This window comes from Neltuma alba, unplaced genomic scaffold, assembly GCF_004799145.2.
Source record: "Neltuma alba isolate B1F8T4 unplaced genomic scaffold, ASM479914v2 tig00003614_pilon, whole genome shotgun sequence".
NCBI classification, from domain to species: Eukaryota; Viridiplantae; Streptophyta; class Magnoliopsida; order Fabales; family Fabaceae; genus Neltuma; species Neltuma alba.
Genome location: NW_021633355.1, coordinates 1 through 72,089, shown reverse-complemented (window position 1 = coordinate 72,089; position 72,089 = coordinate 1). Strand labels below are relative to the sequence as shown.

Below are 72,089 nucleotides of genomic sequence, written 5' to 3'. Positions count from 1 at the left end.
AAATGAGTTATGAATGAGTTAAGATTTAAATTACTAAACTATTACTTTTCTCTTTAATTAAAGACAGGATAAGGATGATATTCTCATTTCTTTTTAGCATACCAGCCAATTAGAGTCTAAGAGTATGGAACACGTTGTTACTACTTTAAATTTCCCAATTGTTCTTTTTTAAACACATTATTAGGTCCCTGGTCCTCCTCCTCCTCTCTTTGTTGTTCTCTTCAATACCAATATGAATGCCAATACCCAATAGAAAAATAGAAAATTAAGCCCAATATATAAATCATTACAAAGAATTTGCTCATTCTTCTACTATTGATGAGATTGCTATACATGCTTACTATAAGATGACTTGAATCCTATTTTTTTTAACCATAACTTACAAAGAATTTGCTCATTCTTTTACAAATTCGATATTCGAATTTGTAATTTCACGTTAAAAATTTTTAAGTCTTGAGGGAGATAGTATCAATTGAGCTTCAAATTCCCATGACTTGAATCCTCCTTAATCCATGTCATTTTCATATGCTTAAAGAAATTCTTTATGCATTAATTTTCTAAGAAAAGTAGTTAGAATCATTATCTATATTTGCTCCCTCCATTCCCATATACAGAGCATCTTCCAAAAGGTTTTCTTGATATTTTTTACAAGTATTTGATAGTTTTAAAAGGTATTAAATATTTTTTATATATATTTATATTTAACTAGGAAAGTAAAAAAGAATAAAAATTAATATACTGCAATTTAATATGGTTAAAAAATTATATTAAAAATTATTAAAATTTTATAACAGATTTAATATTTCCAACTTAATTTATATTTAGGATCAAACAGGATATAAATAAATTAAGGCCACTCTGTTTGGCAGGAGAGAAGGACAATGAAGAAAATTTTTTAAAGAGTCTGATTTAAAAATTAAAAAAGTGAGACTGAATACTTTTAATTACTTGTTTTATTCTTTTATCTTACATAGTAGTATTATTTTTATTAAAGCTTCCCAATGATTTAACACCTTTTTCTTAGATGTTTATCAAGTTGTGAATTTGTGACGTTTATTTTTTAAAAAAAAAGTTATTATCTTTGGTCATAATTATAAAAACTAGTTGACTAATTTGAAGAGATTAAAAAAAGAAGTTAAGTTAGTTATTTGTAATAAATAAGTGTTGTATTTCTTAAAATATCTTTACTAATTAAGTATATTGATTAAAACTACCATTATTAAAAGGACTACTTTGAAAAAAATACATAAATATAAAAAATAAAGTAAATTAGGATCTTATATTTAGGATCAAAATAAAAATTAAATGAAATCTTATATAAAAAGACGGGAGATAATATAATTTGTAAATATCGACGGCACTGAGATTTATGCGGGTTCGGAGCGGGTTACTGTTGTACCCGTGAAAAGTGGTACTACCTTTTTTTTTCCTCTCCTTAAAAGCCGACCTCGGCGGCTTCGCCTTGCATTTTCACTTTCAGATCTCCTCTTCCACTTTGATTTGGGAACATTATTCCACCTCGGCAACATACGGTGAGTTTCAGAATTTGATTTCTTGTTGGCGGTTGTAGATTCCCACTCATTCGCTTGCAAACTTCACAATTGTCTTCTTTATATCGATATTTTGTTTCTCGCAGAGGTTTTTAACTTCTCTCCTTTCATTTGTTGACTTCTATCCCAATTTTAAATCTTTTGTCTTTTAAGTCCTTTTTATACTTTTGAATCGTTGATATCTGAAGTCATTAGTTCGTGTATGAAATCGTTAGTCCATGCTTAAGTTTAGAGGACGAATTTCGAATACCAAATGTTTTCTGTGTTTTATCGCAAAGAATAAAGGTGATTCTTTAATAATTTTGGTGTAACGACAAAAGCTGTGAAGTTTGGCTTTTTGATAATCTTTGTTGCTTTACCAGTTATCCAGGGGATGTGGGTAAATGAAAAATTTTGGCCCCGTATGCTAGTTGGGAGTTTGATTATGAGCTTCACTCCATTACTCTTGGTTGTGTTTTCCTTATTTGTAATTTCATAGTCAAGGGTGGAAGCGTCCATGGGGCGCTGGATTTTAACATTAAATGCCTTAAGCGACAGGTGTTAGAAAGGCCAACAGCCTTTTGGCGGTGCCACTGACATACGGATTCGATCCGCTTCAAGCATTAGCTTGTGCTGAAAAAAAAGGCATACGTCCGAGTGAAGCAAGGTGCTAATCTAACGGATGATTATAGTGTGGCTACGGTCAATCTATGATAATCAGTTTTTTCTGTTTGGCGATCGTTTGTGCTATAGTGTGGCTGAGGTCCCTAATGGCTTTGGTTTGTGCTGGGTTATTAACCCTTAAAAACTCGTGGCCTAAATAATCATTTAAAATATTAATAACTGTTTTAATCTTATTCTAGGGCTGGGACACTGGGCTTCTGCGATTTTCTATTTTATCTTATTACTATTATTATACTTTAAGGGCTTGTAAGCATAGAACACCCAAGGCATACCCCTGGAACAAGGACGACAGATAAAGTGTGGCACTCAAGTTACTGCACCTGATTAAAGGCAATGTGCCTCTCATGGGGTGGAGCTGTAGCCATGGATAGCAAATCACCTTCATGCCTAAGTTGCTAAGTCATCAGTGTTCATAATAATGGCTAAAGGAAGAATATAGACATAAGTGCTATAAACTATGCGGCATGGGTACTTCCAGAAAGGAGTTATGCCTGTGCATAATACATTTATGATGCGGCACAATGCCCCCAAAATGTACAAGGACTCTGTCCTGTATGTGTCGAAGTCCACGGTTCTATGGTTTTATGTCTCTATGCGTCACTATGAATATTCATTAGGAAGAAAGTCTTTGGTTTCCGTAATTGCTTCTGTCATTCTTTACACTGCTCCCCGTCCTATTTATAGGATACGTTTAACCTAATCATATAGATTAAGTGGTTAAAATAAGTTGATGGTCATGATTTTTAAAAAGTTGCCAGAACATTTAAAAATTACCTTTAATCAAAGGCATTAAATGGTGTATGGGGCTCTCTTTCTACACACATAAATTCAAAAATTGCACTTCCAATGAAGGATATATTTGGAAAAAATCCTTACATATTCAGGACCATGAAAAGCATGTCTTATAATTAGGACTGGAGGTAGGATCAATGATGCGTTCAATTCTGAGGACTTCAAGATCATGCTCAAGAAAGTCAAACAAATCGTGAAAGCAAAGCAATTGAGAAATGATCAAGTTAATTGAAAGAAATGGCTCCTTTTGATAAATTTTCCTTGACTTCCAAAAGTTGTGCGTTTTCCCAGTTTTCTTTTGTTTCTTGTCTTGTGAGTATTTTCATCCTCGTAAATTGATTTTGGGTTTTTTAGGTTGAAAGATATGGCAGAAGCAAAACCAGGATTGAGGAAGCCAGTCTTCACCAAGGTTGACCAACTTCGCCCAGGCACAAGCGGGCACACTCTAACTGTGAAAGTGGTCAGCACTAAGATGGTGCTACAGAAAGGTCGTGCTGATGGCCCTCAACCTCGTCAAATGCGAATTGCTGAATGTTTGGTGGGTGATGAGACAGGAATGATCATATTCACTGCAAGGAATGACCAAGGTATGGATATCATTGAATTGATTTTTTGATCCTGCCTATTGTAGTCTTACTTTGGCATGTTATTGTATATTTATTCCTTGTGGTGCTTGTTGTTCCCAGCCATTCTTATGGACTATTTTTTAAGAACTGAATGTATGTGATATTACTATAAAAGTAATGCATTGCTAATGTTTGTATATTAAAAAGTAATTTGTTGTTAATAAAGTGTAATCCGTTCAGATGGCATAGTTTTCAAATCGCTGTGTTTATTACTAATTGGAAGGCACATTTCGAAATCAGGAAATGCATCAAATTGCTTAATTCATTGACAATTGAAGAATTAACAAAAATATTTAACCATGAGTCTCACATAAGTGGTAGATAAGCCCTTAAATTAAATTCATGAGTACTTAAATCTAGTTTTTTTTTTTTTCCCTACTCTGTGTCAATATCTATGATTTTAGAACTACAGCAGCCAAGCATCATAGGCCATGTTGAAAACTTAGTCACACCTTCAAATCTCAAAAGCAGAGGCTCCAGAATGTACAGTTGAGAGGTAGACCAAATAACCAGACGAAAATTTGGAATGGCAAGTTGGCAGTAGGATAACAGTAACCAGTCTACCATGCAGACATGAGCCAACAACTTTAGTGATGCATTTTGTTTTAAAATGAGAAGTGGATGTTGAAAGTTGAGAACAAGATGTATTTTACCTTAAATGCACCAAAATGCTGTTTCATTGCTAGCACTTAAGAAAAGAACTTTAAAAATTTGAGAAATGCAGTGTTTGACATTTGGGTCAAAATGTGTTCAGCTTCGCAACTGAGAAAAAATGACCCGAAAGTTTTCATGTGTTGCACCAAGCCACCAAGTCTGGTGCCAGTAAGGATCCTTGCGTCTTCATGACTCAGACAAGGCACCTTCTGCTAGATGTTTCCCTTGGAACCTTTTTGAGGCAAGAAAGTTGTTTGCTGTCAAAATTTGAATGAAATCTCTGTGTGTTTGTGTGTGTTATCCTAGTCAATTCTTCTTTCATAAGTTTTTATTTTTCACCTATGTGCATCTGAAAGCACCAATAATGGATTTCTGACTCTAAGCTGATGTCCATTATTTGTTATACATTTTTTATTTCAATGATTATAAGAAATGATTATGTTTTAGGTTTTCACTGGTAAGATGAAGGAAATTGAAGAGAAAGTGGGTAACATGGTTAATTAAATATTTTTGGTAATTGTTAATTTGTGATATTGATGAAGTTCGTACAAGATATTTTGGATTCCAGCAGATGCCTTTCATTTTTGGGGCAATAATCCATTATTTTACATTTTACTTTTTTGATTACTTATAAAATTTGATTTTCATTCTTTTCTTGTCTTTATTTAAACAAAATGAGCATAAAAGGTTTTAAGATCAAATTGCTGGTTGGTTTAGCTGCTTTGGTCTAAGGCTGCTCGTGTTTGAATATAGATCTAGGATCTGTCGCCTTGTGAACACATTTGAACTAATAACCCAAATTGCTCAGAGTTGTTTCTTTCCTCTTCATTAGGGAATTTCATTCCAGGAGTGAGGAAGTGAGTTTATTTTTCCTCCCTTTTTTTGTCTCTGTTTGTGTTGGGGAGGGGGCTTAAAAAGTGAGAGAGTTAAAGAAATAGAAGAACAAAGAAGATGGGGTGCATAAAAAGATGTGGAAGCAATAACCAGTTGTCATATTGTAGCCTAAGGCAAAATCATTTTGTTTCTAATTGGTCTAAGACGGGCCTGGGCTGGCATGATAAGGAGGAAATTTTTTTACACGTGACGCTATCCACACCCGCCCAATTTTTACACCCTAAAACATAAATGCCATTATGATGACTGCAGATGTCCTTATTTTATTATTAAATCATGTGTGGCAATCAATAGTAGTTTGTCTGTTTGACCATGAATGGTAGCTTATATGATGAGGATTTTGTAATACTTTTATATGATGTCGTTTTAAATTGTATGGTTCAACAAAGCTATGTACTCATAATTTTTAGAATTCTTATTGGCAATTAAAAATCCTCTTGACAAATAGCATGCTTCAATGTTTTTTTTTTTTGTTCAGTGGATATGATGAAAGAGGGTTCAACCGTCACCCTGCGCAATGCTAAAATTGACATGTACAGAGGATCCATGAGACTTGCTGTGGACAAGTGGGGCCGTGTTGAAGTTGCAGAGCCTGCAAACTTCTCTGTTAGGGAGGATAACAACTTGTCACTGATCGAATATGAACTGGTGAATGTCGTTGTGGAGTGAACTTGCAATTTCTACTGTCTTCTAATGAGAATAAAACAAAGCGAGCAGGGTAATCTACTTCTATCTATGGACATCTGTTCATGCTCATGGAAATTCACTTTAGGAAAGAGATTTGGGAAACTGGTTGTACCAAGATGCTTCATACTGCTGCAGCTTCGTGGATGGATCCTTTTGCTTGAACCACTAAAACAGGTTATAGTAGTTCGTGGTGCAAAATAAGGGATTGCCTATATGCCTTCCAGATCTTGTCTTTTTGTTTTACTGTCTATTTAATTCTGGATTCTGCATATTTATGAGAATATAATATGTATGGAAGGTCAGTGTCTATACTTAACATGATCCCATCTTCTGACTCTGTTGTTCCATTATCTTTTGCCTGCCATATCACTTTTCTTCTTCCTCAATGCAAGTGGCAGTGCCTTTAAGCGCATGCATTGGAACAGGTACAGAGGCGCTTACCTAAATCTCCCCCCCCCCCAAAATTTTTTTTTTCCCTAGTTTCTTTATTTTCTTCTTGTGTGATTCTTTTCATAGTGATATCGGACATGAATGGAGTCGATAGGATTTGGTTTTGCAGCTGCATCTTCATTTGGAATTAGCAGATGAATGCTTACATTTCTATTTCATTCAATTTATTTGGATGGAAATTGATCGCCTGTTAAAAACAACGGAATAGAGATTAAACATGTTACATATGGCTAATGCAAAGAAAAATTTAACTTGATTGAATAAGTTATCTATATTGATCAATGTTGCATAAATCGGTGCGCTGAGAATTTGTGTGGAAGTTATAAAATTCTAGTGAACTCTACTGAATATAGAACTAATTTTTGTTTTTTCTAATAATTCTTGACTGAAAAAAAAGATGGAAACGGTGTAACATAAGAACTGGAAACAGAAAAAATCATTAAACTGGCTTTCAAACATCTCAAAGTCAGGGATTTTGAGGTTCTTTTTTTGGGCCTTGAATTTTGAGGTTCGAAGCAAGCATTTAGTGAGGGCCAGTAAACAACAGACCTTTAAACAGGTAAATTATGGTACTTTAAAAGGTTAGTTGATCAATAAATCTTGTGTCATTCAACTTGATTCACAAACTTGTCCTACTAGAAGTACCTAGTGTCAAAGATGTGCATATAGTGTATGACAGCCAGGTTGTTATCCACTGTACTGAATTAATGATTCATCAGGAGACATTCCTCCCAGTGGAACTCAATATAAACCACTCATTCAAACAACATTAGGCCTTTGGACCCCTGTTTTCTGTCCTACATTGGCATGTTAGGTTGCACAATGTTCCACTCAACCTGCTAGCCCCTATATGTCAATTAGAAGTTTAGAACTGTATGTACCTAATCTAGCATTGATCCGTACATTGTACAAAATCTGAAAAATGAGATTTATTGTTCATGACGGAGATTTTACGTTATGCATGGAGGGACCAGCCCTGACTGTAATTATGCCATGGGACCTCTGGTTCTTGATAAATCATGACTTGATGACCACCTCCATTGTTGCTCAAGTAAGGAGGAAAAAATATTCAATTTCGAGAGTAGCCGCTTAAATGATAATTTCAAGCATAAGAAGGAATCTTTTTGAAGATGATAACTCTGCATCCATTATTATATCATAAATCTGCGGTGCAACATCTCAGGATTCGGACCTTCTAAATGTGAGAATCTCTCAAGTTGATGAGGTCAAAGGCAGAATATTAATACTCTTAATACTCTAGGTTTAACTTTCTTAATGTACACACACACACACACACTGCAACATACGAAGTTCAACTTGACAGGTTGAACTGGTTCTGGATTCAGCAGGCAAAGCAATTAGTTGTCTGAGATGGGTTTTGTTTCATATTTCTCCTCTTCAATGCAATTGATGAGATTTCTATTATTGGATCTACTTAGCTTAACCTGATTGACTTGAATTTTTGTTAGCAAATCAACAATAATTGGATGTTATTTAAGCACTGCAAGAGTAATGCAAGGAAAACTCAATTTATCACAAGCACAATATCTTAATAATTGCTTAGCAAATACAAGATAAACAAGTGGGTCCAGCTGGCAGAAGCAGGTAGACAAGTCAGAGAGGCCATATGATTATAAAAATTAGAAGAAGAATAATTAAACACTGGGTTTAAAGTTCTTAATACACACATTGTAGACAGACGAAATCCCAAGAACAAACACTGGCTTATCCATTGGCAGATGCGTACCATACATGCTTAGTTGTACACATGTGCACACAAAACACGAGTGGATTTATGGCGGGCGAGTTAGGAATAGTAGGCTAAGACCTGGACTTAAAAAAATGGCCCTACTCGTCATGACTTTGGGTCAAGTTTTTTACAGCAATCAATCCCCACACCCGGACTGAGGTAGGTGAGAATCTTAACGTTGAAATAATTCTGGTCGACATTTCTGGTGAGCCAGTCAGTACAATTGTTGATTTCTCCGAAAACATGATCAAGCGAGGCGAACCGGTCTTATGATAAGGTCTATAAATCTTGTCTGGTTCATCCAAGGAAGGGACGATTTTGCTGAGTTTTCATTGCGAATTAGACTAGGAACTTATTTGGAGCTGTGATTTATAAACACTTATAAAAATGTTTATATAAATCGAGACAAAAATTTTTTATATACTTATCTCGTATTTTGTTAATCATTCCAAATAAGTCTTGATTACTTCCATTGAATCGCAATTGGCATATTAACTCTGATTGATCTTTTTTTCAGCAAATATTTATGTCCTTCAAGAATTTCAAGAAACTTATCTTCAATAGTTGGGGTAAAAACCTATCTTCAACTTGTCATGCTCACCTTCACTTGTCATGCTCACAGAATCATATTCCCATTCGCTTTGAACAAAGCCAAATGGACCACTCATAAGGATGCACATCAGATAGTGGAAAATAAGAGTCCATGCTTGATGCTTTGAAAAGACACTATCATTATGGATCAACCAAAACCCCCCCCCCCCCAAAAAAAACAGAAGAAAAAGATAATTCATATATTGATTTTATAAATTCAGTGGGTGTGACGAGTGGTCAACGTCATGAGAGTTTGAGTTCAAATTGGTAATGTCGGTGAGAGTGTGCAGAGCCTCTTATATAATTATTAGCATAACAACTTTCTGATAAATAAATATTATAATAATAAAGTTAAACTAATATGTTTGAATTCCTTGACTAGGTATTTGACTTGTTTTGAATTTTGTGTTGATTGATAACAGCCTGTGTTTCGTATTAATATATGCTTTTTGGAGCCTTGTTCTGGTTGGTAGTTAGTATACGTACGTATTAACTAATTATTATTAAATAAGATGTTTTTATCTTCAAATCCATGTGGTTGCATACTAATTTATGTATCTGTTACCTTAACTTAAGGAAAGAAAAATAAACAATAGAGTTTGAGGTCATGATGGAAGAGTCCAATCTCTTTTTTAAACTCCAAAATAATCATCTCAAAGAAAGATCCCACCCAAAAAAAAAAATCAATTTTAACAAAATATTTAAGTAAACATTGTAGAAATTAAAAGAGAAGTGGATCTAGGCATGATGTTTCAAATCTATAGTTGTTGAGATTTTATTATATGTAATTTTTCTGACCGTTTCACTGAATGAAACTAAGACACACACACAAATATATATATATATATATATATATTTTGGCTGCATATTCTTAAGATGGATCGGAGAAAAGGTATACTGAATCGATGATTTTGCCTTTTCTGTTTGTCGTATTACATTTGTTCCACCTAATCCAAATGGCATCTTTAACTGCCTTTTCTAAATATAAAATTTAACTACCTATCTGTAACGTGTCAGTATTTAATTTTCCGGATAACCTTGGTATTCAATATTTCAAAAAGGGAAAATCACAAAAAAAAAACCACTAAAAATAGAAAATTGCATCCAAGAACTCATTCACAAAAATTATTGTTAAAATCCACACTAATACTGTAACAGGTCCTGATTTATAATTTTTCTATTTTGACGGTTTTTTTTTTTGATTTTCTCTTTGAAAAATTGCCATAAACTTCTATAACTTTTTTTTGGCAATGTAATAATAATAAAAGTCAAGCGAATTTCGCATGAGACTGTGTTGTCCAGATTTAATATTATTATCATATCGTAGAATAACTAGAATATTTATATTAATATGATTGATGGGACAAGCTAGTGTGTTATGTTATGACTTATATATGGATCAAACGTTAATTAAACTAATTACTTTATTATTGTTTCTCTTTTTCTTTCCATCATTTTCCAATTTCATCATTTGGCCCCTTCTATTGGTGGGATCAGATTCATTCACTTTATACATTGGATATGTTTCAGAATTTATTTCCCACTCACACACACACAAACACATGTACATATATACATATATTCGTCGGTGGCATTATTTGTAAGACTTATAAAACAAATACTAACATGTCAATATTAATGTTTATGACCTTAGACTTAATAAACTTGAGCATTTTGGTGAAATAAAACAATTGCAAAACACAGACTAATAGGTAATGAGTCGAATAAAAGATAATACTGATCAAATTTTTCGAGGAAAGTTGGGAATTCGAATCTTGCAAATGAAAAAAATACTTTCAGAATGGTCGTCCCAACAATAGATATAAATCTAATTCAATAATATTGAATATCATATAATTGTATAAAGTGAAAAGAAAAAAATTTTAGAATACCTAATTAAGAATCAAATCATTATTTAAGAAAAAAATTGGCTGGTCATTATTATAATTTAATTCTTAAATGAATTCTTAAATATTTGAATTGTTGAGACCACTTTTCAAACACGTATCCGTTGTATGAATAACAACTTGTTAAGTAATTTCATGACAAAGTGATAACTTTTAATGTTAAAAGATCCTATAGCTATGGTAATTAGTGGAGTCTTTACAAAAACATATTATTGCTAAAGAAAACCCTTTATTTTGGAATAATTTTTTTTTTTGAGTAGGATGTTATCGCTAACTCAGGGTATCCCAGCGTATCGGCCAGACTAATCCCAGGGTGCCTCGCCAGGAATCGAGCCCATGACCCGGTATGAGAACGCGCCTTGCGCCCCCGTTTGCGACCAGTCGGACCCAACCCTTGCAGGCTTTATTTTGGAATAATTAACTTTATATAAGTTCTCTTTGGTCCAATATCCTTTTCCCTAGCACAATAAGCTTCATAATTACATTTGGTGGAATCTTTGAAAATAATCATTACTATTAAATCCTGCTTGCCCGCACTAGTCTCTCACTTTATACTTTTACTTTTTATTATTTCGAACCACTACTTGTACAAGTTGCACAATTAATTATTAAATTTAGAAAATCCTCTTAATTTGTGATATTTGTCTCTCTACACTCTACAGTGGTCTCAAGTCTCAACTCTCAATTATTGTCTAAATTAAGAATTGTGGAATTTTTAGATGCATTATTTTATTCTCTTGATGCTGCACTTGGAATTTCATTTTATGGGGTAAATTTCTGAAGAAATTCGATTCTTTAATTTCTTTAATTAAAGAAATAATGTCCTCTAAAATTTTAATCAGAGGTACCTTAATTTAACATTGTCTTCTTAATTAGTCGTAATTCATAGTTATGCAGTGCAATAGAAAATTAATTAAGATGGGGCCATATATTCCTTTCTTATATATCCTTATTTAGGAATAATCAACTTTATAGATACCATATGTCCGATTGTGTTGGTTGTAATCCTTATTTTAACAGACAGATTTAATAATTACAAATGGCCAAGTCTTTGGGAAACAACATTACTGCTAAATATACCCCTTTTTCTGTTTGGATTATCAACTTTGGTACTTTCTTTTATACTTTACCCTTTCCGTTGTCTAATAAATTAATCTCAATTCATAGTTTTTTAAAATTTAAAATTAATGAAAGAATGATGCATAACACCTCGAGAATTTAACTAAGAAAAAATAAATATCGGGTACGCTTTATTATTATTGGAGGGAGTAGTATTCGATTGTGGTTTACTGAAATAGATGCAAGGATTAAAATTTTATTGGGTCTGCTTTATTATTATTGTGATCCTACTTAATCCATCGGATTAGTCAAAGTTCAATGCAACTGATAGTATACTCCTCTAGTCTTATTTATAGAGTAGAGAAATTTTTTTTCATAAAAATATACAATTAAAGTCAAAAAGTTATTAAATTTTAAATGAGAGTTAATTAAGTTTGATGTTTTTCTTAGTCTGTATGAAACATCTTATAAAAAGGACTAAAGTGATACTATATGTTATTGTGTGGGCCATGATATACATATCAATCTCCTTTGCGAAATTAAACACCATTAATCACTACTAAATTCATGTCCTTTTTCTTTGGATTGTCAACTTTATTTGGTTCTTTGTTTTCCTTTTCAAGGTTAATACAATTCTTGGTCTTTTAAGTTTGTTTTTATTTTGGTTTTGATTTTTTGAATTTCAAACTATAGGTTTTAGTCCTTCAAGTTTCTTTTCATTTAGAATTTAATCCCTATAATTCAATAAAAACTGAGACCATTTTGTCCCTTAAAAGACCAAAACTTATGGTCTAAAACTTAAGGGATTAGAATTAAAATGAGAACAAACTTGAGTGACCAAATATTATATTAATGCTATTTTTTTTAACCCCTTCCATTTGTCTTATGACATTAATCTCAAAACATCTTCTCTCTTCCTTTCCTTTTTTCTTAAATAAAATGAGGACATAACACCCACGAAATTTTATTAAATATAGTAATCTTGTTGCGTAAGATAACTTAGGTTATAAAATAGATGCAAAAAAATAGACAAAACAAACAAGGAAAAAAGTAAGATATAACAAAAATCTATCAACCATAATACTAAGGGGAAAAAAACAGAAATTATAAATCCAGCGATAATATTTAAAAAAAAACCTTAAAATCTGGATCACACAGATTAACTAATCGCAATTCACTACAGCTGTCTAATTAATGTACTACCTAGAAAATGTAGAAACCAAAACAAGAGAACGTTGTTGACTTGTTGTGTGGTCCATAACTGCATATATATGTGTGTGCGCACCGAAAATCTCATGTGCAATTTAATCTTCATTTTAAACAAAAGGCGTGAAGCAAGCACATGAAATGTCGCACAGTACAATCACTGAGTTTCTCCAAACATTGAAAAGTGTGATTTGAAAAACATCTCACGCTTCCAACTTCCTTTAGGGCTTCAAAATCTGACGATTCCATACTTTTTCTTTCTTTCTTTCTTTCCCTTCAATTTATCCTTTCTTTTTCTTTTTCTGATGTCTGCAACTTTCTCTTCTTCATTATTTGCGAATAAAATGAACCTTCTGAGTGGGAGATAACTGTAAGTGAGAGAGATGATAAAGTCACATATAGAAGATGAAAAACAAAAAGTGAGAGAGCATAATCTATCTAATGGCTCTTAAACTAATTCGTCAAATAAATATGGGATTCTCAGAACTTGCTAATTTCTGCTTTATAGCACTGTTTAAGATTACAACAAATGATTTTATTCATCAAGGAACCATACATAGTAAAAGAAGAAAAACATGTCGAAGAAAAATGCTTCAAGTTAATTAAAAGCAAGAACATTCACAGGTCTCTAGCTAAGGTTTACAGATAATTGAATCTTTTTGTTCCTTGTATGAGCAAGACGCTAAGATATGATCAAACATTGTAACGTGTCATTTTATTAACCTAGGAAGAAGACCATGCATGTGACGTCACATGAGAGGTTTGGAAGCTTTATATATAAATATATATATATATATATATATATATATAAAATAGAAACATGAAGAGGCAGCCACATGGAGAATTATACAGAACAGTCTCTAGCAGAAAGAAACATCATCATTATCCTTCACACTCCTGTGTGTTCTCATTGATGATGATGATGATAATAATAATAAACACGACCTTTGATGATTCTATGATCAGTTATTTGCGCCTACTTATTAATTAATGAATATTGTTCGCCATTTGATTATGATCATTCTGTGACAGAATATATATGCACTTTTGTCTCTGAGAAATTCAATTTGACTTTAGCTTTTTTCGTTGTACGTGAATATCTAGAAGAAGAATCTCAATGTTTTAAACAAATATAAATAACCGAAGTTGTCTTGACCTAAAGATGGCATTAGGTTTGAATTAATCATCGTTTTAACAGAATGACAGTTAGACATGTATATATATTGATCAGTCTCACATGTCTCTGTTATCTTACTTTAATTTACATCTGAAAGAGATTCCTATATAGATTCACTATGATAACTAAACATGAACACTTACACTATAAAGTACCATCATGCATATATATAATTATGATTGGTACTTTATTTTGTGAATTCAATGATCTAAATCTAGAACCTAGCTTCTTATATCCACCATGTAACATCATTAACTAGAAATGCAACACTATAACATGTGGGGTCATGTGAGGAATCAGACGATTATGAGATGTAGCTTCCTTTTTCACATAAGTGAGGGTTTCTGGGGATTATAACCTAACACAGCTAGCTCTAGGGTGTGTAATTAATTTCCTTGATTCATGAAAGCCCCTAAATTTTTTTTTTTTTGGGTCAAAATGAAAGCCCCTAAATAAGAACTACATTAACATCAATACATAGACACACACACACACACAAACTGAAGCTATAACATATTTTCACTCAACAAAATGTGTTGTCCAATGTGATGCTAGCTTCAAAAGTCACTAATGCATGTGATTCTCTATTATCTCCTTCAATTTCAAACGGGTTTGGTATGTGGGGTTTTTCGCATTTCCAAATTTGATGTAGAATAGAGAGAGAGAGAGAGAGAGAGAGAGAGATTAGTATTATCATTAATGTTCATATTGAAAGGTAGCTCCTTTTTGGCGTGTGGGGAAACACCATGAAAGCTAGACCATTTAGATATTATATTATTATTTGAAATAAAAAAAACAGAGTTTCTGGGAATCAATAATGCAGAAATAGAATGCAGCATCTATCCATGATCGATGTTGTGCACTTGAGAGTAATCCTTACGTTTGCAGGATCACGTTTGTTTGCGCATTATTATTATTATTATTGGGTCACTAATAATTTTGAATTCAATTATCATAAGTTTGATATCGACTGAATCTCAGTCGAGTAGTTGGGGAATCACATCAAAGCCTAGCTAGAATATCATACTCTGTCTTCATAGCTAGTTTAGTGAAATTAAAAAAATTAGTTAAATTAGTTATTTATAAAACATATTAGTTTCCCTAACATATATATATATATATATATATATTCTTTTAATCATTCGCAATAGAAACTAGGTGATATAAAAATCTTTTCATAATATATGTAATCAATAGGGATAGTTTAAAAAAAATTATAAATTTGATAAAGATTGAAATACATAATTATACTTAGAACCAAAGCCCTTGTATTTAGGGCCAAAATAAGTAACATTTAACATATTTGCACTTGAAAGTTTCAGTGAAAAATCAATGATACACTCAATATTTTGATTTTAGACTTGGCCAAAAGATGTTATGTGAAATATTACCTCCGGTCCTAATTATAGGATATTATTTGTATACTATAAATAAAGTCTTCTAATTAGGACATGAGGTAATCATAATCTCTATACATTTGTAAGAACACGTTAATATATCGAATCTAAGTGGGTTTTGGTTAAACTTAAACATTTTGTTGTTTTCTCTCTTTTTTTTTTTTTTGACCGGAACATTTTGTTGTTTTCGGTACATATTTCTCTTTCTCATGAAAAAGTCGATCATATCTCAGAGGTACGTAGCAGTAAATGCCAACGAATAGAAGAAGACGAGCATATAACGAATGAAGCTAAAATTACAATCTTGCAACAAAAAGTCTAAAACGAATATATATATCTATATATATATGTATCCGATCCAATATCGTAATTATCAGCTCTTAAATAAAAATACAAAAATATTCCTATTGATTGTACATATTAAGAGACAGTTCCCAACAAAATATAGCAGTTTAGAAAAACCAAAATACATTTATTACAAATAACTTAATTAATGTTTTGATTTTTTAAATTAGTTATTTAACTCTTATATATTTAGTATCGGAGATAGTGTGTGTGGATATGTAGGTTGGGAGTCTATTTTATAATCATGACCGGCATGGGGCAGCATTTAATCTTGAAAACGGAATCAGTGTCAATTTATTCTTCCATGTGCAACACTTACTGATACACATTAATTGATATTATTGGTGACTCCACAACATATACATACAGATATAATAAAGGTTGTTATAATTATAGTGTCCTTTTGATTATGAAGTGTTCCTCATGATGAACATACATTAAAAGTCGTATTAATTTTGAGACACACACACACACTCTCCAAATCTTATATCATGTGCATTGAATAATTAGAATTATCTCTTATTGAAAATCCCTTGCAATCAATTGTTGAGGAAATATTTTGGAAAAAAACAGGAGACAGAGTGGATTAATATCTTAATATTTAGGATCAAATTGAACCATGCTTTTATATTAAGAAACAAAAGCTATACTTAATCTAACTGGACGTAGTATTGAATGATTGATGCCTTTCGGTTGGTTTAAGGTTGTTAATTTCGTCCCTCAAAATGAGATTTGGTTTGAGGAAGATTCCCGTGATGACGTCTGTTTCTGGGAAAAATATACTGGGAATCAAAACTTTGGGTCATGACAAAAGTTGGTTAAAGAGAAGAACAATAAAGCCAAATTTTGCTATATACGTACTATGATAAGAAGAGATCATGCTTCTACTAAGAAAACCGAAAATTCGGGATGGATTTACAACAAATTGAGGTTTTTGTAATAAACATAGTATGAATCTGTGCGTCATAAATTTGTTGATAACAAATATTTTGTGACAAATTTTGCGATAGAAGTTTTTTTTTTTTTTGGTTTTGTGATTTGATCTGTATATCACATCATAAATCGATGGCAAATTCCTGTTTTTTTTAGTTGGTTTTATTTTCTATGTAAGCAAAACCCATCAAACCATATGAGAATACTGCATTGTACTTATTACTCCCTCCAATCGTATTTATAAGTTTTAAATTTAAAAAGGAGTGTGGTCTATTTTATTAACTTCAACTTGGATTTTGTTTCAACATATGATGCATTTTTTAAAAATTTTCCTTTCAATATTTATTAAATTTTTCCTTTAAATATTTATTATTTCTCATTTTTCACACATTATTTTTCTCATTACATTTACCCATACATTTTCTTTCATCATATAAACTAATTATCACTATTATATCACTTTGCTTTTTTGCCGGACATTATCATATCATTGCTACTTGGAGAGAACATGAGAATTGAGGAAAGGAAAATATTTAATCATGATGAAATATTAATTTGAGGAAGTAAACAGAACCTACGGAAATTAATTAGTTCATGCATGGGAGGGTCACCTTCTGTAAGGAATTTTTGTTCTTAGTGTCTTCATCACTTATGACACTGCCAACTCATGGAATCAATATTTATGAATCTCAACCAACAATCTCAGAATTGATAATATGTAATAATCCAATCCACTTTTTTTCCAAATTTATAATTTTTTTACCCAAAGTATACTTAATATTGACTACACATATTATGAAGGGCTCCCAACCAAGGGTGATTCCAGTGCACATAATTAAATATGGCAGTTTAGAGAAACCAAAACATATTTGTTATAAATAAATAATTTAATTTATTTATTTAATATTTTTAAATTAGTTATCTAACTCTTATATTAAGATATAAGAATAAGAAATCGTGTGTGTATGGATATGGATATGTAGGTGGAAGTCTATGTTATAATCATGACCAGCGTGGCCCAGCATTTAATCTTGAAAATGGAATCAGTGTCGATTTATTTTCCACGTACAACTTATTGGTGACTCCGCAGCATATGCATATATATAATAAAGGTTGTCATAATTATATTGTTCTTTGATTATGAAGGGTTCGTCATGACGATGATACATTAAAAGTCGAATTCATTGTAAGTTTCAGAAAAATTGACATTTCATGTTAATGCATACATGCTCATCGTACTCTTGTGAGATGCATGTATTAATTATGATATATACTCCACATCTTCCTCTGTCGTAATTTGCATATTGTCAGGATGTGGGGAAATAATAAAATGACTCTTAATAAATGGGGACAATTAGCGTGAGGTCCCCAGACCAAAAAAGAAAATGTAACTATCAAAAACTCACAATAATATCAACATGCTTGATTAGTAAGGATATTTTAAGAAAGACAATATTTATTTATTACAAATAACTAACTTAACTTATTTCTTTAATTTCTTTAAATTAGTCAACTAGTTCTTATAATTAGGACCGGAGGTAGTACTATTTAATTATTTAGGTGATGATGTTTTTTTTTTCCATAGAATAGGTCATGGTTTTTTTTATGACAATGTTTATTTTTGCTTATATATAGAGGAAGAGAATTATAAATTCACTATTTTCAAATATTTATTTACCCGATTGAATTTCATACTTTTCTTGTTAAAGGCGTGAGTACAAAATAGTTTTATATTTTAAATATTTTTTATTTTAATAGATACAAAATTTAAAATAAAGATAATCTTATAATTAATATTTCTTAAAAAATAAATTTATTATTAAAAAATTTAAAAATTAAATATTTTAAATATGAACTATCCATACCATATTTTAAATGATCTTAATTTCGTTTCAGCAATTTTTGGGCCAAAAAAAATTTTTCGTTTCAGCAATGAGTTCCCTGTGATAAACAGTAAATGATGATCGGTTAAAGAGTATAGACAACTTTGATATTATGCAGTTAATAAATTTAATTAATTCTTAATTAACTCAATAAATTAGCTTTTTGCCCAATTTATTATCCTAACTTTGGACTTGATTTAATTATGACCTAACTATGGTCAAAATGATTGGATTAATGAGACCAACGCCAACCCAATTTCTGCTCACCTTTTTATATATAAATTAAGAGCACATTCTTATGCATTGACCTACACCGCCTTTGATTAATATAGCCACGCAGGTTTAATAGTTAAATTTATTTTTCACAAAAAATTAATTAAATTGACTTATAACTGAGTTACATGATAATGTGTGATTTCTAATTTCATGGTGTGAATTTAAAATTTATTATTAGAATTTATCATTTTCATTTTTTTTAAATTTCCTAATACATAATTACTATGGAACTAATTATATTGAGCTTCTTTCTATTTAGGATTCTACTTTTTCTTAATCAAAGTAATTAGTAATATTGGATATGAGGAATATTGTTAAAAGAACCACAAATATTCGTGATTCATGTTTTTTCCCCTACACAAACCTCCTAAAATTAATTAAGAGTATAATTGGATAACGCTTTTCAGATCTCAAATGCATTTTTAAGGAAATTGAGACAATATTTGTAAGTGGGCGGTGGTAATGAGCTCTTGCTGTTGACCACTCTGCTTAGCACTAAAACTTATTCCCTTATTTAGTGCACGTTGGAATAAAATTTATTTGTTTTTTTATAAAACGTAAGTGTTGCATCAATTTATTTCTAACATGAATACTTCAGATTAATTTTCTTTTTTTTAATTTTTTTTAACAAAATATTTTGATGTGTACAAAATAAAAATAACCTCTTGAATGCTCCTTTTTTTTAAAAAAATAATTTTTTACTTAAAAAGGTTTTAGTGCAAAATTTTTAAATCTAAATTATACTATATTTGAATCCTTGTGATCTCACAACGACAAAGTTCTAACGATGAGCACCAAAACTAAGTACTAAATGGCAAGTTGCTATAATAATAACCATATTATGGGTCATGCTTGTATAAAGTCTTCAACTTGAAGCAGACATTTATATATAATATATGTATAACTTTTTTTAAATATTTGTCTCGTATTTTATAAATCATGATTAAAAAAATTTATTTCAAATGTTAATTCTACCATTCCAAACAAGCAGTAAATTGATTGTATTTAACAAAAAAAAAAAGGGCAATAAATATGAAAGTTTGGTCACAATCGTAGGCGACTCAAAATCATATTACGGCCACAAGAACGCAGCCGGATGAAATCCCGAAAGTGGCCTCACAGGGAAGGGTGAAATTACGAGTCATGCCATTTTCACGAGCCTTGTCCTCGTCCCTCACGATAATGAGAGCCTCGTTGAAAAGAGCGATGGGATCACGAAAAAGATTAGTATTAGTAGTTACCCAACAAAAGGCTTTAGCGGCTAAACGCGTTTTAACTGTGTACTAAGTACAACCCTCCCTCCAATCCCCGCCTGACGCGTGTCGACTGCCCTCATTTCGTTCAGCGCGAAGCAAACCACGGCCTCACAAAAAAGTCGCTCCAATCATCTTAAACAATTAATTAATTTTGGTTATATAATGTTTATTATAAGTTTTAAAGAACTAATTCACAGATAATAAACTACTACTAGTCAAAAATAATAAGTAAGTTAGAAATATATTTTTATTTAATAAATGGGAAAAGAGATGAAAAAGAATGTGTTGAGAAATGTGATAGCAAAGAGTATAACAAAAGAAAGAAAAAATAAATAATTAAGAACAAAATGGAAAAAAAATACATTAAATGTTAAGACAAAATCAGATTAAAATTTATAAAATGTATAACACCTTTATCTAAATTTAAAGTTTATAAATAGAAAGGAGGGAATATTTATAACCCAATCCACTTTTTCTCCAAATTTATAATTTTTTTACCCAAAGTATACTTAATATTGACTACACATATTATGAAGGGCTCCCAACCAAGGGTGATCCCAGTGTACATAATTAAATATGGCAGTTAGAGAAACCAAAACATATTTGTTATAAATCAATAATTTAATTTATTTATTTAATATTTTTAAATTAGTTATCTAACTCTTATATTAAGAATAAGAAACGGAGTGTGTATGGATATGGATATGTAGGTGGAAGTCTATTTTATAATCACGACCAGCATGGCCCAGCATTTAATCTTGAAAATGGAATCAGTGTCTATTTGATGATGAAGGGTTCGTCGTGACGATGATACATTAAAAGTCGAATTCATTGTAAGTTTCAGAAAAATTGACACTTTATGTTAATGCATACATATTCATCGTACTCTTGTTAGATGCATGTATTAATTATGATATATACTCCACATCTTCCTGTGTCGTAATTTGCATATTGTCAGGATGTGGGGAAATAATAAAATGACTCTTAATAAATGGGGAGAATTAGCGTGAGGTCCCCAGACCAAAAAAGAAAATGTAACTATCAAAAACTCACAATAATATCAGCATGTAAGATGCTGTTATTTCTTATCCTGAAACTTATACTTAGTTATCACTGGAACTTTTAATAATTGTGTCTTTTTAAGGATTCCATTGCAATTCTCCTTTATAAATACTACCATCAGTTCTTAATACTAGAGTCAAATAAATAATTCAAAGATATTAGAAAAATTAGTTAAGTTGATTATTTGCACAAATGTGTGTTGATCTCTTTAAACTGTCATCTTCAATCATGTGCATTGGATGACTAGAATTATCTCTTTGTGGGAACCCCATGCAACCAATAAGCATATTTTGAAGAAATATAAAAGACAAAATAAATTAAAATATTATATTTAAAACCAAACTTAACCACCAACTGGCTAGCTCTTATATTAGATATGGAAGGTAGTACTCAACAATGTTAATAAATACTGCCTCCGATACTTAATCTAACGGGAGGCAGTATTGAATAATTGATGTCTTTCCGTTGGTTTGAGGTTGTTAATTTCGTCCTTCAAAATGAGATTTGGTTCGAGGAATATTCCCATGAGATGTCTGTTTCTGGGAAAAATATACTGAGAATCAAGACTTTGGGTCATGACACAAGTTGGTTAAAGAGAAGAACAATAAAGCCAAATTTTGCTACATACGTACTATGATAAGAAGAGATAATGCTTCTGCTGAGAAAACAGAAAATTGGGGATGGATTTACAACAAATTCAGGTTTTTGTAATAACCATAGAATGAATCGGCCCGTCATAAATTTGTTGGTAATAGACTTTTCGTGACAAAATTCTGCTATAGTTTTTTTTTTTTTTTGTGATTTGATCGCATCAGAAATCGGTGGCAAATTCCTGTTTTTTTTTTAGTTGGTTTTATTTTATTTGTCAAAAAAACCCATCAAGCCTTATGAGGATACTGCATTATAATTATTATCCTATTTATAAGCTTTACATTTATAGAGAAATGTGATCTCTTCTATTTCCTTCAATTTGGATTTTGTTTCAACAATTAATACATTTTTGCTTAATTGTGCTTTTAAATATTTATTCTCTCTCGTTTGCCACATACTCTCTCATTATATTTTCTCAAACATTCTTTTTCATTGTCTTTCTCATTTCTTATATAAGGACATATATATTTGGAAAGAAAAGTATATTTCTTACCTTTTATCACATGAAAACTGTTTATTTTTATTTTAACTTTAATAAGGATTATCATGATATATATAAAATTTATTTTATAAATTTATACTATATAATGAGTCTTATATTTAGCCTTGAGAAATTAATTAAGTCATGCATGGGAGGGTCACTTGCTGTAAGGAATTTTTGTTCTTAGTGTCTTCACTTATGACAGTGCCAACTCATGGACATGGAGTCAGTATTTATGAATCTCAACAAACTATCTCAGAATTTGTCCCAAAGTTAATCACTAATTTTTTGAAATTTGAGATGCATCCAATTTATATATAATAAATCTATAATATATCATACCATTCTAATCCTCATCATAATGCATTTTCTAATCCTTTATCATAAATTATCAAGTAGAGTGCTAATTATATCTTTTCCCAAGATTATTCTTATTTAAAATATAATACAAAATTTTCCTTTCCGCCTTAATGCCTTAATGGTAGATTTGAAAACAACTCCTTAATTTTGGTAGAAGTGCTTTAATAGAGATCAAAAGTGGCGTGTGTATTTATTAGACACATTTTTATGATGATGAGTTACGCGATTCAGATTTGTGATTAGTGTAATTTTTTTATAATTTATACTCTTGCGGTCCTTAATGTAAGACCTAATTAATTAATTTGAGTATATTAAAAATATTAGTTAAATTAATTAATATGATATATTTTTTCCCAAAGCATTGTAAGTATTGTTCTCAATTTCCTCCCTCCCTCTCCTTGATCATTGTGAGAGGTATATCAATAGAGTTAATTTATAAAAAAAACTAATAAACATGTAAAATAGGTCTTATATAAAACCAACATAAACTCCCTAATTAGGTTATATATTAAAGACCAGAGAAGTACATATATATGAGATTAATTATTCATATACAAACATATAAGTATACCAAGCATACTTTATCGGCTTAATATTTCTCAATTTAACTAATCTCTTCTTCACTCTCATATAATATAGTTTGTTCTTTTATGAAAAAAAAATTAAAATAAAGAGAGCCTGGAGGAATCCAATTCCTCTAAAGGGAGAATCTCCTTTTAAGCAAATTCCATGCTAAATATATGTGCTTATATTTCGTATACTATATTCTTAAATGTTTAAACAAACACATCTTTTCCTTTTGGGAAAAGACAAACATATCAATATGAATATAATGTGAAACAAAAAATAATAATGCATATACATATATATAATAACCATTATTATTATTTATAAAGTTGAGGAGGGAGAGGGGGGAGAGAGGAAAGTCATGCACAATCAATGAGGTATCTCTCGTGAAAAAACCATGACCCATCAAAAATTTTAATTCTTGACGTCTTCACACACACACACATATAGAGTTAATGATTTTTTATTTGGAAAGGAATGAAAGTTTTGGGTGAAATTATCTTTTTTTTTTTTGTGAAAAGAGTGAAATTATTAATAATAATAAATTTCTAAAACGATTGTAACATTCTTAATACCACAATACTTATTAAGTCATTTATAATCTATAATAAACAAATAAATTTCTCATCGAAATTTTTTAAAAAAAATTATATATACCAGAATTTATATATTTTACTATTGATTATTTTTTATCATTATACTCCTCCGGTCCTAATTATAAGACCCAATTGACTTATTTGAGGAGATTAAGGAAGTAAGTTAAGTTGGTTATTTAAAATAAATAAGTGTTGTTATTCCTAAAATATCCTTGCTAATTAAGTATATTGGCTAAAACTATCATTATTAGAAGGATTATCTTGGAAAAAAATGCATAAATATAAGAGAGAAAATGGATTGGGTCTTATAATTAGGACCAAATAAAAAGTCAAATTGGGTCTTATAATAAGGACCGGAGGAGTATATAATTTACTTATTTACATACGACATGATAAACATTAACAGAATTTCAAGTAAAATAAGCACAAGGGAACAAAGTGACACAAAGGCGGGCGGAAAAAGCACAAAATGTGCACAAAAATTAAAGAAAGCTCATGAATGAACATGAAGTTTGGTGTCTTAGTCACCAAATCATGCAACTAAATTAATGTATTATATCTTCTTATTCTTGTCTTTTGCGTTTCTCACGCAATTATATGGAGCCGTGTTGTTAATAAATTATTAAAAATTTAATTAACGACTCGAACTTTATAAAAAATGACTTTAAAAATAAAATAAATAAATTTTTTAAAGGATTAAGATTATTCCTGGTAGTATCCATAGTTTTAGAAATTACAATGTGATGTTTTCAAGAAAAAATTTGTTTAAAGCCCTCAATTGAAAAAATAATCATGGAAAGATCCTTAAGGTTAAGGACCCATGTCCTTGAGACTTGAGCGGACACAACTCATTTTCATTTCTCGTTGAGTGCAATTTTTTTTTCAACTGTATACAATATATATATATATATATATATGTTTAGTTATGCACAAATTAAATGTCTTTCATTTTACACATATAATTAAAGATAGATTACATGCAATTAAATAGGAGTAGTGCCCACCAACGATGTGATGCACTTGGGTTCTTAAACAAATTATAGATATCTTTGCATAATTAATTTTTTAATTGGAGGCTTTTGACCAATTTTTCCTATGTTCACAACTCCTTTTTGTATTTTTAATAAATTTGGGTCATTAAGTAAGAGTTTTCCTAATAAAAATTGACTAGAAAAAAGGGGCCCATCTCACATGTGTCCCAAGTGAATTCATGAAATCCATGTCAAAACAAAATTCTCCCAATCACAATCTTTCTTTTTGTGCCATCTCATTTGTCCTTTTCCTTCTCACATTTATTCCAATTTTCTTTTCATAAAGCTAACCTCCGACACATTTACGTAGGAAAATAACTTTTTTTTCTAAATTCATAAATAATTTAACAGATTTAATTAATTATTGAAAATTGAAAATTTAGATCAATAATCATATCAATAGAGATAATCAATAAATAATAAAATATTAGTATTCACTCATTCTGCTTTTATACAATATATTACTACCTACAGTTCTTAATATAAGATCTCATTTGATTTTTATTTTGGTCCTAAATATAAAACCTCAATTCACTTTATCTCTCATATTTATATAATTTTTTCAAGATAGTCTTTCTAATAATTGTAGTTTTAACTAACATGCTTAATTAGCAAGGATATTTTAAGAAAGACAATACTTATTTATTATAAATAACTAACTTAACTTATTTCTTTAATTTCTTCAAATTAGTCAACTAGCTCTTATAATTAGGACCGGAGGTAGTACTATTTAATTATTTAGGTGATGATGTTTTTGTTTTCCATAGAATAGGTCATGGTTTTTTTTTATGACAATGTTTATTTTTGCTTATATATAGAGGAAAAGAATTATAAATTCACTATTTTCAAATATTTATTTACCCGATTGTATTTCATACTTTTCTTGTTAAAGGCGTGAGTACAAAATAGTTTTATATTTTAAATATTTTTAGTTTAATAGATACAAAATTTAAAATAAAGATAATCTTATGATTAATATTTCTTAAAAAATAAATTTATTATTAAAAAATTTACAAATTAAATATTTTAAATATGAACTATCCATACCATATTTTAAATAATCTTAATTTCGTTTCAGCAATGAGTTCCCTGTGATAAACAGTAAATGAGGATCGGTTAAAGAGCATAGACAACTTTGATATTATGCAGTTAATAAATTTAATTAATTCTTAATTAACTCAGTAAATTAGCTTTTTGCCCAATTTATTATCCTAACTTTGGACTTGATTTAATTATGACCTAACTATGGTCAAAATGATTGGACTAATGAGACCAACGCCAACCCAATTTCTGCTCACCTTTTTATATATAAATTAAGAGCACATTCTTATGCATTGACCTACACCGCCTTTGATTAATATAGCCATGCAGGTTTAATAGTTAAATTTATTTTTCACAAAAAATTAATTAAATTGACTTATAACTGAGTTACATGATAATGTGTGATTTCTAGTTTCATGGTGTGAATTTAAAATTTATTATTAGAATTTATCATTTTCATTTTTTTAAAATTTCCTAATACATAATTACTATGGAACTACTTATATTGAGCTTCTTTCTATTTAGGATTCTACTTTTTCTTAATCAAACTAATTAGTAATATTGGATATGAGGAATATTGTTAAAAGAACCACAAATATTCGTGATTCATGTTTTTTCCCCTACACAAACCTCCTAAAATTAATTAAGAGTGTAATTGGATAACACTTTTCAGATCTCAAATGCATTTTTAAGGAAATTGAGACAATATTTGTGAGTGGGCGGTGGTAATGAGCTCTTGCTGTTGACCACTCTGCTTAGCACTAAAACTTATTCCCTTATTTAGTGCACGTTGGAATAAAATTTATTTGTTTTTTTATAAAACGTAAATGTTGCATCAATTTATTGCTAACATGAATACTTCAGATTAATTTTCTTGTTTTCATTTTTTTTAACAAAATATTTTGATGTGTACAAAATAAAAATAACCTCTTGAATGCTACTTTTTTTAAAAACATAATTTTTTACTCAAAAAAGTTTTAGTTCAAAATTTTTAAATCTAAATTATACTATATTTGAATCCTTGTGATCTCACAACAACAAAGTTCTAACAATGAGCACCAAAACTAGTACTAAATGGCAAGTTGCTATAATAATAACCATATTATGGGTCATGCTTGAACAAAGTCTTCAACCTGAAGCAGACATTGATATATATCTATATATATATAATTCTTTTAAAATATTTATCTTGTATTTTATAAATTATGATTAAAAAAACTTATTTCAAATGTTAATTCTACCATTCCAAACAAGCATTAAATGGATTGTATTTTTTTTATTTAAAAAAAGGCAATAAACATGGAAGTTTGGTCACACTCGCAGGCGACATAATTCAAACACAGCACACGCATTTATCAGCAAAGTAAATCGACCCAAAATCATCTTACAGCCACAAAAACGCAGCCGGATGAAATCCCGAAAGTGGCCTCACAGGGAAGTTGAAATTACGAGTCACGCCATTTTCACGAGCCTTGTCCTCGTCCCTCGCGATAACGAGAGCCTCGTTGAAAAGAGCGATGGGATCACGAAAAAGATTAGTATTAGTAGTTACCCAACAAAAATCATTAGCGGCTAAACGCGTTTTAACTCTGTACTAAGTACAACCCTCCCTCCAATCCCCGCCTGACGTGTGTCCACCGGCCTCACCTCGTATTCAGCGCGAAGCAAGCCACGGCCTCACGGAAAAAAAGTCACTCCAATTATCTTAAACAAGTAATTAGTTTTGGTTATGAGTGTAATATTTATTATAAGTTTTAAATAACTAATTCATAAATTATTAATTAAAAGTAATAAATAAGTTATAAACATATTTTTATTTAATAAATGCGAAAAGAGATGAAAAAAATGTGTTGAGAAATGTGATAGCAGAGAGTGTAACAAAAAAAAGAGAGAATAAATAATTAAAAACAAAATAAAAAAATACACTAAACGTTAAGACAAAATCGGATTAAAATTTATAAAATGTATAACACCTTTATCTAAATTTAAAGTTTATAAATAGAAGGGAAGGAATATTTAAGAATAATCTAAATTTGTGCTTATAGTAACTAATTACTCTCTCCACTCTTATGCGTAAAATATAAATAACTGAATTACGTAAATTTAAAAATTAGTTAAAATAAAAAGTGATAAATATGTAAAATAATTTATTTTTTTTAAATATATCTTTATTTATTGAGTGTGTAAGTGAAAGACATGGTGAGTCAAAAAGAAACAAGAAAGAGTGTGTGAAAAAGAATATTCTTCTGATTTTAAATATAATACCCATTTTATAATACAACTTATATTAAAAAATAGATTTTACATTTAAAGCAGGAGGAATACAATTTGTATTTTCTAATTGTATTATAAAATGGGTTTTATATTTAAAATCAGAGGAATAAAATTTTTAGCCAACATATGTCATCATCAGTACAAAGACATATAATTAATTGAGATGAAAATTTTAAAAAAAATTTGAATTAGATTTTGAAACACATACAAAATGTAACTTATAGCTTGAAGAGAACAGCCTACGTAGACATTGAACAGGATTTTTTGATTAACAACTTATTACCCTCGGTCCTAATTATAAGAGCTAGTTGACTAATTTGAGGAGATTAAAAAAATAAGTTAAGTTAGTTATTTGTAATAAATAGGTGTTGCCTTTCTTAAAATATCTTTGTTAATCAAGTGCGTTGGCTAAAACTACCATTATTAGAAGGACTATCTTGGAAAAAAAATCCACAAATATTAGAGACAAAACGAATTGGGATCTTATATTTAGAATTAAAATAAAAATCAAATGAAGACTTATATTAATAACTGGAAGTAGTATTTAAGAATTTGATTGTCAACAAAACGAAATAACTTCATGTGCGATCTATGTTACCAAATCAGGAGGCTACAGCTAGCTTCGATGTGGAAGATTGTAGGAGTGTGACGGATTGGATGTGAGAATGAAATGTGTCATAGAAATCAAAGTTGGCGCTTATATTAAATTATTAATTAATCAGACATGAAAATTTGTGAAGGATTCACAGATAAATGACTCAGCACGAATATGTATATTTTAAATTTAAATAATTAAATAATTGATTGATAGATCATTAATGTAAAAATAATAACATTTGGCAAAGATGAAGCGGTGAGGGCCAAGAGGTGTAATTAATATTACTTCTCTTATCGGAAATGTAAAACCCTTATATACACTATACAAGAGTCTTATATTTAGAACCGAATAAGTAAACTTTAAAAAAAAAAAACTCACACATACACACAAAGGATGTATCAACTTTAAACATTCATGGTCAAAAAAATTAAAAATGCCATAATTTATTAATAATTTGTTTTATTATCAAATTCTGTGCAATAATGTGATCATTAATTTGAAGGATAGGAACTGGGGAGTGTAATTATAAGAGCCTTAATGAAAATTTATTATTATAAGATATATGTACACATAGCATGATCTGATTAAGAGAAAAAAACATATAGTATGATTTATTGATCAAATTAATTATAAGCGGCAGATGAGACCTGTGCTTGTTATTACTTGGGAGACTCTCGAGATACAATAATACTCCCTCCGTTCCTTATTATAAGAGACAAATAACCAAATTACGTTGATCAAAAAAACAGTTAAAATTAGTTGAGGACAATTAATGTGTAAAAAGTATAATATTTTTCCAACAATGCCCCTATTAATAAGGAGAGAGAGTATGAGAGAGAACAATTAAATTATTAAAAGAAAGAGAAGAGGAAGAGAGAGTATGAGTTGGAGACAAAATAAATAGGGGTAAAATAGGAATCAATATAAAAAACTAGAGACAACTTTTAAGTGTCTCTTATATATAGGAACATGCCATAAGCATCAAATGTCTCTTATAATAAGGAACGGAGGGAGTATTATACTACCTCCGGTCCTAATTATAAGACCCAATTGACTAATTTGAGGAGATTAAGGAAAGAAGTTAAGTTAATTATTTGTAATAAATAGGTGTTGTCTTGTCTAAAATATTTTTACTAATCAACTATATTGGCTAGAACTACAATTATTAGAAGGACTATCTTGGAAAAAAATACATAAATATGATAGATAAAGTAGATTGGGGTCTTATAGTTAGGATCAAAATAAAAGTCAAACAGAGTCTTATATTAAGGACCGGAGGTAGTATCATGAACACATGTAACGCTCGTAAAGACTACATGATTAATTTATAAAAATTGGTTGAAATAATTATTTATAAAAAAAATATTATTACTAAGCTTTCTTAAAGTATTTTTTAATTATTTGCATTGAAAAGTATACTCTTCATAGACAATCCTCTTATTATTTCAATTAATAATAGAGATAATTCAGAGAAAAAATTAAAAAATTAAGATAAAGTAGATTAAGATTTTATAATCAAACAACTCGCGTACTAGTTCTTACATTTTGGACTAAGAGAAAACATAGTCAATGAGAGTTTAATCTAGCGAAAAAAAAAAAAAACAAAAATCTAGTTTCTCATAGTATAAAACAAATCAATATTAGAATCATAACTAAGAAAATGCTCACATTTAGAGTTTGCTTAGAATATCTTTGAGTAATTTTTTAATCATAATTCATAAAATACAAAATAAGTATGTGAGAGTAGTTTTATCTCGACTTACATATAGCGTTTATAAGTAATTTCAAACACTAATCCGAACAAGACCTTACCATTTATCATCTTCGAATAATATTGTCTTTTTTTCCGAATATAATTGCCTTTAATCCAAAAAATAAAAGTGGGTATGTCCAAACTGAACAAAAAATTTTATATCATAAAAATGAAGCGTCTTTTCTGAGTATACACGTGTTTGTACATAATTCCGTAAGTGTTGTTATCCAGGCATTGATGAATTTAATTAGCGTAATACTATCTGCTCCTAGTTATAAGATTCTGTTTGTAAACTACAAATAAGGTTTTATAATTAGAACGTAGTACAATATAATAATCCTGCTAATTAAAAATCAACGAATGATATTTATATATGTAATATTAAATACAACAATAGTGAGTTAAAACAAATGGAGTGTGAAGGTTTACCGCATTGATCAACCAAAATCGTGGCACGTCACGTTCACAACGCCAAATTTTCAGTTATTATGGTTCTTTTGGACAGTTTGGTATACATGAGTGTGACACTAATCATGAATTATTTCTCTTCTCGTATTTTATTCTATAACTTCTCTTATGTTTTACTCCCTCCGTTAAATTAAGATAATTATTATTATTAATAATAGAGATTGAATATAATTTTTTTAAAAAAAATACTTACATCATTTAATGATTAGATTTATATATAAAGGTAAAAATATTATAATAAATAACAATATCATGGGAAGAATAACTAATACTCTCCGGTCCTAAATATAGGACCCAATTGTTGAGTTGGTTTTTATCTTAATATAAGACCCATTTCTCATATTTATCAATTTTTTCTAAATTACCTCTGTGAATACTCCCTCAACCATAATCAAGTAGAAGAGAAAAGGGTATTAAGAAGATGATTATAGTGTTTTAAGACAAAAATGTCCACATTTCTTATAATTAACTAACTTACCTAACTTTCTTAATCTAATTAAATTAATTAAATGAGTCTTATATTAAGGACAGAAAGAGTAGTATAATTTATATCGATGTTATTATATTTCATCAACCACTAATTTATATATTTGATAAAGTTTTACATTGATTGTCTGCCACATAATGCAGCTTTTATTTTTTAATCTCCGCTTGAAATATTTTTATTTTTTTAATCTCCGCTTGAAATATGTTATCATTATTTTTCCACGGTTTACGCGTTTATTATTTTTTATTTTATAGATGGATTTGAATTGACAACCTTGTAATTAAAAAAGCATTAAGAAAAGCCTTGATGTGATTTAGTCGTGAAATTTGCTATTTAGGCAACATGAAAATTTCTCTATATATTAATCCATACTTGTGTCATTCTATTTATTCTTATAAAAGTTCTTCAACAAGAACCTCAATTCTGTGTAAAATTATTTTTAATTTAAAAATAAATATTACTCTAAATCACACGCCTTTCACGAGAATAATAATTAATATTAAAAATTAAAATGAACGATAATTTTGCATCAAACCCATAATATTATTCCATTGGATTTTATTATGTTATAGATATATTTTTTTTTGACCGGCTATTATGTTATGTATATTGATAGGATAAAATTAAGGGAAAAAAATACCTTTTGAATTTCAAAATAATAAATAGGTGATTTTTTTATTAAAACTATTATAAAAGTAGTCAAAATTACTACAAGAATAGTTAACATAACCTATTTATCCTTCTCAAATTTAACAAGTATTTTTTTATCATTTTTTCTAAAATATTCGCTAATTTGCCTCATTGACACCAACAGCATATTTTACAATGTCAAATGTAAATATGAAAATTATAGCATTTAAATTTTACAGTTAATTAGAATACAAATAATCATTATTTAAATAATAATATTACACAATCCAAATAAAAATTGGTCATAAAATAAATAAAATCAACCCCAGGAATTAATAGGTGCAAAAGAGATCACAAAATATAAAAGGAGATAGCGAAGCTGGAAACGTACAAGCGGGTTTGGTATTATACCAAATTTTGGAATTGATTGGTCTTTCTTATCGATCTTTTCCTTTCCTCTATGTTTTCTCATAAGAAAATGATTGATATTGATATTTTGTATTAACGTTTTATTAATTATAATGTTTTTTTAAATTTTTTTGGCTAATCTCACTTTCTCATAAAGCAAATTGCGTCGGTCTATATGTCGTAGCTTTTTGTGAATTTATTGCATAAAATAATATATTATAATAAAATCAAAAAAATAAATTTATAAAATAAATTAATATTCTAAAGAATTTTGAAAATAATATAAATACAAATTCAACGTGAAAAATACAAAGTCACAGTTTCATATCAAGTGTCCCTTATTTCTTTTAATAGGAAAATGATGAGAATTAAGTTCTACATTAAAATATATTTTAGGGTTAAAATGAAATTTTGTTTCTGAAATTTTTCATTGACGAGCATTGAGCATCTAAAATTTTTTTTGATGATCCTAAATATTTAAATTTATGATAATATTGTCTCTTATCATTAAAATATTAATGGCCAACGGTACTGTTTTAACACCTAACACTGGTTTTGATGGTTCGGAGTAAAATTGTTACTTCTTCTATCCTTAATATGAGATCTATTTAATTAATTTAATTAGATTAAAGAAGTTAGACAAATTAGTTAATTATAAGAAATATGACATGTTTTTCCTAAAACACTATAATTATCTTTCTTAATATCTCCTCTCCCATTTTTACTTGATTATGATTGAGGGAACATTCGTATAGGTAATTTAGAGAAAATTGATAAACATAAAAAATAGATCTTTTATTTGGAATTAAAACAACTCAATAATTAGGTTCTATATTAAGAATCGGAGGAATATTATTTTAAACTTTTTGGGCAAAATTTGTATTTAAAAAAGAGTTTTTAGATGCTCTACGTTCCTGAGTTAAAACTTTCAGAATAAATTTACATTTTAACTCCAAAATATATTTTAATAATTTTTTTTATTTGGTCATTTTCCTGAATTCACATAATTGGAAATTACTTGCCATGAAGGTTTGACAAGTGATAGCGTATTTATTGTCATGAAGACGTTGATTTTTCTTTGTTAATTATAACGAACATGCTACCTTGATTGATCTATACAATAAGAAATTAACTGGTATCCAAGTTGACACACTACATTATCATAAATATATTAACTTTTTTAAGCGTACGAGATTCCTAGATTGGCATAATATTTATGTAATTGAACAATAACTTTTTTTTTTTTGCGCGTCTAATTAGGTAAGTAAAATGAGTTGCGCTGTCACCATTTTATAAAATCATTTGGAGAAACAGTAAATGATAATTTAGGCTATTGTGAAGTTGTTGTTGTTATTGTTCTTATTATTATTATTATTTTCCTCAAGTGTGCTGGTCATGGTCATCCAGGTTTTTCAAGTCCTTGATGCTCACTAAATTGATGGAGAGAAAGTAATTCAAGAATTAATAGTATAACTGTGATTGGGAGGCAACTAGTACAATCATAATTAAAATAATATAATTTAATAAAAATATAAAAATTTTCCTATATAACTTAAAAAATTGTTTAATTATTATTTTTTGCCAAAATTTAATTAAAAATTATTAAGAAAAAATTGAGGACAAATCCCCTCATTACAAATCTAATTGGCAAATGGTCTTCGAGATGATTAATTATATAAAGAAAGATTAGTTGCACACAAAAGAAGGTAAGTTGTATAAAAGAAAGATGATTTACACAAAACATTATTTGGATATAGGGAAATAGTTTGCACATAAGGGAATTTCATTTGTACAACGAAGAATTGAGTTGCACATCGCATAAAAAGAGATTATTACACACAAAGAAAGATAAATTACACACCAAAAAAGTTAAGTTATGTAAAGTCTTTAGGTTCTATTTGCCAATTAAATTTTCAATCAAGAATTTATCCACAATTTTTCTAATTATTAATTCATAAATAAATAGAATATGAGAGAATCCCAATTAAATTCAGCCAAAATACCTAAATTCAGATTTAGGCCTACACTTTTAGCAAATCCCTAATTAGGCCATGAGATCTAATTAGGGATTTTTGAATGTTGTTAAATCACCAAAATGCCCCTCTTCAATTAAAAAGAAAACTTGATTAATATACGTCTCCCAAGTAATTCCTCATCTCTTATGATTTTTTTTAGACCAAAAAACATATAAGTAATTTTACAATGTTTGAAATTTGTATATATAACTTATACTATTAAAAATATTTTAATAAAACATGTTAAATTACAAAATAAGTAAAATTATAAATATTTTTTATTTTCAGTTCTTGTAATTTACGTTAGTTTTATTTATTTAAACAATGTTGGATCGAATTGAAAACGTAAATGATTACGATTTAATATTAAATTTTTATTATAATTAAAATATTTTAAAATTTTAAAATAAATATTTACAACCTGAAAAAATATTAAAAATATTTATTTAAAGATTACATATATTATAATTTAAATGTTTTATGAAATATTTTGAAGATTTTAGTTATATTACAAAATTTCAAACACTAAAAATTATTTGTATTTTTTGTCTAAATATTAATAATAAGAGATGATGAACCACTTTAGAGGGATAAAATAATCAATTTTCATTTTAACTAAAGAAAGGCATTATAGTTACTTAACAATATTCAACAATTCCTAATTAGGTCTTATATCCTAATAAAGAATTTGTTAAAAGTGCAGGCCTCAATTTAATTTTAAGTATTTCAGCAGGATTTAATTAGGATTTTCCCATAGAATATTCACGTATAAAGTATGCATAATAGAATAAAATGAAGTTATTAAAATACAAATATGATGAACTTTTTTTTTTTTAATTTAACTAAGAAATGACATTCTTTTAGGCTTAGTAATAAGAGAAAAGAAAATATTCCTCTGATCCTTAATATAGGACCTAATTATTGAATTAATTTTTGATCTTAAATATAATACTTATTTTTTATATTTATCAATTTTCTCAATCATAATCAAGTAGAAGAGGGTGAGAGGATATTAAGAAAAATGATTATAATATTTTAGGAAAAACATTTTATATTTCTTATAATTAACTAACTTACCTAATTTTTTTAATTTAATCAAATTAGTTAAATATATCTTATATTAAAAATTGAAGGAGTGTAAAATTTAACTCTATTTCCTTATCCAAAATCCATAACTTATTAATTGAATAGATGACTGATTCACTTATTCACTGGTCTAACCGGTTGATCCAGTTTAATTTTAAGGAAGTTGCTTAAAAGTCCTTATTTTTTTGGGCTAAAAAACCTCGTAAGTGCATCTAACAAATTAATCCAGTTTAATTTTAAGGAAATTGTTCAAAAGTCCTAACTTAGATTTTTTTTTTTTTTGCTAAAAAACTTAGCAAGTGCAACTCTCTGTAAATTACGTGCTATATCTTCACGTTTATTTAAATATTTTTCTTTTCATATATACTATCTCTTCTTGTCCTAATTATAAGATTATTTATAAACTATAAATGAGATCTTATGATTAAAATAAAAAAATAATTAAAAATAGGATGTACATAATTAAAGATAAACCATACACTCTAAAAATAATAAGTTTGCAAATGACTCAAGCAAATTTCAAATTCTTTTAGTTTTCCTAATTTTGAAAAATGAAAATGTATTTTGCAGCAGAAAACGCGTCATGGGGGTTCATTCCTTGTAGGGCCCATGGCTATGGAACAACCCCTTTCGCCCTGACATTTTACTAACCTTCTGGACATTTTTAATTTTTAATGCAAAAACATTTTTACTATATCTGTTAGTTTATACCGTGCGGTATTTTTAGATTGGCGCAATGATTAAATAATTGGAAAGTACTTTTTGTCGTCTCAAGGTTATGATATTTTTGCAAAGAAAAGATATTTGCGACAAAATCATTTGTAAATAATAATTATGGGGACATTTGGCAACCTCCAAACTATGGTTTTAGAAGTATTTTTTCGTAAAATAAGATAAATTCATCCATATATTTACTTCGTAAATCATAAAAGTACTTTTAAAACCATAGTTTGGTTTCTATTTAAACACCCCTATATATAGAATGTGTCTAAACTGTTAATAAAAATATAGCCTAGTAAGTTATAAAGTATGAAAATAAGTGACTAGCAAGTATTTCTATAAATATTATTTGAATTTGTAGGCATCACCTTGATCCCAATAGATTTCTAAACCCAATTCACACTAATTAAAAAAACAACAGAGAAAGAAATTGTGTCTTGACCAAGAAATTTATTTATTTATTTATGTCGATGTGTGATTATTGTAGGAATCACTCTATTAAAATCGTTCGGGCCAAAAAAAAAATTCTAGTAAATTCGTATTTATTATATAAGAACTTCACACATGATTTATTTTGGTATTCAATGTAAAAGTTTTTAATTCATTTTATCTCTTAAATTTATGATTTTTTTTTCTGAAATATTCTGAAGGCTTTTATTAAAGGGTAACTCCAACACACATAATTAAAAAAGAATTTAAGAAAATCAATATTTATTTATTATAAAAAATTAACTTATTTATTTTTTAATATTTATAAATTAATTATTTAACCCTTATATTAAATATTGAATTACTATTTTTATTTGTTGGTATGTGTGAGGGGGACAAAGTGAGTGAAGAAAAAGAAGAGGGTGTACGTAATGCTAACATCTTTTTTTGTTTGAAATAAATTGGAGTTTTTGTATTGAGAGTAGGAATGTATGACAGGCGAAAACGCGTTATTAGGGTATGGAGAGCCTATTTATATTTATAAATAATAAATACAAAGCAATCCCTTTTTCTCTCTTTCTGCTTTCTTTTTCCTTCCCTGAGTCAATCCCCTCATCAAGTTTTTTGCCTTTTTGGTTTTCTCCTCCATTATTCACTACCCACTCCCCTCTGCTTTTCTTTCTATTCCTCTCTTCATAAATCAACTCAATCACTCTTATATACATTTAATGTTTTTTTATTATTTCAATAAATATAAAGTCTGTAACGTAAATTTATTATTTAAAATCATAAATTAAAACATTAATTTTTTTGTTAAAATAAAATTGAGAGAAATTAAGTCTTGGGAGCTTCTCATATGAGCAGCGAAATTTAAATTCATGACTTTATGAGTTATGAGCTAACTTTTTATCAACTATATTAGTTAAAAATATTAAGGGGGTGTTTGGAAGCACCCAAAAACACTTGTTCGTAAAACAAAACAAACTCTTCTTAAAAGCATTTTTAAAATTATGGTTTAGTTTCTATCCAAACACTCTTTAAATTTTGACTGCAATATAGATATTATCTTTACCATGAGCTGAACCATAATATTTATGGATCATAAACCACCATATTGGATGAGTCATAACTCATTTCCTTTCATTTATGCATGAAAGAAAATACTACCTCCGGTCCTTAATATAAGACACTGTTTGAATTTTATTTTGGTCCTAAATATAAGATCACAATCCACTTTGTCTTTTGTATTTATATATTTTTTTCAAAGTAGCCTTCTAATAATAAGAGTTCTAGTCATTACACTTGATTAGTAAGAATATTTTAAGAGAGATAATATTTATTTATGACAAATATCTAATTCAACTTACTTTTTTAATTTTCTCAAATTAATCAACTGGCTCTTATAATTAAGATGAGAGTAGTAAAAGGGAAAAAAAGACAAAAAAGAGACTAATGCAAAGCACTTAGCACAGAGAGAAAGAAGATCGAACATTGAAGGCCCAATGCCATTGGAAATCGTAATTTGCTTCCCTCTCCTCACAGTATAAATTTGCACATACAACCCAACAAATCCACCAACATTCTCGATCCTCTCTTCTCTCTCAACACTCACACAAAAAATATTACGCTAAACTCACTCAGCCGTATGAGGAGCTTCTTCTTCCTTCTCTTTATCCTCTTCTCACCCTTCTCTGTAGGCTCCAACCCTATTCCTTTTCATTCTCCATCTTCTTCTTCTCTCGATTTCTCTGCTGTTTTCTGTTTTTCTTTCCCATTGTGTTCATGGGTGTTGTTATTCGTTAATGCAGGTTGGCTTTGCCGGCGCCTTCAGCATCTCCGGTGGTCATGTGGCTCGGGATCAAAACCCGTTCACCCCTAAGGCATTCTTGAATCGGTATTGGGATAAGGAGATCCGGAATGGTTTGCCTAAGCCTGAGTTCTTGCTCTCCAAGGCGTCCCCATTGACTGCTGTGGACTCGGCGGCGTTTGCTAAACTCGCCGCCGGCAACGCTCTTTCCACGCGCCTCCCGGAATTTTGCTCTGCGGCTAACCTACTCTGTTTTCCCGATTTGGGTCAAAGTCTGGAGAAGCACTCCAAGGATGTGAACTTTGCTGTGTACCAGGACAAGAACTTCACCAACTATGGGACGGATCGGCTCGGTGGGACGGACTCTTTTAATAAATATTCCGAAGGGCAGAACATTCCGGTGAACGATTTCCGGCGATATAGCCGTGACTCCACCGGCCACAAGGACAATTTCCAAAGCTACGCTAATGATGGCAACGTGGTGGACCAGAGCTTCCACACCTACGGCACCGCAGCAACAGGCGGCGTCGGCGATTTCAAGAAGTATGCCGATTCCACCAATGTTCCCAATCTTCAGTTCACCTCCTACTCTGATGATGCCAACGGGAGAGAGCAATCGTTCACTAGCTACTCCGAGAACGGAAATGCCGGGGACCAATCTTTCTCCAACTATGGAAAACACGGGAATGGGGCTGTAAGCGATTTCTCAAGCTACGGCACCAACTCGAACGTGGCCGGATCGGGGTTCTCAAATTACGGCGAGACTGCAAATGCCGGGAATGAGACATTCAAGAATTACGGTGTGAATATGAACAACCCTACCAATAACTTCAAGAACTACGCCGGCGGCGGCAATGGAGCCACTGACAGTTTCTCTAATTACAGAGACCAAGCCAATGTGGGAGCCGATTCATTCCAATCATATGCTAAGGGTGCAAACGCAGCGGAAGTCGATTTCTCGAACTACGGCAAATCCTTCAACGAAGGGACAGACAAATTCACCGGCTACGGAAAAGACGGTAATGAGCATAAAATTGGCTTCAAAGGCTATGGAGTGAACAATACCTTCAAGGACTACTCGAAAGACGGAGTCACATTCACAGGCTACACCAATGTGAGCACCCGTCTCAGTGCTTCCATGGTGAAATCTGGTTCAGCCATCAATGCCAATTTGGTAAAAAGGTGGGTAGAGCCAGGTAAATTCTTCCGCGAATCGATGCTGAAGCAAGGGACGGTGATGCCTTTCCCAGATATCAGAGATAAAATGCCCAAGAGGTCATTCTTGCCCCGATCTATCCTCTCCAGATTACCATTCTCCACCTCGAAAATCTCCCAGCTGAAGCAGATTTTCAAAGTCTCTGATAATTCCTCCATGGACAAGATGCTATCGAGCTCCCTCAGCGACTGCGAGAGAGCTCCGAGCCCCGGCGAGACCAAGCGCTGCGTCGGCTCCGTCGAGGACATGATCGACTTCGCGACCTCGGTGCTGGGACGCAACGTCGTCGTTCGAACCACCCAGAACGTAAACGGGTCGAAGAAGAACGTGGTCGTGGGTCGGGTCACAAAGATAAACGGTGGCCGGGTCACCCAGTCCGTATCATGCCACCAGAGCCTCTTCCCTTACCTGCTCTACTACTGCCACTCCGTCCCCAAGGTTCGGGTCTACGAAGCGGACCTCCTGGAGCCGAAAAGCAAGGCCAAGATCAACCACGGTGTTGCCATCTGTCACCTGGACACCACCGCGTGGAGCCCCACACACGGCGCATTCCTCTCACTCGGCTCGGGTCCGGGTCGGATCGAAGTCTGCCACTGGATCTTCGAGAATGACATGACCTGGACCATTGCCGATTAGAGTCCCGAGTTCGGGCTGGTCGGTCGGTTCGTTACTTCCCTCGTGCCTTGGGCTAAGAAACTTGGCAAAAGGCAAGGCTCTGAAATTTAATTTTAAATCCCAAATATTTTAAGTAATTTTCATTTTTAATTATTATTATTATTATTAGATTTCCATAGAAAAGTAAGAAGTGAAGTCAGGGGGTAATATTTTACACTACTATTATATATTTTCATCATATAATCGCTCAGATGATGATCATGCATGAGCTTGGATTTCTCTGTAAAAGTGTCATCTTTTTTTTTTTTTCTTTTCTACTTTTGTCTAATGGGTTCCCTAATAATTGGAATAATGGGTTCGAATTTGATCATAATATTTTCAAATGCGTATGGCATTTGTGTTTTTGGCTTGGTATGTGAATATTGTGGTAGTTTGGGATCAATAATTGTGTGAAACTGATTAGACACACAAGAACACACACGAGAATGCATTGTGGGACGGATGAGACAAAAAGGAGAAAGAGGATGGAGATTCTATGGGGCTGAGAAAATTTTCATGGGAAGAGGAAGAAAATCATAGAGAGAAAGAAAGAGAGGAGAGAGAGGAGAGGGAACATATTAGCTAACAGAGGATTGGATTTTCCACAAATATACAAAGCCATGTGAACAAAAGGATGAGGTGGTCCTTAAACCACCAAATTTGTGCTCTCTTGTATTGGTGTGAGAAGGTTCACGAGACAGCTATTGTTGGCCAATGTCCAAAACGTATTTTTCTATTATTATTCTTTTTATATTATATAAATTAACTTAAATAAACTTTAGTTGCATTGGCTTCAGTTCTTTCATGAACTCAAAATTTGAGAACAGATTGCTGACTTTGTTGCCATCCAACATGTCTCATCAATTCCTTTTTTATTATTAGTTGTGCGAAGGATACTCTCATAACACAACACCTTGTTTTATTTTCCCCCCCCCTTCAAATTTTGTTATTTTTGGGGAAGAGTTTATTAATGAACATGTCAAGCGTTTTCTTAAGTAATTAAGAGTTATTTTGTGGGTTATGTTAATTTTATTCTAATCACATCATCATAGAGGAAAAGTTTAGTTAATTTGATAAATTATGGATAATCATTTGTTATTAAATTACCCCAAGATGATGATCTAGTCAAAAGTAATCATTCAATGTTTGGTTAAAATTTGAAAATGAACCGACTCAGGCTAAGCATATGTGGCAATGGTTCTTGCTTCTTAAACAAAAGATTGTGAATTTGATTTTTAATTTTTGGATGTAGAATAAAGTTAATTGAGAAATTCAACACCCTAAAAAAATTAAGTTTAGAATTAGAATCTATATATGTTAATTTGCACTCTCTCTTTTGTTAAAGAAATATAAACTTATCGTGGCCATACTAAAAATAGGATAAAGTGAAATAACATAGTACATAGATAGTTATTACCACCTCCGGTCATAATTATAATATCTCGTTTATACAGAAGGTAGTAATTTGCTTGTATTAATATTGGAAATACTTTTTTTTAAAAAAATATATATAAATCCAAATGAGATCATACACATATAAGCCAACATCTAATTAAAATACATTGTATAACCCACAAGCCAATGATGCTCTATAATAAGCATTCCATTTATCACAAAAGTGGTGTAAAGAGTAGATTTCACTCGTATTTTTCTTTTGGATAAAGAAATAGACTTTTCACTCTACCTGAAAGTGAATAGTGAAGTACAGAGTTGATAAGCCGAACAAACAAACGAAAAAAGTAGTGAACCACAAATGATTGAGTGAGGGGGCTGAGATGTGATTGTGAACAATGCGCAACACACACACATATGCTTCTGATTGGACAAACTTATTGGACAAACTATTGCTGCCTTTCATTGTTCGCTTTTCCCCACCTAGGAGATTGAATTCTTTTTTTTGTTTTTTGAAAAATGAAGAATCCATTGCAAAATTCTTTTCCCCACCTTGGTGATTGAATTCTTTTTTTTTTTTTTACTTTTGTTGAGAAAATGAAGAATCCATTGCAAAATTCTTTTCCCCACCTAGGAGATTGAATTCTTCAGCCGTGTACATTTATTTTCATCCATATATAAATATCTTTTGTTTTGCATAGAGCTGAAAAAGAGGTGCATCTATTGAAAATAGGTTAAATCTTGAGTCTTTTAAACAAATTTTAATTACATTTGAGTAATAAATTTTGCAATTGGGATTTTTTTAATCAATTTTCTTCAGAATAAATCAGAGGTCTTCATCTTTGATAAAAAGAATTAGCATCTAATTAAATAGGACAATACAAGTAAGAGTTCATGTGATTATTAGTTGAAGTGTAGTTGTCACTTTGTCTTAAATGATATCATTTATCCTCATTTCTAACATCTTATTTCACTTGGTGGATTTTGAAAAAGTAGGCAAAATTATTTCAATCGCTTTCAAGATTCAATTGAGTGGTTTATTTTATATTTAGATAATTAGTTTGAAAGAGAAGTGGTCTTTTTAAGGACTAAGGCTACATTTTAGTATATTCTTAGCCAAAACTATAGGATATAATTTTAATCAATAACATATATATTTACATTTTATTCATCCTCAAACTGGCACCTTTGATTGGATGGGACAAAGAAATAACAATAAAGAGTCTTGAAAAGAACCCAAAAAAAAAAAAGATCTTAACTAATAATTTACTCTAAATAGATTATTCTTCTCCAGGTTATTATTCTATATGGTTGGTATCCATCCGAATATAAACTAAACCATTAATTTACTTTCAGATTAACTGTAAGATAATTATTATAATTTCTTTTATTTTCAGAAGTGAGAATCTGAAAATACACGCTAAAAAAATATCTTGGGTTGATATCTCAACTTTACTGTTCAAATAATCTTGTTATCCAAGAATTATTCCATAATCATTAGGTGATGGGTTAAGGTTTAATGATTTAAATTGGAGTCAATTTAAGGTCATACTAGTGATATTTTAAAAAACATATATAGTTTAAATAAAATTAAAAATTTATTTAATTAAAGAGGTAGGACAACTTTTTGACTGCTTGCAAGCTAGAAAAATTAACTCGAGTAACCCCCAACCCAACAGGTTATTACCTCAGGTTAAATTGAGATAGTTTAGATCACTTTTTGACAAAGCTAACATTACCTAGACTGGTCAAGTGGTTAGAATATCGGATTTGGGCTATCCCCATTTGGTTCGAGTTTTCATACCATGTTTAAACTTGACATCCAATATTTTAAAATATTTTTTCAAGTGCATCTAGCGTTCTAAAATATTTTTTAAGTATATTCAGCACTTTAAAGTATTTTTTTTTTGCCTTGTACATCTTTTTTTTTTGGTCTTAGTGCTCGATGTACAAAAAAATATTTTTGGGTGCTGAACGCACGTAAAAAAATATTTTAAGGTGTTAAATACACACACAAAAATGCTTCACGGTGCTAGACTTACCTAAAAAAAAAACTTCAAGATACTGAACACATTACAAAATATTTTAGAGTATTAGATACATCTGAGAAAATACTTCAAAGTACTAGATACACTTTAGCCCTGAAATATACTACCCACTTTTTAATTAGACCGGTCATGGAGTTGGGTTATTGGGTTTTTGGCTGACCTAATCGGTTTGGTTGGGTTTTCATACCATGTTTAAAACACTACCCTGCTTCGTTTTTAAATGAAAATTTAGTCTCCTATTAATTAGGTTTAATTACTTTTACATAAAAGTTAGGATTCGAGCTCTCAACCAATTGCTTAAGGGATGAGACCTACTCCAATTCATGCCAATCTAAGTTATTTTTTACTCATTTTTTTCCGATTGTCTAATGCTTTCCCATATAGATTCACTAGCAAATTTAATTAATATGTTAGAATTCTATTTAAATTTCGTAATTAAAATTTTTATAGTTTATATTAATACTTAATAATAATGTCTTAGATTTTTCATGCTAGTAAAAATAAGAATATATAAAAAAAATTGTGACTAATCTTGTTTTAGAATTATAAAAGAGTAGCATTTAAATAATTGTTTTCAAAGGTATAATAGGTAAAAGAAAAAGAAAAAAGAAGGAATCAATCGAATAGTAATTTATGCTTTTTCATCAGATGAAATTATGAAAGGCTGGATGATTAGAGCAGTAATTAATAGTAAGAAGGGATGATGATGAAATGAAGCATCAACATCTGCCTTATCTTGGATTCGTTAAAACATTATTAATATTTGCATCAGATTCCAGAAATCATAAGCCTTCTTTAATCTTTTTCTAAACGTCGTTGGTAAAGATGCTCATCATGTGTTTGGTTTCTCTTTTGTCTTTTTCTGTTAATCTTAACACTCTTTTGATATATTTCCCCGATCTCTATTTACTTACCCTAAAGCACAGACACCAAAAAAAACGGGAAGCAAAATTTATGTATTATGTAAGAATAATTTTTTATTTCAGTTTTATCCTTCAATTAATGCCGCAAGATTTTAAATATTATCCTCCTCCATTATTAAAAACAAGTGACAATCACTTCATTTGGTTTAAATATAAGAGTTATTTAGGAACTTAGCTTTAAAGCTTTTCTTATTGATTGAATATATTAAAGATGGTACTATCAATGTGAGTGACGATTGAATGTGATAATTTTACTAAAACAATAATATATATTTATTACAAATAATTAAACTAATTTTTTTTAATATACATCTAGCTCCTGAATTTATAACACAAGAGAGTATATCTTAAATTTTGAAAGATAACATACTTATATTAAGAAATAAAATGAAAATTCAAACCAAAACAAATAAATGAGCTAGGAGGTATGTGTCTTTCTTATATATCCTCGCTTTCTTGAAGCCAATAGTTAACAAGAGATATTTGAGTATCCCAGGAAGCCATAGGAATTCCCTTCGCATGTGTTTCAATAATAATAAGATACTTTATGGGTGACACCCTGGGAATTAAAATTACAAGACACTTAGTTAATATTATATATATATATATATATTTTACTGGGTATAGCAGCAATAACGTAACATTCTAATATGTGTGTGTGTGTGTGTGTGTGTGTGTGTGTGTGTATTTGACCAGCTGATCATTTTGCCGTTTGAGCTTTGAAATTTTGATCACTGACTTTACGCAACGTGCATGTGCCATGCTGAAAGCGAAGTCACAACGGTTCCCAAATCCCAATTCTACTTACTTACTACCTTCATCGATCATCCAAAAATTTCATATTATATATATAATTTAATACAAAATGGTTAACGGTTCAATTTATGTAATTTATAATATGAAATGACTAATGGTTTTTACACTGCACATAACGGTTAAATGCTAGCTAGCTAGTAGAAGAAGAATCTAGAGATATCGTTGTACGATGTTAAGAGCATCCCACATATAACTGTTATGTCAAATGATTGATTACTTGTCAAGTGTTAAGTGAAGATATGTTTGTTTTTTTTCCTCTTTTCCAAAACAATTTAATCTTAAAATTGGTATAATAATTTCCAACATAATAAATTGGACATTCGAATTCTCGAAACCAAGAATAAATAAGTAAAGGATGAATGTAATGATTACGTGAATTTTGCGCTGCCTCCTTCCTGTCTGGCTAGAAGATCAATAATCTTGCCAAATCTAAATAAGCTCTATGTTTTTGGGGTGAAAATGTCAATATTAATAGAGCTATCCAAATCAGTGATACCCTTGGAATCTTCCTTATGGGTATTTTTGGAAATTTATCTTGTCCTACCTCCAAAGGCCCTTTAAATTAACCTTTTGCTACTATAGGGGAATAAGTCCCTACTTGACTCTCTTAGTGGAACTACTCTATGGTTTCTTTTAAAATTGAGATTAAAAGACTTTCCTAATCCACGTTAAAAGCTTTTTTTTTTTTTTAAATAGTAGTGAGTTTCTTATTAAATATCACGTTCTAGTCCTTATTAAAAAATTTATAACATTTTTTTTGTCTGAATCATTATTTTTTTTACCTGATATTCTAAACTAAGTAATCAAACTCTTCTAGGATCTCCACCCTCTTTTGGGACAAGATCTAAACTAAAAGTGGCCATTAGACTTGTCTTTTTGGCTAAGTCCATTGACTCCTCCATACACATGATTTGGGATTGTGCCCGTGCAACGAAAGTTTGGCTTACATTACTTAAATAGTCCAAAACTAATAATAATCCTTCTAATTCTAAATATAGGAGCTAGATAAGAGATTTATTTTAATTTTAAATATAAGACCTTAATTTATTTCATCTCTTAAATTTATAATTATTTTTTCAAAATATCCGTATTAATTGTATATAGTAATAGATTTTCTATCAAGGAATAATTACAATGCACATGATTAGAAAAAAATTGTCAAAAAATTAACACCTTTATTGCAAATAACTAACTAGATTAAATTATTTAAATATCTGCAAATTAATTATCTACTTTTGATGTTAAGGACTGGAGTTAGTATTTAGTTTTCTTGGATTCTATGGAACCTAATGAATGAAGGAACATATTACTCCCTCTGTTTTTTTTTTTAAATAAGAGACAATTAATCAAATTATATTATTTAAAATGTTAGTTAAAATTAGTTGAAAACAATAAATATATGAAAAAGTATAACCTTTTGGTCAAAAACACCATGTTTATGCAGAAGAGAGAATGTATGATGGAGAGAAAATATATAGGAGTTAAGTAACATGAGTGATTAAATAAGGATAAAATGAAAAATTAACAAATAAAATTTGAGACAACTTCTAAATATCATCTCTTATAAAAAAAAACATGTCATATTTTACAGTGGTCTTCTCTCATAAAAAACAACCGAGGGAGTACAAACAAAATTAGGCCGTTAGTATATACTCCTCCGATCCTTATTATAAGACCCAATTTGACTTTTTATTTGGTCCTAATTATAAGACCCAATCCATTTTCTCTCTTATATTTATGCATTTTTTTCCAAGATAATCCTTCTAATAATGATAGTTTTAGCCAATATACTTAATTAGCAAGGATATTTTAGGAATAACAATACTTATTTATTATAAATAACCAACTTAACTTACTTCCTTAATCTCCTCAAATAAGTCAATTGGGTCTTATAATTAGGACCGGAGGAGTATCACCTACTCATGGAAGCAGATGATATTGTGCGAACTGGCCAACTCATTATGATTATTAATTGGATGTTCTGGAGTGTTAAAGAAAAATATGCTTACTTTTATATTTTGTCATCAAAACAACAATTAGCTAAATTATTTAATTTACATGTTTTATTTTGGACTTTGTATTAAAATAAAAACAAAACTACGTACCGTCCTCCAAGGTGACGTGTGGGTGGAAAGGATTAAGGGCTAGGACTTCCATTTTTACTGTAATTAAACACGAGAAACAGTGTGCGTGTATTCGCATCTTCTTCTTTTTTTTTTTTTTTATGTATATTCACATCTCAAAACTTGCTCTCGACTAGACCTGGGAAAGCGGGCTGGCTGTGCGGATACGGGCCAGCCCGTCGCGGTGCGGGCCAAATGCGGTGCGGGCTGGCATTTTGCCAGCCCGAGCCAGCCTAATTTTTTTTTTAAAAAATTTATTATATTAGTATGAGTTAAGCCTAATTTAAAATGTTGAAATTAGGCTCCGAGTTTTAAACTTGAGTAATGGATCCTAATAAAAAAAAAGGGAATTAATTTATAATATTAGAAGAAATTTAAGAAAAACTAACATATATATTTTTTATAAATAATTAATTTAACTAGTTTTCTTATCCAAATTAATTAAGTAAATCTTTTATGTGTGTGTATGTATGACTATATGAAAATCACATATTTATCTAATCTTATGAAGCCGTGCATACTAACGACAAATAGATATAAAAATAAAAGATGGATAGTGCTCTTCATATAACCATACATATATATGAAGTGCTTAATTAATTATATATATAATGATATGGATGAGGTAATGTCCATATGAAATTTAATGGTCAAAATCATCTAACTATATTATATAATGTATTAAAAATCAGAAAAAGTAAAAAAAAAAAAAAAGCGGGCTGGCGGGCTGGCCCGCCAACTAGCGGGTTAGCCCGCGGCGGAGCGGGCCAAAAGCGGTGCGGGCTAGAGTAGCCCGCATCGTGACGGGCTAGGAAAACATCAACCCAAGCCCGCCTTTTTTTGACGGGCTGGCGGGCTGGGCCCGCAGACCCAACCCGTATTACCGGCTCTAGGAGTCTCGACATGATTGTTATGTTAATTAATGAAGTTGTCATTTTTAGTACAGCACAGAGATCAGATGTCCTTCATAATTAATATGTGGTGCTGTACTGGTGCAACATTTCAGCCATTCTGCGTTCAAAGTTGCATCAGGTCATTAATATAGCAACATATATCCGTGCTCCTTTGAAACTTTGGATCAGCCCCACATAACACATCACATAAATGAATCAGATAAAACTGGATGATTCATTGATGGATTTTATAAGTTTTAATTTATGTTTGTTTTGATATTTAATATTTTTTTAATTTTACTCTATAATTATTTATTCTATTTCTTTTATTATATTTTTCCTTATCATATTTTTTTTGTGCATTCTCTTTCGTTCTTTTTCTCATTTATTATAAAGTTATATTTAAAAACAAAAGTATATTTTTAACCTACTTATTTTTTTAACTAGTTTTAACTGATTTTCCATTATACTTCCTCTGGGCCTTATTATAGGCATAATATGGAAGAAATTTTTGATTCCAAATATAAGTCATTAATGGTTACTTTTTATTCTTACCCTTCTTAATAATTAAGGTTTAGTGTTAAAAAGTTCATCAAACTTTATGTTTATCTATCTACATCATTTAAGTTGAGGTAAACTTGAAAAAAATTATCAATTTATGACATGTTTAAGAAGTTAACTATCATATCTTGCTTGGTATGTGAGAATTAATTGTGAATGCCCACGGAACAAAAAATTATCAATTTAGGACATATTTAAGAAGTTAACTATCATATCTTGCTTGGTATGTGAGAATTAATTATGAATGCCTAAGGAACAAAAAACCGGACTAAACATTAAATCGGTTGAGATAGTGGTATAAGGGTTCAATTGGTTGGATTGGGGCCAACTCAAGGTTAGACTAATCATATTAAAAGGTCAACTCAAGGTCAGACTAATCATATTAAAATAATATAATTTAATTAAAAATAACAAAATATAAAAACATTAATAATCACTAATAAAAAAATATAAGAAAATATAACAATAGTTTGATTGCATCAATAACAAAGTACAACAACATTGAGAATTTTTATCTTTATGATTCATTAATAACAAAAATTAATAATCATTAATACCAAAATTATCATTAAAATTTATTTAAATTTATAGTGACTGAGATATTAATAGTTAAATGAGAAAAAATAGGATCACTAGTAACATAATTATCTATACTAGTTCACATCAATTTTCACCAATTCACCTCCGGTTTGATCGGTTTGACTTATGCCTGATTCAACAACCAGACCAAATTGGATCATTGGTTGGTTCTCTGATTTTCTGATTGAACCGACCGATTTGGTATGATTTTTTTCTCTTGATGATAAGTATCAGAGGAGTACACAAATTGGTTATTTAAAACTTGTAATAAAGATGAGAGAAAATAATATTAATGAATAATGAATATGTTGCTTGATGCATAGGTTGAAGACCATATGAACCATAAATGAGAGTACTAAAAGCAGATGTGTTGTTGTAGGTAGTAAATTAAGAAAAGAGTGTGGTGTCCTCGAAATGAAGATGGAGGACTGCTGTCTCCCCCTTACAACTGAGGCAGTTGAATGCTTTTCACAAGTCCATTTATTACTTCATCTCACTTCTCACTTGCGTTTCACAATTAATTCTATTAACTTCGCTCACCAAACCCCTCAACTCTTCGTCCCCTCCATTTTTGTATTAAGCACTCAATGTCTCTTTTTTTACTTCCTCCGTTTCTTATTATAAGATCTAACTTTTTGAATAGATTTGTTTTTTTATAAGATCCTCTTTAAATTTGTTTAAATATTTAATACAGCATTACCTATTTTATCCCTAATTTAATATATTTAATATATTCTTTTTCTTCATTTATCTCACTATTATTCTCTCATATTTATCCATTCATATATAGGGGTATATTAGGAAAAAAATTACATTTGCTACATATTAATTGTTTTTAACTAATTTTTTAAACCGTATAATTAAGTTAAAAGGATCTTATAATAAAGGACGGAATAGTATTCTTTAGTTCAGCTATTCAAGGAATTGAAATTGAATATAAATATGAGATTTTTCAGTTGCTTTGTCTCTTATATTCATTATTTTTCTCAAAGTAAGTTACATAACTTATGAACTAATATATAAGTTAAAGTTAATTAAACAAGGAGTCTTTTTTGGGAGATCATATCACATTTGTTATAATTAACTAATTTATCTTATTTTTTTAATATAATCAAATGAGTTAAATATCACTTATATTAACAATTGAAGGGAGTGGCATTATACAAAATGTATGAATAGTTTAGTTTATTAGAGTCTTTATATATATTTTTCTTGTGCTATTTATAAATGACTTCCTACTTTTTTTACTAGAACAAAAAAAAAAATCTTAAACCCCATTAGTTTTACCTTAAAATTTAATAACTTTTTAACTTTATTCTTATTTATATAGACATTTTTTAAGAAAATAACAATGAATATAGTAATAAATAAAAGATACAATATTACATTTATATTAAGAATTTACGGAAGTGATTTTTAAATAGGATAAAGAAAGCTTCTCTCTCTCCCTAAGGACTGTCTATATGTGTATATATGTGTGTGTGGGGAACGAAATAGTATTTCTTTGGTCTTTAATATAAGATATATTTAACTAATTTGATTAGATTAAGAAAGTTGGATAAGTTAGTTAATTATAAGAAATATGATATTTTTTTAAAGTACCAAAATCATCTTCCTTAATATCCCCTTCTTTTCTTACTTAATTATAGTTGAGGGAGTGTCAATAAAAGTAATTTAAAAAGAGTGATAAATATAAAAAAGTATGTTTTATATTTAAGACTAAGATTAACTCAACAATTAGGAGTATTTACGTTCAGTTCTTTCAAAATGCTTTTACACATTCACGTGTGTGCTCATAAAAATGAATTTCATTGTTTGTAACATGTAAACAATGCGGTTTGTTACAACTTTATATACTGCATATATATATATATATATATATTTATATAAAAAATATTCATGTAGAATTGTTGTTAGTTTTATGTGTTGCAAAGAATTAGAAAAGGAAGCCATACTTTTCATCAAAGCCAAGAGAACCGAACGGGAAAAAAAATATTCAGAAAAAGAAGGTTCCATTTACTGGATTAATTAAAACAAAGCCGAAAAAGAAACCATTAAGAATTTTACGTTATTGAGTTTTTATTTCGTTTGATTTTAATGGCCGGCTTTTGTTTGTAAACCTCAGATTTTGGGCCTGGCCCAATTGTTCTATTGGGCCTTCAAAGAAATTAGCGTAGGTCATGGGATAAATTTCACTATTCACATCTTACAGAAAATGCATTCATTTTTTATAATATATTATTTTATACTGATGGTGATTGATATATAATAATTTGAAAAATTTATGTAAATTCGTATATTTTGTCATCACAAATGATAAATATATAAAATCGAATTATTGGGTGGGACCATAACTGAATGCTTGGGCATTATTGGGCATGTGAAGCTGCATTCGTCATGACCTGAGAAATTGAGAATGCTCATCCTTATCACTTTACTGTTACAAAATTTACATGTTCCTCATGAAATGAAAAGAAATAATAGTCCACATTAGTGCCATCTGGTTAAATTTTTAGATATATTATTAACAAAATTAATCAGACGATGCCCATGTCATAGAAGATAAACAAAGAGAATTTCTACATTTTATTAGGGAAATTGTTGCCTATTTCGGTTTCTTCGTCTGAAACAATTTTTTTACTTTTAAAAACAAAACAAAATTTTTTTTATGGTTGTTTTTAATGAATTGTTTCGTGAAACCAAAAAAAAAACCAGAAACATGATTTTAAAAATTAAAAAAAACTCAACAATTTCCACGTATTTTTTGTTTTTGTTATATTTTGCTTTTTTCCCTCTAATTCTCCATTTCACTTGCTATCGTGCTCTTCATTTTATACTTCTAAATATAAAACTCTTATATTAATATATATAAAGATTTTATATTTAGAACCGGAGAAGTATTTTGTTTGTTTATCTAATTCTCCATTTCACTCGCTATCACACTCTCCATTTTGTGACTCGTGCTCCCCCTGATTGCTTGCCTTCATCTACATCGTCTTTTAATCTTCTAACTTTCTATTTGTTATTGCTGCACTTTCCACTCTATCTTTTTCCTTCTCTTAGTTATTTTGATGTTTCCAACAAGTTTTTATATATTTTCTTTCAAATGTAGCTTTTTAAATCAATCATCCAAAATTCTTTTTCTAATTTCCCCAGAACTTTTTTCAGAAAAACTAATTTTATAACATTATTTTAAAAACATAAAAGCAGAAAACAGAATCAAATTAAGTCTATATTTTTATGGCTTCATCACCACAATTTTCACAAATTTTTGGGGTAAAATGCAAATGAAATGCAACTCAAAAGGTGAAATTAAAAATGACCAAAACTCGAAATTATTTGCATGGAAGGGAAAATTCCGATTTTAGTTAGTTAGACTTGAAATGAATATGCACTAAGCATAGTAATAACTTGGAAGCAAAAATGAACTAAAAACATCACTAGCCATACATAACCATGAGCTTTCAGAAACTTAGATGTGCGTTGTTTAGATTTCCACTGGTTCTTCTATGGGCTGGGTTATTCAAATGTTGGGTTCATGTATAACGGGACCAAATATTTAAGGGCCCACCAATTTAAATGGGCCTGGCAAATTCAATTGGGCCACAAATGCCAGGCAAAGCACAAGTTTGTTTTGTTTTGTTTATTTTTTTGGGGAGGGGGAATTGAAAAAGTGTGAAAGAGAAAATGACATAAAAATGGTGTGCTTATGATAATCTCCATTTTTATGCTGTTAAAACAATCCCGTAGAGGAGATTTTTAGAACAAATTTTGGAAATTAAAAATTTTTAAAAATTTGTTCGAACCATTGTTACCTCCTAATAGGAATTGGCACATCACCTTTTTCAATTGATCTCTTTAACTTAATTAGCTCGCAATTACTATATGTGAATTAAGACCCAAAAAACAGTTACTAAATCTCATGGAAAGGTTATTAAACGACGGCGTTGCATAATTTTGGGCCTACTGGTTGTGGCAAATGAAAATGGGCCGGCCCAGTTCAAAACCCATTTTGATGTGACGCGACGGCAAAATGTGACCGTTAGTCCCAACGTCCTTACAAAATTGAAGGGGAAAAAAATATGAATTTCGAAAAAGGCTCCGCAGCTTACCGTTACCAACGGGAAGTTCCCAGACCCGTGAAAAAGGACACCGAAAACCCTATGAACATTAATAAGCTTTCTCTCAACAGAAATGGAATAAAGATCAAAGCTCTCAGTTCTTGCTTCCGATTCTTCAACTATCTTTGATTTCTTTACCTTCTATGCCTCTGTTGACATAATCAATTTCCTTTTTGTTGTTGTTGTTGTGGGTTTATCCGACTCTTGTGCCCTTAATCCATGGCAACACTAGCACCTGGGATTCTTCTGAAGCTCCTCAATGGGATAAACACCGGAGTTAAGCCCACAGGCGAGCACCGGAGCTCGCTCCTGCAGATCACCGACATCGTTCCGGCCGAGCTGGACGAGAAGAACCTCTGGCCGAAGCATGGGTTCTACATAAAAGTATCCGATTCATCTCACTCCGTTTACGTCAGTCTTCCCTCTGATCAAGATGATTTCGTTCTCAGCAACAAAATGCAGCTGGGTCAGTTCATATATGTCGACAGATTAGAGCCGGGGTCCCCTGTTCCGGTCGTAAGAGGCGCGAAACCGCTCCCCGGACGGCACCCACTTGTCGGAACACCAGAGCCATTGATGGGTCTGAGACAAAAGGGAATAAGGAGCGAACAGAAGCCTTCCGATTCAGCTCCTCCGAGAAGGGGGTCTTGGGGAACGGGGGGGAATGAGGGAGATAAAATTTCGTCTCCGATGGTGTTTAAGCCTGTGAATTTGGACTTTGATCAGTGTACGCCGGTGAAAGAACCGAGAAGTTCAGCGAAAAATAGCAACTTTCAGGCAATGATGTCTCCGATGACGACTAGAACCACCCCTGTTTCTGGCGTGAGAAGCTCAGTGGGTGGAGGGCTTTTGGCGAAGATGACAGATGCTAGGGCAGAAAGTCCTGCCTTACTTAGGAAAAGCTGTGTGGCCAGTTCTGCTTCGAAGTTTCCGAGGAGCAGAAGTGTGTGCGGACGAGAACCTAGGATACCCATAACCCCATTCAAGTCATCTGTAGGTACATTGTTCCTTCCTCTTTATGAAAAAGAAATCAGAATCATAATTGAATTTGATGTACATTCTTGATGTTTCATGATTTTAAAGCAGCTATTCTAAATGGCTATCGAAATTGACAGATAAACTTTAGTGCTTCAAATATATATGGAATTCTGGTAATGAATATGGAATTGATTGGTTCTCTCAAAGTCTGGTCAAATTTTGAATCCTTTGTTTAATTTCTAAGGCTGCAATGAGGCCTTTTTGTTGTGCAACTGCTGAGATTGAAGTCATAGGTTTGATTTCTGAGGTTGTTTTGTTTTTGTTGTGTAATTGGCTTTCAGGGAAAGAAAAGTACGACTCCACCACCAAGGTTAAGGAGTGGAGATGCGGAGAATCAGAACTCAAACATGACTTCTCAAATGCAAATTCAATCTACCAATTCTGCTTTTGATGATAATAATAATAGTAACAATCTTAGCCTCCCCATTAATTTACCTGGAAGACTTGGCTCACTGGGAAAGGTAAAACTCTCTAATCTCGACTATCCTTGAACTTTCCTTCTTTTACCAAATTCCATAAGGGTCAATTCACTAAACTTTCTATAATTGTACATAAAGTAATCTTTCTTCTTTTGTTTTGGCAGGAAGCTATGCAGCAACGACAAGTTTCTCAGAAAATTGCCCTTCAAGCATTAAGAGATGCTTCAGCTACGGAATCATTAGTCCGCTGTCTCAAGTATGAAACGCTTCTTAATAAGAAATTTTGTTATTAAACTAATTATCGTTCAGTCTCTTAATTATTGATGGTGCAGTTGAAAACTAGTGAACGAATGCAGAGTTGAATCTGTTAGTTTTTAATGTAAACTTCTGCAAGCTCAATTTTGTCCTGATGAACTTGTTTTCTTTTTGTTTTGTCAAAGGATGTTTTCCAGTTTATGCAAATCATCTCGAGCCGATGCACCGGCAACCGGTTTCGAGCAGTTCTTGGAATTCCATAGCCAGATTGTGCAAGCAGTTAGTGAAATGGTATCCATTGAAGCAGCTACTTCAGCTTCAGAAATGGCTCAGAACTCGCAGAACAACAACAAACAATCTGAACAGGACGATGAAGAATCCTCGGTTTTAAACGAAATCACACACAATTCATTGGACCAACGCAGGAACTCTGAATCAAGCTTGTCAAAGAGAAAATGTGGTTTGTACAAATCAGTCTCTTCAGCAAACATGGGAAAACTGCTAAGATCTAGTACTACCCAAAAAGAGATTTTGGAGAGAAAAGGCCCAACTTCTGTGAAATTCCCACTTGAGCCTATTGGTGAAAATGATGAGAATAAGAAACAACCATCAACATCATCATCATCATGCAGCATAAGCAATACAATAAAGCTGGGGAAGCAAATTGAGACAGAAGCAGGAAACTGGTTTATGGAGTTCATAGAGAAGAGCTTGGAGAAGGGTATGAAGAAAGCTAAAGGAAAAGAACAAAATGGTGGGGATGCCAAAAAAGTTCCTCAGTCACTTATTTTGAAAGTGATTAACTGGGTTGAGGTAGAACAGTGTGACATCAGCAAGAGGCCTGTTCATCCAAAAGCAACACAGATAGCTCGCAAGTTAAGGATCAAAATGAAGAATCCTTGAACAAATCACAGAAGAAGATTGAGATGTGGGATAGTGTGAGAGGGTATTTTCAGTCTAAAATTTACTTTTAAAGCATTTTTTTATATATAGTCTCTCTATTAAAATTTGAAGATTGCACTGAATGTCTGCTTCCCTATTATTGATTACCTCTTCCCCATTAAATGGCGTTAGCTTTTTGTATAAACTTGTAATGTCGTTGCTCTTCATGCAGTGAGAACTAGAGCTATTCTTTTTTCATGCAGTGAGAACTAGAGCTCTTCATGCAGTGAGAACTAGAGCTATTCTTTTTTCACTCGTTCAGGGGACCCAATATATGTGAGCAGTCCTGAATCTTCTTCTTCTTCTTTTTAAATTGTCTGAATTTCATTGAAGTGACGTATGAGAGTGAAAATTTAGAATTTAGACCTTCTTAATTTAGTAAAAAAATAATACTCCTCTAATTGTTAATATAAGACCTATTTAACTAATTTGATTAGATTAAGAAAATGAGGTAAATTAGTTAATTATATATGTTTTTCTTAAAACACCATAATCATCTTCCTTCACTCTTTTATTGATTATTTGAAAGTATCAATAAGTATAATTATAAAAATGAAAATATGAAAAATATGTATTATATTTATGATCAAAATCAACTCAACAATTAGGTTTTATATTAAAAACCGAAAGAATATATAAATAAAATATTAAATTTAAAATTAATCATTTGAAATCTATGAAGCAGTGTTCATTTTTCAAACTTCGAAGTTTTGTGTGCAAGTGTGCATACTTCCTACAATTTCATTCATAAAATTTCATTAAACATTTATCACTCATTTTTAAATTGTCCCCATCTGTTTCACTTTTAACTCATATATTGGCCTTAATTTAATTAAAGATAATTTTAAAAAGTTGTAAATTTTTGTTTGAATTAATTTTAACAAATTTTCTTAAGCTTAAAAAAATAATTCACAAAACTTTATAAAAAGGATCAAGAGAGTATATAAAATTTCATCTAGATGTCCACCATAATATGGAAATTCTAATAAACAGATAATCTGAGTTAAGATAGTACAACTTTTTTCTGACCAAAATAAAAAGTACAAATTAATTCTCAGATGTAATTGGTAATTGAAAAAATAGTCTTGCTCTTGGGTGAGTATCAAAACCAAAGTACCCATATTTTGAAATTCAAAACTAAATCTGAGCGATACTTGATTCTTAATCTAAATTTTTTAGTACAACTACACAATATGAAATCTCAGACTCCTTTTTTATTCCAAATAATTAGACCTGACAGATTGACTAACGGCTTTCTAATTCTACTTCTGTTTTTTTCCCCTGTAATACTCTTACATCAAATTAACCATTCTTGAAAATAAACAAGCCACTCTTTAACCGCACACCATCATCACCACCACCAATTTCAAAGTTATCATCTTCATATTAATACTCTTCCGGTCCTAAATATAAAATCCTTATACTAGTGTGTATAAAAATCTCATATTTAAAACCAGAAAAGTAGCATTTTAAGATCTCGCATTTACATTTAGTGTTTCACATATGGCATAAAAGGGAAGCAACTTTTTGTGATGAAGAATTGGGAGCTTTTACTGAAAGCTATGAAATACTCAACACATTTTTAATGTTGGGGAATATGCATCATTTCAAGATAAATGCCACCAAAAGATACAAAATAATTAATAATTACTACCTCTAGTACTAAATAAAAAAATAATTAACTAATTTGAGTAAATAAAAAAATTAAATTAGTTATTTACATAAATAGTAGTATTTTTTAAAATATTCTTGTTAATCAAGTTTACTGGTTATAACTAATATTAATAGAACGACTATTCTGAAAATAAATAAATAAATAAATATGAAAAATAAAGTCGATTAAATTATTATATTTATTTAGACCAAAATAAAAACTAAGGAAGGTCATGTATTAAAAACCGGAACAGCTTTCTTTATCTTCCAATTTATCAATTCATTTATCCATTAAACCAAGGGATTATCAAACTAAAGAAATACGAAAAAACTAGTGCAACCCCCTAAGAAAACAGGCATATGCAAGACGCCATCAATAATGGAAATACAGTTTAAAGAACCTTCTTAAATCTTTCTCTATTCTCAAATGACAATTATGCCGCAAAAGAAATTAATTTCGCACTAATAAATACAGTTGGACATAAGCACACTCCAGACTCGACATTATTAGGAGAAAATACAAAATCAACAAGGATTTAATAACAGATACAGGAGAAAACAAATGATCGTCAGCACTCTATTCACAACTCGAAAGATAAAACCTACAAAATTTAACCTAATCTCCACCAGATCATGGCTAAAAATCATTGCCATTGCAAAATAAGAGCAGTCTAGACATGCGATGGAATCTTGAGCCAATACTCAATAGGATTTTGCATTAATACGATGATCAGGCATTCCAATGTACACTTTTGGGTTAAGACATAGCCAACTGAGGGCATGGTGGGAAAAAATTCTCAGTCCAGAAGAAAAGTAAAACATATGATTAAAAAGGGGGAAAATCATAGAATCAAGAATTTGACCTCAAGGCAAGGCCTGTCTCTACCTTCTTTATTTCAAAAATAAGCATCCTCCACATCTTGAGAACGAACATTTCAGCTTCTTCATCTAAAATGGATTGAAGCAGCTCCAGCATCTGGGATGCTTTCACATGTTCCTGTGTACTTGAGACTATGTAATCTACCAATGTCGTTTCTTCTTCCCCCAAGAACTCCGTGATCTTCTTTGATATCCATGGTCTCATTCTTTCATGCAGCTGGTGCTGGAGGAGCAAATGATATGAAATTAACAATTTTTCAACAGGTTGAAATTAATTAACAAAAAATAATAAAAAAAGGAGATGGCTGAGGGGAGCAAGGGCCTGATAAAATAAAAAAAGCATTCAGCACATGCCTAAAAAAGTATGACCATTTTCAAAGCTAAATTCTCAATCTTTCATGTAACCCAGCTCTAATCATCAAAACCTTTAACAGACAAATACATTGTGAGCTTCAATGATCAACAAGTCAATAGAAGTATGTAATAGCAACTAAACTCAATTAACTGTTACATGCATCAACATGAATAGAAAGGCTATTTTTATTGAAATTAAATTTTCAATAAATATTCAAAGATATAAATTAAAACATCAAAATATGAGTGAAGAACCAATGATCTACTCTCCAGACACCACGCATTTAGCCTATTTCATCCGACTTTATCTCTCAATCCCAAAACGCATGCTAACTTTGAAAAAGCTTAATGAGATTCTTCAATCTCCTCCATAATTGAAGATTGTTTATCGAGTCTACCAAAAAAAAAACATCATAAAAAATACAAATATTTTGCTCTCTCAGCTCAATAAGACAGTGCCTCTATATACAGCATGCTCCAAGCTCTATTTCTGTACCTACATCTAACCAGCCACAAAAAGATCCCCACATGTCATCTGCCAGCATATGCTAATCAAAACATTAATCAGTATTTATGCAACCAGCTTTCATTACGTTAGGAGTAGAACAAGTGAAATTGCCAGATTAAGATCATTTACCTTGTCATACACTGCCCAATTTATCTCATATGAGAAGAGCTCATCTTTGGTCTTTGGTATCATATCAATCAACTGTTTCGCATCTAATAGCTTTTTATTATCTGACGTCTTCAGTTTCTCCAACCCACGATCTCGATCCCTGTCACGATCGGAAATCTTTTCCCTGCTTTCATCTTTGTTGTGAGAGACATCATCATTCCTATCCCTATCTCGGTAGTTAGACTTCTCATTAGAACGCCTACTTCTATCCCACTCTCCATCTGCCTTCTCTTCCTTGATATTCGCATTGGATAAACGCTTGGCAAATTCTGCAGCTGCAGCCAAATTTGGGGGTGGGCCCCCCACCCCAGAAGCAGTTGGTTGAACAGCCTGCAGTTCTTCAGTTGAGTAGTCAATTGGAACCAGAGGCCTCATCTTTTTATCCTTGTGCGCATCATCATCCTCCTCCTCATGGAACACAGAAGGAACAGTAGTTCTTTTCCCAGATCCAACCAAACCAAAACCCAACTTCTTAGCAGGGGCATTGCCACTCTGTCGTGTATCAGAAACAGTAACTGACGCCATGGTTGATTCGTCACTGATGCCATTTTCACCTTTCAAGCAAAGGAAACTAAATCTTCAGTACAAAGAAAGTACTAAAAAAATGGATAAAATGAAAACATGATATAAAGAATTACCTGTATGGCCTTCAGAACCATGGTCAGCTAGTGTGTCTTGTTCAGTAACAAGATTTTTGGCTTGATTAGTAATATCTTCAGTAGCCATAATTTTTTCACCACCATTCAAGTGCTCAGAAAATAGCCTTAGTGCATCTCTCTGCTGCTTCAGCTGTTGATCCTCCTCAGCCCTCCTCTTGGCCTCAGCAATTTCTTCCTCTTCCTTCTGTCTGTCAGCCAGGTCCTCTTCCTTTTCCCGCAATCTTTTCTTTCGTTTCTCATCTAACACACTTCTGCGCCACCTCTTCCTTGAATCTTCATCCTCATCCTCTTCATCATAAAGTATCTCCTTTCTACGTTTGCGCTCCCGTTCTTTCTCCTTCTCCTTCTCATATTGGCGTTCTTTCTCTCTCTCTCTCTCTCTATACTCCCAGTCCTTCAGGCATGATTCATACTGGCGCTCAGCCTCCTCAATCCTCCTCCTTTGTTCCCTCTCTTTCCTAATGCGTTCCCGCTCTGCGTCTCTTTCATATCTTTCAAGTTCCCTATCCTTTTCTCGTTTTAGTTCTCTATCCCGGTCTCTTTCTCTGCTCCTCCTATCGTGCCTTCTATCAGGGGTCTCGGGCCTATCATGTTCGCTAGTTACTTTGTGCTCACTATTATCATCACCTGCTTCTACAATTTAAAAACCAAAGTTGTTGGTTAGACATTCTAAAACAGGGGATGATAAGAAAGGTATTCCTCCAAGAATAATGTGCCCAGAAATACAAAAAATAATAAACTATTATACCAATAAGTAGAAAACGACAATGGATGACAAATATAGCAAAAGGAAAGTTCTGTCTACTTTCCCAACTCACCATTATTCACTGCATCTGCATCAGAGTCTCCATCTCTTGCTTTTGCAAGTTGTTCCAAAGCTGAGTTAGCAGGGCCATCAGGAGCTGCCTGTGCAGGAGGTGGAGGTAAAGGCCTTGTCTTCAGTCTCTCCTCTATCATGTTTGTGATCTTCTCCAAGGCCTCTCTATCAGCTTCCCTGTCTTCATTAGTAATCATACTGAGACTTGTCACATGATTTTCCTTGTTCCCTGACTTACTGTCCTCTTTCTTTGAGTCATCAGGCTTTCCATCCTCTTTTGCATTCAAAGGTTGGGCACTCTCATCATCTTTCTCAGATCCGACAGCTTGAGTATCCTTTTGCAAGTTCTCATTTTTCTTCTTAACATACTTCTCCAGGTATTCTTTTGTAGCGTCATTAGGATTGACCTGTTAGTCACATGTAACAAGAGCATGACTCAATTAAACCAAGGATAACCAATGCCAAACAACCTTGCAAGATCAAGGTGATTTGATAGATTCTTTGATGGGAGACGGATGTTCTATACATCCAACTCCAAGGATAAGTTCCCATTGCACTATTATTAACTGAACAGCTAATTCAAGAACGTACAAAACTAATCCCAATACAAACTTCTTGAAAAAGGGAAAGATGAGTGAGTCAGCACAAAAACAAAAAAACATTTTTCAATGAAAATATTGTCGCAGTCCTGATTAAACTTGTGTTCAAAGTCGATGAAGAAGCATTTATAAAAATGATATCATTCAAAGCATAATATCCCTGCTTAATAAGCTCAACTCGCCTTTTTTTTTTTTTTGGGTGCATAACTCAAACCCTAATTTTAAGTACAGTTATTGAAACACTAGTCCCGTGCACCCGAAGAATTCCCCAAAATGGAAGGAAAATGCTAAATTAAAAACATTTAAGGAAAAAAAGACATTCATTCCTGTAACTCATTCAAAAATTTGACTAGGTTTGTAGGTTACAGGGATTGACAGGGCAGACACAGCGATAAGAAACGAGTGTAGCTATTTTGCACCCCGATTTCACAGATACTGCCATGTTTAATTATTTGGCATTCTGCGTGCCATATGGTATATGTTGAGACAATTTAGCCTAATCTGACATTTGGCATCCACAACAAACTGGAGTCATTTTCAGCTAAAAGGAGCTCAAATAAGAAGCTGGATTTTTTCTTTTTCTTTTTTTTTGGGGGGGGGGGGGATGGGTTTGCCCTCCTTTATATGTCCAGATCACCGCACTGCTTTAGCATTCAATTTAAAAATTTTAATGTTTTAAATAATTCTCCACCAATACATGCTCCCCCCCCCCCCAACACACACACATCTCAAAATAGGATGAATGGCCTACACAATATTAGCACTAGCCAATGCTCCTCATACCAACAACTTATGTTACACAGCATGATTTAAAAATAAGCAAAACAAAAAGAAAGGAAGAACCCCTGCTGAATTTCTCTTATCATGTCAAAAGGATTTCAATCCTTAATTTCAATTTCAAATAACATCAAGTCAAAACAAAGAAGGCAGCAAACAATTTATAACATCTCAAGAACTTTTTCTCCTTTTTTTTTTGACCCCTTCTTCTGTTTCTTCCATACCAGCATTTGAACTTAGGACCCCAACTTTACACCTTGAAAGGCTCACCAATGAGGCCAAATATGCTAGCAACATCTCAAGAACTTAATTATCAGGTAATTCAACTGCCTAAACTAAAGACACTAAAACCTAGGATGTAACATGAACAATTAAATTCATACTTTTTACATCTAGACAGTTGAGTGGAGGCAACTCTACTACACGAATTTCTAGAAAAAGTAATTGAAGATACCGTTAATTCTTGCCCATCAATATTCAATTTATTAAGCAGACGCAATGCACGGAGAACACCTTCAGCAGACTCAAACTCCCAAAATCCAAAGCTTAAAGGAGTTCCATTCGTTGGATTTTGAGGACGTTTCCAACTCTTGATAGGTCCACATAACTGCAACAAAAACATAATCTACACATCAAAACTCAAGTGATTTTCAGCCAGACTGTCCAGAGCATTTTAGGAAATTTGGGACGAGAATTACAGAGGTCAGGGTAAACGAACTTGCTCTGGAACAGGAAAAAAAAATGCTGACGTTTACCTGAAGTAGTGAAAGCATAAATTCATTTTCCACTGTTGATGCAATCTTTCCAATATAAACAGTAGTTTGAGGTTTATCTGCAGGTGTAATACTAGGAGCAACTACTGGTCTAACCACAGGGGGAATGACAGGGCGAACAGGAGGGATCCCGGCAACAGGAGGGCGTGATACAGCTGGAAGCACATTAACAGATCCAGGTGGGCGCGGAGGAAATGAAGGACGAACCATAGTTCCATAAGGAGGTGGATACCGAGGCATTCCTGCACAAATTCAAACAGACATCTATGCAGATATGTCAGAGCATGGTCATCGATGGAGATGTACCAAGAACTATTATGAATGGCAATAAAAACGTGTCAAAAGAATTGCGACAATAACAAATGAATGTTGTTACCACACATCAAAAGCATAATATAGATGGCAGCACATCCAAAAAACACCTTCTGATGTGACACCTGAAGCAGAAATTAAGAAGTACCAACTAGTTTGAAATTCAGTTATGTAAAAAGTGCTTACCTTTGTCTGATTACTTGCAGCCCCTTCAAACTATCCCATCCACCAATAGCAAGTAACATGAGACTTCCAACATCTCATGTATGCAGAATTAATACGATGAAATTCTAGGTGAATTAATTATTCTCTTTATACATATCAATTGTCAGCAACCTATGATGCAACAAGAAAAGAAAGAAAAGAAACCGCAATAGAGAAAAAGAGAATTGAAAAGATTGCAATACCTTGGGAAACAAGGCCAACGTGCATTCAGTTGCAAATACGGTCGGCTTCTGGAATTCATAAAATCATTGAAGCAAAAATACTCTTATAACTAGCATAAAGTAGCCCATTATGAGCATGACACAACCACATATGGTTTAGCATGGCAAGATAACATAACTTTTCCACTGTTAATATCTCTGAGTAAACTTTGTTCCCAACTTTAGTAAAAGACAGGCAAGAAGCCAAGCAAATACGTGCATACCAAGAAAGAGTTGTACAGGGAGATCTTTAAGCAATATGAAGCCTTCCAATCTTTCTCAATGTATTCAATCAAGACACTGTAGGAGAAAACATCCTGTCATCGATATCCCTTATCTAACCAACATGAAGTTTCTAAATCTCCGAATTCAACTAAAACAAACTCTTCCCCACTACATAACACACCTAGAAGTTATTATAACGAGAAGCATTTTAACAAGGCGTTCATTTCTTTTGTTTAGCTAATACACAACAAACTTAATAAGCAGCAAGAGAGTAACGCAGTCCAGTCAGTCAAGTACACTTGGTCTCTGCTACATGATGATATGAATAATAGATGAGATTGGGTAGTTAGTTGGATTTTTTGGCCTAGCCACTTTCACTAAACACACCAACGCTCCGAGGGAGGCGAAAACACGTATGTCAGTTAATGGAGACACTTTTCGTCTAAATCTCTGTTCTTTCATCTCTCGTTCTAATTTTTCATAACACTATAATAAGGGTCCAAGAAACGAGGGGGGCGTAAAATGCAAAATTTCTAATGTCGAAACCAGTCTGAATACGTAAACACAGCTGAAAGCAAAAGAAAACAAACGTTATCTACGGACAACGAATATAACGTAACCCACCCGGTGGAGGCATGGTCCCTTGCGGAGCTCCTGGAATCGCTGTATAACCATTCGGCATCGGTGCAAATGGTCTAAAGGCCGGATTAGCAGGCTGGCCGGGCGGAATCTGATAAGGAACCATCATTGGCTGCATCTGCGATGGCACTGGAACCGCTCCGGCACCACTAGCCACACCAGGAGTCATTGGGGAGGCAGAGCTTACACCCGGCGGCTGAACAGCTGGATTTTGATAGTTGATGGGGTTAGGTATGGGAGAAAACTGTGGAGTCTGCGGAGCTACTGGCCTGAAGGATGGGACGACCGGAGGGGCAACGGCTCCGCCTGAAACTTGAGGTGCCGCCCCGGCCGCCGCATATGAAATTGAAGGAGGTGGGGGAGGTGGCGTGGGCACTACTGATGGGTTCGAGTTAGGGTTTACTGCCCCGACAGGCGCAGAGGATGATGGTGGCGGTTGTATTGCCGGGGGTGCGGAGGGATAACCCGGATCGGGTTGGCTCTGATGAGAATTGGGAGCACCCGAGTCAGCTTTCTGCGGGTTGGCTTCTGAAATGGCAGGAGAAGAGGCGGAATCCGCCATGGAAGAAGTCGGCGAAAGGAAATGGAAATCAGTGAAATTAAGGGTTGTCTTCTTCCAAGTGGTTTTTGATTGACGATTGTGTGGCAAGTTACTCGGAGCCTTTTATGCCCTAGAGGTTCTGTTTCGGTGCTTTGTAAGAAGAGCGGAGCCTGGAAGAGTACGTGGGTGATGGGGGCCGGAATCTCCTGCTTCGCTATATCTTCTTCAAACCCTGCAAAATTGGACACGCTCGTCGCAAATTATCCCTGTTAGGGTAAAAAATGAGTAACCGCTTGTTTGGTTGGCGCGTTGCTTTTGTATCTCAAAAGTTTAATATAATTTCTCATGCCTAAAATTTGTGTCCATTTTAATTTTAATTGCTTAAATTTTAAATATATAAATTTAGTTCCTAAAATTTAATCTGTTTTAAAATATTAATCCTTAAATGTGCAATAATATTAAAATATGTTGAAGTGTCATAAATGGCATTAAAAATAATGATTTAGACAATAGGGAAAAAAACAGAGAAAGAGAATAAGTCTTCTAAATGCAATACAATAAACTGCTCCTGAAATGAACAACAAGAAACAGGGGCTAAACAGCCGCATTTTGATGACTTGTTCTTTTTTTGCCTATTTTATTATCTATATAAGATTTGGTTAGGTGTTATTTGGTGAATCTATAGCACCAGTTTAATGTTATTTATGGCATTTTATTATATTTTAACATTGTTGCACCTTTAAAACCATAGATTTAAAATTTGAAAGACTAAAATCAAAATATATCCAAATTTCAGTCCAAAAAATTATATTAACCTTTAAAAAAATTATATAATCAATTATTAATATTAATTATCAGTTAACATTAAAATATAATAAAAAGTGTTGAACTGAATAAGAATAGAGTTGATTTGTTAGTTTGCCTTTTGCAATTCCTTTTTTTCCAATAACAAAATGACACGTAAAAATCTCCTGTAAGAAGGAAAACACATGTTCAAATCCCAAAAAACTCAATTATTGAAAGGGTTTTAACCTCAACTCTCCTAACTTAACAGAAATTAGTCTCAAACCTAGCATGATTTGAGTATACCCTGCGTTATATAAAAAAAATTATATGTAAAAATAGTGTGACATAATTTTTTTGGTGACATAAAATGATCTTTGATGTTCATATTGTGAATAAATATGAGGGTAACCTTTACAAATTGTACATTCAAAATGAGCAAACTATAATTTGAAATGCTAATCATGGATTCAAGGCGAGGAAATAAAAGGAACGTGTGACAGACACAAGTCATCAAGTCATCATTCTGGCTGTAAAAACTTCCACCATACCAAACTAGATTTATCTAAACAACTTCATCGCGATCAATATATACGTCTACCTATCTATCTATTTATTATATGAAAGTAGAGTACAAAGTAGGGTTTGACGAGAGACTGCCAAGTGGTCTCACCAAGATGCAGATAAATAGGTCTTATTTTTCTATTTTTGTAAAAACCGAAATTTTATAAACACCTCATCTATCTATGCATTCATCACCTTATCATGATAAAATTTGGTAGTTATTTCTCATAATGAATCTAGCACTTATCTCACATTAGTTTTAAAAAAAATTTTAAACTTGAAGTTAACGAGAGTTATTTATTTCAAAGATATTTATTGTTTATTCCCATTTGAATTACATGAAATAATTTTCTTGATTCCGAAAATCATAGCATGTATAACAGCCATGATATATTTTTAAATTTTGAAATTTACATTAGTCTTGCAGCGTCAATAAATATTTTAAATTTTAAATTAAATAACATAAGCTATATATATAACTTCCTAATCTTGTTAACCAATTATTTTTTTATTTATATAGTTTCAACGATTTAAAAAGACATTTAATTTCTCTCTGATACCATCCTATTTTTATTTATTGGTTGCTTCTTTAATAATTTCAAATAGAGAAATAAATGTGAGCATTTTTTTTATAGATGGATTTTAACTTGACTAAATTTTCACAACAGGCCACTCTACCAAATAATGAGTTTTTCTTTTTATTTGGTGAAGAAATAATGGGTTTTTATTTAAACAACGGGTATAACATGAAATAATAAAATGTTAAAATAAAGCTATATATATTACATGCTTTGAAATCTAATGGATATTCAATTCTTGAAATTATGTTGAAATTATAATTTATAACAGAATGTTATCTCAAACTATCTATTTTGTGGTGATTCAACTTTTCATATGATATAAAAGATCATGAATTCATACCCGTGCATTGCAGGGGTACCAAACTAGTTGGAGCTTAAGGTAGGGTTGAAACTCAAGAATACGCTGCCCATTACCTCACCCCCCCACTTGTAACTTCACATTGCCAATCTTGAAGACAATAATTAGCAACTTATCCCCATTGCAACTATAAAGCCATCGCTTCATTGCTATCTTCAAGTAATTATAATTAGCCTTTTATGAACAGTAACATCAACCTAAGTATGTGTAGCTAGATAAGGTTTCCCTGAGCTAACACCTTTAATTTCTCTAATTAATATTCGTTTGACTTTTATTTTAGTCTTAAATATAAGATTCCAATCCATTTTGACTCTTATATTTATACATTTTTTACCAATATAGTTCTTATAGTAATGGTAGTTCTAGCCAATATATTTAATTAACATGGATATTTTGGGAAAGATAATACTGTTTATTACAAATAACTAATTTAACTAATTTTTTTAATCTACTTAAATTAGTCAACTAGCTGTTATATTAAGAACATGAGGTAGTATTTATCATAACTTTTTTTCGTTTGTAAGCTACAAGACCTTTTGATTTCATATTCTTTCATATTGGGGATATGGGATTGGATGCATTTGATGGGTTTGAATAAGGGCTGATGCAATTGAAAGCCAGAAATATGTTGGTAATTTTGATGCAGCAGTGGGGTTGAGTAAGATTGAGAAGAAGGAAGAGGAAGTGGAAGAAGAAGTCAAGGATATAGCTTCCACAGAGGAAGAAGTGTGAATTTTTATGATAAGAAAGTAGGAGTGGGAGAGAAGGGAAGGGAGGAGTAAGAGAAGGAGCAATTGAAATGATAAGGAGAAAGCAGAGAAAGAGAGGCAAGCCTCTAGCAATGAGCAAGAGAGAGGGGAAGTAATATGATGACATAGCATGCAGGGAGTGCCACATGCACACATCAGTCAAATTTAACAGTCAAAATTAATAGTTCAAACAATAAAGACAACATTACTACGGGCCCGTTTGGCATCACGTTTGGGGGCCCAAACGTGCGTTTCCATCGGGCTTCTGATGTGGCTGCGTTTTTGAGTTGTTTGGATTCACAGTGGGCCAATCTGACTTCTAGAGGCTCAGATGGACTTATGGGAGAAGTTGATTTGTGGAGCTTTTTTTTGGAGGCCGGTGCGTTTGAGAAACCGTTGGTAGCATGTTAAATATTTTTACCTACCTACCCTCTGCATGTTTATTAGCTAAAAGAAAATACCCACACACGCACTCGGCACTCTGATTTTCAAACCCGATATGAAGCTGAAAAAGGGAGCTCGCTCACGACGTCGTCTTCTGCCATATCCCCGCCGTGCACCCGCCGTCTCCCGCCGTGCACCCGCCGTCTCATCAGTTCCGGTTCTTGTGTGGGAGTGGGTCGTTCAGTCGTTCGGTCGTTCGGTCAGTTCTTCCAGTTCGTTCGGTCGTTCTTCCTCTTCCTCTGCCCGGTTGAAGCCAGCGTCGCCGTCCATTGTTGCCGCCGTCTCCTGCCGTGTCATCTCCGGTTCTTGTGTGGGAGTGGGTGGCTTGTGGCCGTTCGTTCAGATCCTCCATAGATCGTTCGGTTGTCGCTCTTCTCCCTCTGTTCGGTTGCATTCCAGGGTCGCCGTCCGTTGTCACCGCCGTCTCCCGCCGTGTCTCCGCCGTGTTCCACCGTCTCCTCTGTTTTGGTTCGTTTGGACTGTGGCCGTTCGTTCAGCTCCTCCAAACACTGCTAGGTTGTTCGTTTGATCGTTTCTTCCTCTGTTCGGTTGCAGGGCAGTCCGTCCGTTTTCACCGCCGCCGACCGTGTTTGCTCCTAATCCACAAGTCTCGTTCGTTCAGCTGGTAAGAGATACATGTTTTTGGTCCTAGATTTGCTGGTCTTTGATTCATGTTGTTGGTTGCCATTGGTAGATAATTCGGACCCATAGCCTTATTGATTTTAGAAGTGTTGATCTGATGTTCTTGCTCTTGATCTGATGCTCTTTCAATTAATGTGGCCTGGCTGTCGAATGGTAGTAGTGTAGTAGGAAAAACTGATGGTAGTATGAGCTGGTAGTATCGTAGGAGGCAGAACCGCTAGTCTTTGATTCTTCTGATGATGATTTGTAGTTATGAGTACCCCTTTCCTGTTAATTATTTGTGACAAACTCCGAAAAGTTGGCGTTTTTTTAGTTTGAAAATGTGAAGATCAGTGTTTCAATTAATGTGGCACTTATTGTTGATGAGTATGTTTTACAAACCTAAATATATATGATTCTGAGGTTATAATTCATAAATATTATATATATTAGATATTTCCTCTCATATTTATTTACAAGAGAAACATAAAAAGAATTTTGAAACATAAATATCTGATATTTTTTAGGTGTCTGCCTCTTGGGAAGTTGTTTGTAAAGTGCCTCTAATTTAAGATTGTTGAATTTGTATAATATTTCTGCATTGTTGGAAGAAAAGTGCCACTGTAACTCCCTTTTGCATTCTTGATTGACATTTTTCAATAGAATTATGAACAAAGATAAAGGTAAGGCAACATGGGATACAAGCACCACAGAGGTGTTACTTAAAGAATGCATGGAGCAAATCTACCGGAAAAATCGTCAAGGAACATCATTTTCAAAGACTGGGTGGAACAACATTCATTCTGCATTCAATGCAAAAACAGGAAAATCATGAGAGGAAGCAATTGAAAAATAGGCTTGATAGCTTGAGGAAGGATTGGAGGACATGGGTTGATTTGAACAAAGAAACTGGTGTAGGTTGGGACCCTATAAACAATACAGTGGTGGCAACAAATGAGTGGTGGGAGAAGAAAAAACTGGTATATAATTGTTGATCTTGAGTTATGAACTGTGTTATTACTTGTTATAGGTTTTTTATTTTTGTTGATTGTAATCTTGCAGGAGAATCCCCAGTATGAAAAGTTTAGGTACCAGGGGTTAAAGTTTGCTCATGAATTAAACACGATATTCAAGGGTGTGATAGCATCTGGAGAGGATATGTTGGCACACGTCTTTAACCCAACCTCAGACACAAGAGGATGATGAAGAGAATGTGTATAGAGTTGATACAGATCTCCTTGAAGATCGGGGGATAGCGAAGAAGATCTTGGAGGTGCTAGTATAGGAGTTACGGATGAGATGGCAGGCGTAAACTTAACAGCAAATACTGCACCTAGTGGTTCAGGAAGCCATGGAAGAGGAAGAGAGGTGAAGGGTCTAGCAGGCAAACAAAGCAAAACTTCCAGCCTCAAGACCAATAGCGGATTCAGTAGTGAAAAGCTACTGCATCTAAGGATAGAGCTGCAACTCTTAGAAATAAAAGAGGTATCAATTTCTGAGGTTACGGCCGAAGTGCTCTGCCTTGAGGAAATTACAAGTGACTCTGATTTCCGGAACCGTGCTTAAGACTTCTGTTGCACAAGAGTGTTGGGAAATGGTTGTTTCACTAAAAGGATAGCCAAATACTTGGTTGCATGGCTACAGGATATGGCATACAATCCACCATCATGGCTGAAACCCCCGCCTACTTGAACTATATTTTAGGACGCATGTTATGATTTTATTTGTCTAACTCGGACCAGAGTTTGTTATTATATGTTTTTCAGTTAATGTTTGTGGAACTATGAAATTATGTACTTGTTAACTGACTATGAATGTTTTGAATGTTTTTAAGTTACATGTGTTATTTATAATGGTAATTGCAGCTTATGATGTTTTTTTGGACTAATTTTTATGTCTTTGCATGTTTAAAACACAGAAAGAATATTTATTTGCACATACCTAAAATTTTTATTTGTCGTTTAAAAAATTCTTACTTACAGTTGAATTTAACCACACTCACAGGTGACATTATCTATGGCAAATTGGAACATCAATTTACGTTTGACTGGATGGAGGAAGATGAATAGTCTGAAGAGGAGTCGGAGGAAGATGAACAGTCTCAATTGATTTCCCTTTTA

At 31.8% G+C, this 72,089-nt stretch overlaps 4 protein-coding genes across 12 annotated transcripts; 3 read left to right on the top strand and 1 right to left on the bottom strand.

The window, feature by feature from the left end:
* Positions 1-1,439: 1,439 nt before the first annotated feature.
* On the top strand, positions 1,440-6,257 carry LOC114742034 (uncharacterized protein At4g28440-like). The gene is made up of 3 exons (XM_028930279.1): positions 1,440-1,532; positions 3,360-3,592; positions 5,658-6,257. The coding sequence occupies exons 2-3, from the start codon at positions 3,370-3,372 to the stop codon at positions 5,846-5,848; spliced, it is 414 nt and encodes a 137-aa protein (XP_028786112.1). The 5' UTR covers positions 1,440-1,532; positions 3,360-3,369; the 3' UTR covers positions 5,849-6,257.
* A 32,091-nt stretch (positions 6,258-38,348) lies between these two features.
* LOC114742037 (polygalacturonase 1 beta-like protein 3) lies at positions 38,349-40,627 on the top strand. Its single transcript, XM_028930290.1, has 2 exons — positions 38,349-38,446; positions 38,562-40,627. The coding sequence occupies exons 1-2, from the start codon at positions 38,399-38,401 to the stop codon at positions 40,410-40,412; spliced, it is 1,899 nt and encodes a 632-aa protein (XP_028786123.1). The 5' UTR covers positions 38,349-38,398; the 3' UTR covers positions 40,413-40,627.
* A 13,441-nt stretch (positions 40,628-54,068) lies between these two features.
* LOC114742038 (uncharacterized) lies at positions 54,069-56,729 on the top strand. Its single transcript, XM_028930291.1, has 4 exons — positions 54,069-54,879; positions 55,206-55,385; positions 55,508-55,599; positions 55,784-56,729. Exons 1-4 carry the CDS (start codon positions 54,106-54,108, stop codon positions 56,499-56,501), a joined length of 1,764 nt encoding a protein of 587 aa, XP_028786124.1. The 5' UTR covers positions 54,069-54,105; the 3' UTR covers positions 56,502-56,729.
* A 2,098-nt stretch (positions 56,730-58,827) lies between these two features.
* Positions 58,828-66,059, bottom strand: LOC114742035 (RNA-binding protein 25). 9 transcript variants are annotated; one of them, XM_028930283.1, is made up of 9 exons: positions 65,314-65,396; positions 64,689-64,764; positions 64,447-64,494; positions 63,710-63,969; positions 63,409-63,561; positions 61,580-61,985; positions 60,741-61,394; positions 60,064-60,656; positions 58,828-59,295 (listed from the first exon to the last, which is right to left on the bottom strand). In XM_028930283.1, exons 3-9 carry the CDS (start codon positions 64,469-64,471, stop codon positions 59,044-59,046), a joined length of 2,343 nt encoding a protein of 780 aa, XP_028786116.1. In that variant the 5' UTR covers positions 64,472-64,494; positions 64,689-64,764; positions 65,314-65,396; the 3' UTR covers positions 58,828-59,043. The 9 variants fall into 9 exon arrangements, with proteins under 9 accessions (XP_028786116.1, XP_028786121.1, XP_028786120.1 ...); XM_028930288.1 differs by having other exon boundaries at positions 63,710-63,991; positions 64,226-64,764; XM_028930287.1 differs by having other exon boundaries at positions 64,226-64,764.
* Between the last annotated feature and the right edge of the window lie 6,030 nt (positions 66,060-72,089).

Bases quoted from the DNA above. Each gene is read 5' to 3' on its own strand.
- LOC114742038 (XM_028930291.1), top strand. From the start codon at position 54,106: ATGGCAACACTAGCACCTGGGATTCTTCTGAAGCTCCTCAATGGGATA. The intron at 55,386-55,507 runs GTAAAACTCTCT...TTGTTTTGGCAG, and splicing joins GACTTGGCTCACTGGGAAAG to GAAGCTATGCAGCAACGACA. The intron at 55,600-55,783 runs GTATGAAACGCT...GTTTTGTCAAAG, and splicing joins TCATTAGTCCGCTGTCTCAA to GATGTTTTCCAGTTTATGCA.
- LOC114742037 (XM_028930290.1), top strand. From the start codon at position 38,399: ATGAGGAGCTTCTTCTTCCTTCTCTTTATCCTCTTCTCACCCTTCTCT. The intron at 38,447-38,561 runs GTAGGCTCCAAC...TCGTTAATGCAG, and splicing joins TCCTCTTCTCACCCTTCTCT to GTTGGCTTTGCCGGCGCCTT.
- LOC114742034 (XM_028930279.1), top strand. From the start codon at position 3,370: ATGGCAGAAGCAAAACCAGGATTGAGGAAGCCAGTCTTCACCAAGGTT. The intron at 3,593-5,657 runs GTATGGATATCA...TTTTTTGTTCAG, and splicing joins CACTGCAAGGAATGACCAAG to TGGATATGATGAAAGAGGGT.
- LOC114742035 (XM_028930280.1), bottom strand. From the start codon at position 65,890: ATGGCGGATTCCGCCTCTTCTCCTGCCATTTCAGAAGCCAACCCGCAG. The intron at 63,562-63,709 runs GTAAACGTCAGC...TTTTTGTTGCAG, and splicing joins TTATGCTTTCACTACTTCAG to TTATGTGGACCTATCAAGAG. The intron at 61,986-63,408 runs GTATCTTCAATT...TGTGACTAACAG, and splicing joins TTGATGGGCAAGAATTAACG to GTCAATCCTAATGACGCTAC.